Below are 72089 nucleotides of genomic sequence, written 5' to 3' on the forward strand. Positions count from 1 at the left end.
ACAAGATTGATTCGGTTTAAAATGCCATAGGTTTTTATGTGTGTGTTTTATGTATGAACTTAGGTTCCATGAAAAATCAATGATGTTGGGCTGCTTTAAATGTTATTGTAATAGAGCTTTGTTACTAAATGGAGGCAAACACAAAAATGAAATATCTTTGCTGATTGTGTTTACCACCAAATGATTTAACCTTGCTGTTGCTACCGTCACTGTGATGATGTGCTAACTTTTGCTCTTGTTTTAAATCTGCATTTTGCTACCGGGCTCTCACTCTCTCACTGGAAATTTGGGGACGTGTTTACCTTTGACCTACAGGTCCTCCAGGTCAGATTCAGTGGTTTGATGCCCACCATACTGGTTCTGTGTACTTCATTCATTCAATCATTCATTCACTTTTGATATTTAATCATGTTAGAGTTGTGGTTGTGATATAGATATGCACTTCCTGTGTTGATGCTTTTTTCTCTTTCTCAAGCATAAGGTTGATAAAGCACTCATTCACCGCAATCTGTCAATGGCCAGTAACTGACAAATAAATTGGCTCACATGGAAAAATATAGATACTCGCAAAAGAATGAGATGTTATTTGAAGCATTTTTATATGTTTTTTTTTTGCATGCTGTGTATTTAATCATACTGAATGCCATTTAATGGTGAACAGAATGGTAAAATCCTCTTTTTATGCATGTAAAGGTCCTCCTGGCCCAGAGGGTCCTCGTGGACTTCCGGGAGGTGGGGGTCAGAAGGGTGAGAAAGGCTTCCCAGGACTTCCTGGGACACCAGGCTTGCCTGGACAGAAAGGAGACATTGGGTTTACAGGCCAACCGGTGAGTTACAAGTATTGAAGTATATAAAATAAATGTTCAATGGGGTTTGACTGATGAGTCATAACTCACATTCTTAAAGGCTTGTTAGATGTCTTTTTAATGCTAGTGAACGCTGAGATGAAATAAATAACCAGAGTTAACCACTCTTCCTGGGCAGGGCCCTGTTGGTCAGCCTGGAGGTTCTGGAGCTAAAGGAGATATGGGTTTTCCAGGTGCTCCTGGATTCCCAGGTAAGATCTAAAGACCTAAATATGTCACTCAGTCTGCAGCTTGTATTTATTGAGCAGATAGTTAACTATATATTTATTTGTCATTGCAGGAGCTAAAGGTGCCTCTGGTCCCCCTGGACTTAATGGTATTCCTGGGGATCCTGGTGACCCTGGCCCTCCAGGTCAGTGCATCAAACTGTGTTCTATGTAAATTCAGCATCACTTCCTCTTATTCAAGCTCTTATATTTCTGTATTTCTTGCTTGCTAGGGCTGCCTGGTAACCCAGGCATAGCTCCACGACCTGTTGTGATGAAGGGTGTGCCGGGACCACCTGGTCCTCCTGGTCTCCAGGGTGGTCCAGGTCCACTGGGACCACCAGGGCCTCAGGGTCTGCCAGGTCAGTGTTACAAACAGCACACAACTAATATTGATAGTGTTAAGTGCAACATGATTGGTTTGTGACTGATTTCACAAGCTTTTCTTAGGTCAGCCAGGTCCCATCGGTGACCCAGGGCCCGAAGGAATCCCAGGATTCAATGGCCCACCGGGTAGGAAAGGAGATTCTGGACCACCTGGTCAGCCAGGTAGGGGATATATCTTACATAAAGTCATAATGTGCATATCGTCACTGTCCAAAGAAGAATATGCGTCTCCAAAATATTAACTTTATACAAGGAGAAAGAACCTTCTTCATTTTCAAAGGAAGACAATGTAAAACATTTTATTCCAAATAAATTTGGATTGTTTCTATTGGTCCATTCAGCAAAAGATTTCCACAAAGTTGAAGGACCACTGCTGTGCTCAAAAACAAAGTGAAAATAAAAAATGAGATATATGTTTTTCTTTGGAGAGCAACAATTTTATGGATGAGTTTAATGTCCCATGGGCACAGAAACTGGCTAATGATCAGTAAGGCCACTGCACGTATTGTATGGTACTGAATAACTGGGCGCTGTCTGTATCCTGAAAAATTAGTATTGCTCATACAGACAGGTCTAAGATTACAGATATAAAAAGTTAATGTTTTATATCATTGTTTATTAGAAACATATTAAATATATTGAAAATAATGAGGTAATTAAATAGATTTTAAGACCTATATGCACAAAAGAGTTAACCCCCATTCATCTACACTGTTGATTACCTAAAGGTGAATGTAAAGGTGTAAATGTGCTCAGTGAAGTAACACTTCTGTTGATTTTCTAAATGAATTTATTTTCTAAATAAGTGACACAACTTATGCAAATTTAAAAAAAATACATTTTTTCATGAATTTGCACATTTTTATTTTAGCTACTCATTTTAACATAAACATAAATGATTGTATGTGCTATACATTTTTACAGTCATTATATATTCAACAGTAAATTGGGTTGAAACGTGTAACGTGACACGCAATATTGTCAAATACGACAGCTCACTTTCCTCTTTCATTTCTGTTATAACTGTTATTTTAAAACACATTATGTTAAACGTGCTTATTATCTATTAATAACTCTCAAACTATTTGTAAATCGTGCACAAGGGCAGTGTATTGGTATAGTGGCACCAGAAATGTGTTTCCACATATCATTCTCTTATCATTTCTTGATGTATATGTCCACAGGAGATAGAGGTTACCCAGGTCCTCCTGGTGCAGATGGCCCTCAGGGTTCTCCAGGTCCTCCAGGTCTAGTGTCAGCTGCACATGGCTTTTTGATCACAAGGCACAGTCAGGCTACAGAGGTGCCCAGATGCCCACCAGGTACCTCACCCATCTACGATGGCTACTCTCTGCTGTATGTGCAGGGCAACGAGAGAGCCCATGGACAGGATCTGGGTGAGACGATTGCGTATAATACCCTTTGCTACGATCTTGTAAGACTCATAACTCAAATTAATGCAGACATACGGTTTTCATAGGATGTTCACAGTAAATTTAATTTTTTGAAGAAAAATATCCTGTAAAATTTACAGTAGCTCACTGCTAACTCAGCTACCTGTAAAGTACTGTTAATACTGTATTATACTATACAGCATTTTACTGAGATTTTACTGTAACCCTAAAATCAGTGTCAGTAGTGTCACTTCTGTCACTCCCACCTCATGGTAGCTACTCTGTCCTACTCTGCTTTTTTGGTTTTACAGTCTGTGAGGATTAAGAGGATTTCTAACACTAATGTAATACTATCCTCTAGTTATATATTTCAGAGTCTTCCAGTGTCCCTGACGCCTTTCATCCTCTCTCAGGTACTGCTGGGAGCTGTTTAAAACGTTTCAGCACCATGCCTTTCATGTTCTGCAACATCAACAATGTGTGCAATTTTGCCTCACGAAATGATTACTCCTATTGGCTGTCCACTCCTCAGGCCATGCCCATGAACATGGCCCCCATCAAGGGAGAAAGCATTAAACCCTATATCAGCAGGTAATACACACATACAGAGGAACAAACGTGGAATTAACTCATTCATTCATTCAGCTATTTTTTGTTACAACATCATCCTGTTCAACCTCACAGTTACAAAATGAAAACAGACCCCATTAATTGCACAGTTGATATTTATAGCATAATGTGTCTACTTCCCAATTACAATCTGTTCTGGTCAGGGCATACACCAGAAAAAAAACATTTACATATGTTCTGGGAATGTGAGCCTATAGATTATAGATTTATGGAGATAATTATATCCTAAATATGCTCTTTGTTTTTTAAATTATTATAAATGCAGAATGTAAATCACGAAGTTAAGCTAGAAATGTCATAGTTCAGTTCTGACACGTTCCTTATTTTGACATCAATTTGGGATTTTTGACTGTAAATAGGATTCTGACCCCCAGACGTATAACTGCAAGGTTGAACAGTACAAGCTTAAGAATTTACTATTAAAAAAGATTTTGTATAAAATATTGTACTGATAGCACTAATGTGAACAATATTAATTAAAACCCTAATGTGTTTAGATGTACTGTATGTGAAGCCCCAGCCATGGTGATAGCAGTACACAGCCAGACCATTTCGGTGCCAGAGTGTCCAGGGAACTGGGACCCTCTATGGATTGGCTACTCCTTTATGATGGTACAAAAACACACACCCTTCACACTGCTCACATTTAAATCAGAGAAGCTGTAGAAATCTGTGAAAAAACTGGCATTTCCAAGAGAAGGATAAAATCTACTTCTGGACTCAACAGGGAACAGTCTTTATTGAAAGAAACACGTAATTCAAGACTAGGCCTATCCCTTTGTGTCAGAAACACACCCTTAATATTCCTGTTTACCACAGATTGTTATTAAAGTATCTGACTGATCCACAATATTTTCATGGAAATGTACCAGTTTTCTATTGTCAGTCTTGAAATATATTTTTATCGATCCCCTTTTTTACTGTCAAAATATCAAATAAACAAATAGAAATTAAAATGTCTCTCTGGACAACCCCTAAACTCGTGTGAATTACAGATTACACATCACAGATATAGAAGTTACAGGTGCTTCTCAGTAAATCAGAATATCATCAAAATGTTAATTGATTTCAGTAATTAAATTAAAAAAGTGAAACTCATATAGATTCATTACAAACAGAGTGATCTATTGTGAGTGTTTATTTATTTTAATGTGGATGATTGTGGTTTACAGCCAATGAAAACCCAAAAGTCATTACCTCAGAAAACTAGAATATTATATAAAACCAGTTAAAAATGATTTTTACTATAGAAATGTTGGCCTATGGAAAAGTACGTACAGTATATTCACTCAGTACTTGGTCTGGGCTCCTCTGCATGAATCAATGCATCGGTGCGGCGCGGTGTGGAGACAAGCAGCCTGTGGCACTGCTGTGGGTTTATGGAAGCCCGGGTCTGGTGTCTCTCATCTTCCTGTTGACAATACCCTGTAGATTCTCTATGGGGCTGAGGTCAGGTGAGTTTGCTGGCCAATCAAGCGCAGTGATACTGTGGTTATTAAATCAGGTATTGGTCATTCTGTCAGTGTGGACAGGTGCTAAGTCCTGCTAGAAAATGAAATCCACATCTCCATAAAGTATAGTCAGCAGAGGGAAGCATGGAGTGCTCTACATTTTCCTGGCAGACGGCCGCGCTGACTTTGGACGTGATGTAACAGAGTGGACCAGCACCAGCAGATGACACTGCTCCCCAAACCATCACTGACTGAGGAAACTTCACACTAGACTCCAGCAGCTTGGACTGTGTCTCTCCACTCTTCCTCCAGACTCTGGAACCTTGATTTACAAATGAAATGATTTACTTTCATCTGAAAACAGGACTTTGGACACTGAGCAACAGTCCAGTCCTTTTCCTCCTGGGCCCAGGTGAGACGGTTCTGGTGTTGTCTCTGGGTCATGGGCGGATTGAACCACACTAAGGGACCATTTTAAAGTCTTAGGAAAACTTTGCAGGTGTTTTGTGTTGATTAATTTAATTTTCTGAGATAATGACCTTTGGGTTTTCATTGGCTGTAAGCCATAATCATCCACATAAAATAACATTAAATAAACACTCAGAATAGTTCACTCTGTTTGTAAAGCATCTATATAATGTGAGTTTCACTTTATGAATTGATTTACTGAAATAAATGATCTTTTTGATGTTATTCTAATTTATTAAGATGCACCTCTTTGTACAATGAACAATGATATTTAATAAAAGCTTATATTGGAAAACGTTTAATGAGAAATTGGACACAGAATTAATAAAAATATCTCCAGGAAGATGAGAAAAGTGTGTTTTAAGTTTTGTTTTCTTACTGCTCTCCTTCTTGTCCAGCACACTAGTGCAGGCGCTGAGGGCTCTGGTCAGGCACTGGCCTCTCCAGGCTCCTGTTTGGAAGACTTCCGCTCAGCTCCCTTCATCGAGTGCCATGGTCATGGAACCTGCAATTACTATGGAAACTCCTACAGCTTCTGGCTGGCCACGATTGAAATGGCTGAAATGTTCAGGTAAACAACAGGATGTAAAGTAAATTCACTGCTACTCTACAACTGTGTGTTTCTTTTGCGACACATTGCAGATACTGGTTTTGTGAGTAAATGTGGGAGAACACGCTCTAAAATGACCATAGACTAATATGTTCTGAATGTTTTATGTAAAAAGCAGTGGTGGTAAAAGCGGAATCACTGGGTAAAAGGCAGGATCACTTTGATAGGGCTTGTCTTTGAGGAGCGAGATTGGCTGTTGTTGTGAGTGTGCGAGTGACTTTGAGTGTGTGGAGTGATGCCCTGTCCACAGTGTGTTCCTGCCTTGCGCCCAGTGACTTTGGGTGGGTCCCAACCCCCCGTGACCCTGAGAAAGAGGAACGGTTACAGAAAATGGATGAAGATGAACTCTGAAAGACTATGTGTACATCTCAGTAAACATTGTCAAGTTTGGTCTCAGTGTGTGACTGTTGTACGTCTGCTGTTTTCAGAAAGCCACAGTCTGAGACGCTGAAAGTAGGAAACCTGCAGACACGCGTGAGCCGCTGCGTTGTGTGTATGAAGCAGACGACGTAACAGAGTGATGTTAATGCTAAAACTAACGTGGCCCTTTGCCAGGGTTCAGCATCAACAGGATGACTGCAGCAGTTACGTCAAGAACAGTTGGAATTCAAATGGTGCTTTATCTTCAGCTACAACGGAAGCAAAAACTGAAAAATAATCTTTTTTTTTTTTTTTTTTTTTTTTTTTTTTTTTAAATGTACCTCACAAAGGAAAAAAATCCAGAAAGGTGCTATGACAGATAAGTGCTAAAAAGTGCATATTTTGTTCACAAGAGATTTTTTTTCTTTAAAAATATTTTGGTTGCATATAATAATTTTTGGAAAGAAGTGCTTTTTTTCTTTTTCTTTCAGGAGTGGATTTGTTTCCCTTTTTACCAAATCGGCACTTTGAACATCAAAGAGAAAAATGCACTGAACATTTACATTAGCGAGACTGTGTTTTTCCTTTTTCGTTCTTCTCCGTCACTCTGTTCTTTCTCCTTCTTCTTGGTGGTACTAACACTGAATATCCAAGAATTTTTAACTATAGGCCTCTTATCGCTTTTGTAAGTAATACAATGTGTATATTGTGTAAAACATGTTTTTAGTGTAAAACATTAAGTGGTACTTTATTATGCATTTCTGGGTTTCATTCACCATCATTCACTCATTCACATCACATGCTAGCTCACCCATTCATTTACCCTGATATTTGTACAATCCTGCTTGAAATGAAACAGTATTTTACACACACACAGACACACACAGACTTAATTAACCCATAATTGTGTAACTAAGCTTGGATTGGCTGTGCATATTCCTTTAACATTCATCCTCATGATCAGGTACATTTACACACTACTACTGATTTTGAATGAGCAACATTTTTGTAGGAAATCTCTCCCCAGTTCAGAATTCCACTGAAATATCCGAATAACCCTAATTTACTACTTTACTTTGATCAAAATTCCTGTGGAAGTCAGTAGAATATTTGTGCTATGTTTAGTTTCTACTGCGACAAAAGTCACGGTGCACCACAATGTGCTTTATATTGTACATATGGCAAACAAGAGAGTTTGAGAGCCAATGATTCCTTTGACTGTTTTCAAACCTTTTTTTGAATTTAAGTCATAATGTGCAAGAATGTGTATTTCAAAAAATTCTGTTTTTTTATGTTTATTATGCAGAAGTTGTTATAAACTTTTAAGAGACTGAAATAAACCTAACTCCACATATGTTTGTGTCGATATAAACATTTCCGCAGTATTCATTTTTGTCTTGTTTCTAAACTCTGCAGTATCTGCACACAGCTTGGTCAATAAAGATATTTCTTTGTTGTAATTGTACCTTGGCACTGTTGCATTTTGACTAAATGTTTCAGTAACACTTCTGTTTATGAGACCAACATAATGCCCTTATATTAGGCTCATTGAGTCTTTAAAAGGTAAATAGCTGTTTATATTTCTATTCATTCATTCATGTTTTGTAACAGATTCATCCTGATCACGGCGGCTGTAACTCGACTGATCTGTTTTTCAGAGCACTTTTAATGCTCTGATAAGTCTTTGTCATTATTAGAAACGACAGATAATTTGCTTCTAAAAGTGTACGGTTGAAATAAGAGTTGATATGTTATTATTTTTTATTTCTCTATTATAATGTGTATTTTGTAAAATGCACCAAAAAGAAAATTATAATAATCTTTTCTGCTCCAGTGTGTGAGATGAAAATAGCACTTGTGTAAGTTGTTCTGGATAAAAGTGTTTCCTTAATAATGTAAATGTATTTTAAGAACTGCTCTGGAAATGATCATTCGACTCTAGTTAGTGTTTTATAAAGTAGTTTTAACAGTTAATTAGCATTCATTGGCTTAATAAATTATAAGAAGCTAGATAAAGCTTAATAAGCTCATAGCAACTGACACCAATACTGAATAAAAGTTTGTGATGCAAAACATACTGAGCGTGCTCTGAAACGGTTTAAATAATTACCTTTAATGTTTAATAATGCAGTAAGGAGCAGAAAGTTAATTATCCTCTTCTTCTGGCTTTTATTTTTAGCTTAAAAGGCTTAATAAATGTGTTAAAGTGTCCTCCTCTGCTTTTTTATATACCTTTATTTGAAACTTTTTTTTTACTTTGATACTGGACTAAAATGCACCTGAATTTAAAAGCCACTAGAGGGGGTAGTGTTAACTTTTTAATGGCAGGCACATAAAACTTTGACCACAGGAACCTAAGCCTTTAACCTTTAACCTTGACTCTGACATTAGGAGTGTTCCTTCCAGCAAGGATTTTAGTGAAACACAATACGGCCTTGATCTTGTTCCTGGACGTTTAGCTACACGACAACGGCAGGAAAATACTGCAAACCAAGACACGTATTTACATCTTCTCTGCTCCAGAATTTTACACAGAAGTGGACGTTTCAAATGCCACATTCTACATATCTTTTAATCAAGATCTGTACAAAGAGCCTGGTCAGACTTTGACAGATGTTCTTTCACAACCCCAGAGCTTAGTGGAGGTTAGCAGCCTCTTAATAATCTACAAAAGGTCCAAGTGATTCAGTGTTGCTCGTGATGTTTTGCTGCTTATCCATCTGTAGGATCATGGAGCAGCGAGCAGTGATCTCTTCACCTCCGGCTTTCATTGACATCACATATGGAACTCCTTTATCGAAGGCTCATTTCTGCTGAGGATCCAATCAAAGATTTCCTCTGAAATTAAGAGTTTATCCCCCCTTTGCATTAACAGTTTTTCTCCATCTGTGAAGGCTATGTGTTATATGTTAAACATTTCTGTGAGGGTTTGGAAGCATTCAGCCATGTGAACATCAGAGGTGAAACTAAAGGATTAGTTTTTTTATCCACAGCAATCCGTTTCAAATATGGAATGGTGCTCCCTCGTATCACAGCCCAGTGCTCGACAGTTTGAACCCCTCTAGGCATCAGGGATTGAGGGCCCTATGAAAAGTTACCACATTGGTACTACCCCAAAGTTCTAATACGTTTTTGCTCTAACATCCCCCTCTATGGAGAACTCTTGCAAATAACACTGTAACCCTGTAGAAAGCAATGGTGTCCAGATAAATAGGAACAAATATCATAGAAACAGAAGCTTTGCTGAAAATCAAACTCAGAACACAAAAGCTGGCAGCGGAAACCGGATGCTCTGACTTTAATTTGAGGTTTGCACTGGGGCTGAGAGCTGGGGGCTTGTTGGCTGGTCTTTTGGCTGAACAGGCCCTGCGTGAAGCTGTGGGTCAGAAGTAACAGTAGTTGCTGTGCTGGACTATTCACAGCAAGGATCGCATCTCTTCCTCTTGAGTGACACGGACAGTTGTAGTGGACCCTGTAATTGAGCAAGAGGTGCAGCAGGTACAAGGAGCAGCACGCAGATTACAACTGATCAGAAAAGGTTTGGGCAGCATTGGTTTAATTATCAGGAAAAATAAGCACACATCCTCTACAAAGAAGCACAGTCCTGCACAGGGGAGGACACTTCTACTGTTAAATAACAGCATTTTACAAACAGGAAAACATTAATGCAGAAACTAAGCTTTTTTTATTTGTTTTGTTTTTGTTGTTTGCTTCAGTGTCTTGATAAAAGGCAGATAATAAACAGTAAAGATGCCATGTCTGTGTTCTCTTTAAAGAAGCTGTAATCATTTCCAGTCTGAAAACTGAATTAAAAACTTATGCAGGTAAAATTTAAAAATGAATGTAATTGTTTAAAAAAATCAGAAGCTGAGCAGGAAATACTTCAAAATCTAAAGTGTCCTCATTTAATTTTAATACGTGGCCTGCTCTGAGCACTCAGTTCAGATTCTGTCAAATGTTAGTTTAATTAAAACCACACGTTATTATGTCCTGTATTTAACATGAAATATTCAAAAGAATACAAAATAATAATAATAATAATAATAATTTAAAAAAATAATTGGGTTAAGTGTTTAACTCTAGGAACCAGGTGACCTTTCCCATGCCACTAATACACACTATCAGTTAGTCACAGTTCATATCTGGTGCCTTTTAACCCAGATATGATGCACATGGAAGTCAGGAAACTCCAGAAGCATCTACTTCTGGACATACAGTTGGTCACCTGCTGCGTCAGAGAACTGGGCCCTCATCGGAGCCACTGCTGACTGAAGGGCTTATGATTAAACCAGAGCTCAGTCCGGTTTGTTTGGAGATCAGACCTAATGAGGGTGGAACTGGAAGGGGCACTGTGATTTTTTTTTTTTCTTTGGCCGTAGTTCATAGTGTTTCCAGGGATTGGGGCATTGGAGCATAGGCTAGGAACTTCATTCATTCATAACCTTTCCCTTAACGAGTTGTTCAGAGAAAGTACCCTGCGGATGAATGCCCATTCACACTGTTTTGAAACTCAAGTCCACTACGACAAATACTACATCCCTAGAGAGTAGCACAGCTAATTACTCCAGTGCCATGTTAGAAAGCAAAGACAGGCATCACATGCTGATGGCCCAAAAAACTGTCCCAAAGGACTTGACATTCTTTTTGCCCTGTCCTAAAATGGACAGACAGCTGGAGATATGCAGGCCTCTTAATGACGCAGGAATACCTCTCTGTAGTGGCTCACCCCCATGTGTTTTCTACCGGCAAAGATTGGAGATGCTTCTCAAGTCAATTAACAAGTGGACATTGCCGTTTTTGCAGTTTTCAGAGTGTGGATATCAGTGTCGTATCGTGCTAATGGTTTGAAGCTTACACTGGTCTATAATTTCATACTTATTTAGACTAATTCACACTATGAAATTCTAGTGTGAGTACTAATACTCTTTAGCTCTTATTTTGAATTAAACCAGGCTTGCATTATACAATTTACAGAAAACGAGGGGGCCTTTAAAATAATCTCATCTACAAATGAGGGCAGTGCTGAAAGTTTGGGGACCATTGGACTAACCAATAATATGCTACCAATCAGAGACTAACAAATTATAAGATGCCAATCACAAGAACCACTAATCATAGGCCACGTCATTTTGAGTTAGGTTTTTCATTACTGTCTAAAATAATTAATCAAGAAATGTTTTAAATAGTTTTTTAAAAGATTTGAAAACTAAATACACAAAAATCCTAATATTTATCAATTCATAATTCCTGGAGGACCTGGAGGCTGTGAGTTCGAGTCCCGCTCCGGGTGTCTGTCTGTGAGGAGTGTGGTGTGTTCTCCCTGTGTCTGTGTGGGTTTCCTCCGGGTGACTGTCTGTGAGGAGTGTGGTGTGTTCTCCCTGTGTCTGCGTGGGTTTCCTCCGGGTGACTGTCTGTAAGGAGTGTGGTGTGTTCTCCCTGTGTCTGCGTGGGTTTCCTCCGGGTGACTGTCTGTGAGGAGTGTGGTGTGTTTTCCCTGTGTCTGTGTGGGTTTCCTCCGGGTGCTCTGGTTTCCTCCCACGCTCCATAAACACGTGTTGGTAAGTGGATTGGAGACTTAAAAGTGTCCGTAGGTGTGAGTGTGTGAGTGAATGTGTGAGTGTTTGTCGCCCTGTGAAGGAATGGTGACACATGGTGAAGGACAATCTGCTTTCTTTTCTTTCCACCATTTTGCCATAGTAAAAATTCCAACAGGTGTTTCACAGCGGATACATCACCAAACAGGACTCAAGAGCAACAGGTTTAAACATGATAGAACTTCTGCTAGGAGAACTTCTTGTGCTTTTGTCCATAAATATCCACAAAGCCTAATGGTTAGAGGACCGGACTTGGTATGGGAAGGTTGTCGGTTTAATCCATAGGACCGACAGGAACATCCATGGCTGAACTGCCTTGAGCAAGGTACTGAACCGCCAAATGCTGGGGATGGCTCTAGGTGTGTGTTCACAGACCCTAGTGCACTAGTGTGTGTTTACAGACCCTAGTGCACTAGTGTGTGTTTGAGGTCTTTGCCACAATTGGGTTAAATGCAGAAGACACATTTCATTGTACTTTGTACAATGACAAATAATTGCATATTACATTACATTAGGTATTTTCCTGGATGGACAATGGTCATCTTACTTCCCTGAAAAGTGGTCAGCTTGTTAATTATCTAGCTAACAGATTTCTCCAGCAGTTGGATCCCTTTATAGAGATAATGGTTGCCCTGCTGAGGTGCCTCAGTTAATACACACAGGAGGTGAATAAGCTCAGCGCTTCTGGGAAAAGATCCGACCTCCATTCAGAAGTACACTCCTAGAAGCCAGTCATCCGCTTTGCACAAGCTGCTTACTCACTGCTGGCACTAGCTTTATATGTGTTTGTGTTTCAAATGGTACATAATGTGGTGTGGGAATGTCTCTTATATCCTTATGTAGACAACAGGAAAAAGGTCATAGATCTTTTTTATATTTGATAATAAATCTGTTTGATAAAGAGCTGGGGCTGTGAAACCCAAACAGATCCGGAGGTAAATGTTGCTAAAGGTCAACAACAACGGCACTGGTCAAAGTACAGCAAAGACCTCAGAACGTAGACCTTCCAGAAAGGTTTTTTGTTTGAAGTGGGAGGCAGTTCAGCAGTGGCACTGTTTTAAAACCCTCAACATGTCTCGTTAGGCTCAATCATTTTACAGTCAGTGGTGTTGCGGTTATCATGTTTATGGTCAGTGGTGTTGTGGTCTGTGGTGTTGTGGTCTGTGTTGCTGGGGTCTGTGCTGTTGGGGTCTGTGGTCTGTGGTGCTGGGGTCTGTGGTGTTGGGGTCTTTGGTGCTGGGGTCTATGGTGCTGGGGTCTGTGGTGTTGGGGTCTGTGGTGTTGGGGTCTGTGGTGTTGGGGTCTGTGGTGCTGGGGTCTGTGGTGTTGTGGTCTGTGGTGTCGTGGTCTGTGGTGCTGGGGTCTGTGGTGCTGGGGTCTGTGCTGTTGGGGTCTGTGGTCTGTGGTGCTGGGGTCTGTGGTGCTGGGGTCTGTGGTGCTGGGGTCCGTGGTGTTGTGGTCTGTGGTGTTAGGTCTGTGGTGCTGGGGTCTGTGGTGTTAGGTCTGTGGTGTTGGGGTCTGTGGTGTTGGGGTCTGTGGTGTTGGGGTCAGTACTACATTTTAATCTTGAATTAAAAGCAGTTTTACACTGCAGTGGTGAAAACCTGATGCCACAGAGAGAACTTTCTTGGAAAAAAGAAAACCTTTGTTAAAATTTTGAGATTAAAATCATCGTGAAATGATATTGCACCAATTCTCGCATTCAATTTAAAATAATGAAATTAAACCTGGAAAAATTGGGATATAATGTTTTGAAATGACAGCTTCAGTGCCTCTCTCCTTCTGCTCCTTAGACAGAGTCCAGAGCGGTGATGTTAGCGAACAACCTGAAAAGTCTGTGAGCGGAAGATGAAAGAGATGTAAAAGCAGTTGACTGGCCGCTCTGCTGATGGACTTCACTCTGCTGAGGAGCTTGTTTAATCATGAACCTGAACACTGGCGATTTGACTCGCTCTGACAAATCCCCAGCAGGTGGCGCCAAACTTACTTTCAGCTGTGATAACGCACCCCTCAGGCAGTTGTGGATTTCTCTCGCACTCTTCACATTATTGATACCTGGGATGCCACAGTCCTCCAACACTCATATAAATCTCAAAATACGTCCTAACTAAAGGCAGAGCTGTTTAAGGCCTGTTAAAGCAGTTAAAGCCCCCTAGCCACAAGGGCCCCTTTGTAAATATGTAGCATGTTTATTGTTGCAGTGTGTTTAACTTAGTACTTACGCTTTTTCTTGATCAGTTTGGATAGTTGTACAATAAACAAACTTAGAGGTGATAAGGAAGCTAAAAAGGCCCTGGTTTGAAGTCAAATTAACACATGAATCTTTAACTGCAGCATGTACTATCCATCCATCCATTATCCACCGCTTATCCGAAGCATGTACTATTGTGGGGAAATGCAGTTCTCTCATGTTTACACTCTGAAGCTCTGTAACTTTTAAGGTGGAATGGAATTTTTGAGGGAGGAAAATGACTGTTGTACATGGCACTGTTTGAATTACCACAGAAACTCATTTGTTGATCAAGTTTAATTTTGTAGCACTTTCGGTCGGTGTTTACTTTCATGCAGTTCGCAAACTTTTAACAACTTTAAGAGCTACAGTAATGAGGTTTGATATAAAATAATTGTGCTGAAAGTGTTGACTGGATTTCTAAGGTTATCTATTAAGAGAAATGAATACAGGAAAAATCTGTAATTGGACTGAGAATCGAAAAGTGTCCAATGTCTTCTCGCCATCTCGATGTGTTCTTGTGAAGCATTGTGCTACAAAATTCACATTTACTTATCATCAAATGTAAGTTACATCTACAGCACAATGTCAGTATTCCTCACCTATGCAGCAGGAATAGAGCAATATCCTCATATCTGTCTCTGCTTTTCAACTTCCGAAGGTCTTTAAAACCTCCAGTTGTTGTTTACGTGGTGTGAACAGAGAGAGAGTGTTAAGCAAAGGACAGAGACTCTGATTTATTTATTTTTTTCCCATTTACTGGGGCTTCTTAAACACATTAAACTGGTTTAGCACACGGACTGGAGAGCTAGCAAACGGTGAGGAAATATCCTCCGAATTTAATAAAAAGTGTTTTTGGAAAATCATGAAGCTCACACAATTAAAGCTCATTAATTAATATAATAATTATGAATATAATAGCGTGCCCATGAAGTATAGCATAAATGTTCTTACTGCCACCTAAAATACACAACATAGGTCACATTCCACGGATGATAATAAGGTCAAACAAATAAGCAAATGGAAAAACAAGAGTGGGTTCAGCACACGTCTGACGGAGCTGTTTGACATGAGGTGGAAACAGACCGCAGTTGTTCTCATTGATGTGCTACTACTGTTCTAAATGTGGTTTACAAAACAAACATCAAAGTCCAGGGTAAATGGAGGCCAGTATTCTTTCAGATGTTTTACCTCTCTCACACACACACACACACACACACACACTTTCTCAGATGGAGCCAAAGGCCACAAATAACTCTACAAAGGAGCCATAGCTACATTACCACATTTTATTGCAATAGCTCTATTGAAAGCAAAAAAAAAAAAAAAAACCCTGATAAATATAAACACTATGCGACTCTCTCAGCTATCAGTCTCCTTTTCCCCCCAGAGGAAAAAGAGGAGAAAAAAAATCAACATGGAAGAAAAAGCAACAGTATGTCCAACGGACGCAGCCATGAACAGATAAAACATTTTGTCTTCTTTTGTTTTCCCTTTCAGAAGCTACAACAGCGTAATGGAGGAGGATCAGATCCACCATAAAACAGCTCAACTCTGCCAACAACAGCATTCAAAGGATCCAAACACGTGTACCATGTCGTAATTATTCATATCATCGTCATCAAGATTGCCACTGTCAGTTTTTTTTATTAATGCTTTTGAACACAGCAGCGAATACAATGCAACTGTAAAAGAAAAAAAGAAAACCCTACATTTTTACAAAAAATGCAAAATGCCTAACCACTCTGGGGAATGACCCGACTTCCCCCAACTCTTCCTCAAACTCACAAATGAATATGATTCAGAAAAGGATCCAACAATTATTAAAAGAAAAAAAAAAAAAGAAAAGAAATTAAACAATTAAACAACATAATAACAACGATAATAAACTTTCATATTAATGCCATATCAGTGTGGATCTGTATGTAGTTCACATTCTGTTGAAATATGGACTGTCATTACTCTAAAATGTAGTAAATCAACAGAAACCGTGACACAGCACAAGGCAAAGAAATATTCACTCGAACAAATAGCTGAATTTTATTCATGTTCTTTCTGGACCGTTCCGCCAAAGCTGAGCCATGATAGGGATCTCTCTCTGTCACACATCACTGCGCCCGTGACCAGAAACATTTAAAACTGTGTTCAGGGAACAACTTCTTTTATTCATACATTACTTTCTAGTTTAAAAAATGGGAGAGTGTTGAACCCAGTGTTAAATAAGGCCCATTAGTGTGTGTTTTCTCCTCTAAATTAGAGTCGGATGATGCTCTGATCTGTGCTCTTTAAGACATCGGTCTGATACAAAACGAGGGGCACAAAGGAAGAGCGCCCTTAACCAGAAGGGACTGAAACATTTAAGGACTTGAGTTTTTTCCCCCCTTCACATATTTAACATCCCGCACCAACAATTGTACAACATTCCATGAAAATATCTCTTTTGTTATAATAATAATAAAATAATAATTATATATTTGGTTCAGTTCTATCAGACGTAGTGAATTAAAAATGGGCTTGGATTGAACATACCCAGCAGAGCTGACGACAATGTACCGCTTTCTCCATCTCCCTCCTTTCTCACTCCTTCAGTACTCTTTTAAAAAATAATAATAAACAGATTTACGTAGGACAGTAAATCTCAAACAGTAAGGCAACATTCAGCTTTAATCCTGTCCCACAGCTTCCTACTGGAAGTACTCACTCAATTATGGCACACCATGTGCACAACACTGAAAGCGTAACCTGTGGCAGGTCAAACCTGCGGGTTTTGGGAGAGTTTTCGCTGGTTACTCCACATTTCTACACAATACAACTGTTAACATGTAAACAATTCAGGGGCTTATCCATTTTAGAGAAAGTTTACAGAGGAAAGATGATGATACACACGAGTAATTTCACTAGAAACTAAAGGGCTCCATCTCCATCTGAACACATTTTGACCACTAATCCCCATCACAACCACTTTAAAGAAATGTGTCTGCACTTCGACTACAGCGCACCATTTCAAACTCAATCCTCATAAAGGAGGTGTTTTTTTTTTTTCATTCATTCACTTTGCCTTTGAGACGTCAGGGCTACACCATAATAATTAAAAAAAACTCCACACATCTCATTTACTGAGTGCGTTCATTAAGGAACCATTCACTGAAAGCTTCTGTAACCAACCAAAGGTGCTTCTACTGTGGCACTGCTCTGAAAAACCTCTTTGGGGGAGCTTTGTTTGTGAGTGTGTAACTGAACCCTAAACAACTGAAAACATTTGACCTTTCCTTAGCAATTTACAAAAGTAGTTAATGCTTAGGCCTTAAAACCTCTCTCTACACTTTCTCAATGAGGGAAGCTTTCCGTGGGCTGTTTTCATCGGTGTCAGTTATGGCAAAGCTATCCATGACCCTACTCTGGCCCGGTTAGTGTTCAGAGACCGCAGCAGGCCTCATCTGGCATTTTGCTTAGTCCCAGAATAGATGCTTCCTCTTTTCTTCCACTCTAACACCCCCCCGATGCCTGTCCATCAGCATATTTCATATTTGGCAGAGAGGAAAAGAGGCAGGGTGTTCCCTACCAAGGAACAGAGGAGGAGTGGAGGAGAGGTAGGTGACATTTGGACTGTGTTGCAAACGAAGAATATGCAGCAGATCACACGTGGGGCTCAACGTAGGTCTGACGCAACACCACCACATCACAGCCTTGTGATCCCCAAATGCATTATGGGATAGCGTTGATAGTGGAATTTCAAGGACTTCGTAGCTGGCATAGCACACAAGCCATGAGGGTAAAACTTAAAAGTTTTCATTCCCAAGGGGAAGCCAAACGTTTCACAGGCAAACCCCTGAAAAATCTATACTCGTATCGTGCAACGTATCAGCAAAGAAAAAAAAAGATAATTAATTAGAACTTCACCTGAAATCTAAGCTGCAAAGAAAAAGGCATTTATTCAAGATTAATGCTAGTAAATGGCGTACCAGCCCAGACTGTAGATCACTGGGCTCCCTGCATTCAGCTAAAAAACATCCCTTTAAAGGCTGAAACAAAAAATAAATTCAAAACCAAAACTATCTAAAACAAGCAAAATAATCGAACTCAAACAACACAGATCCAAAAGATAACGCTGTCTGACAGAATATTTTCAAAGGGACGACATGAAATCAAAGTGGAGGTCCCCTGGTGTTGTTTCTGCAGTGTGTGTGTGACGGGCCGATGACGGCGAGTTGGGTCTCCAATTCATTGAAATGCAGCCAAGCAGATCATCTTCATTCTAGTTTAAAAAAAAGAGAGAGAGGAAAGACATGATTAGACCAGATACACCATATAAACTCTACAGTTCTCCTTAATAAAGAATGATGTCAGTTGAAGTGTAGGAGACATGGCTGTTGTCACAGTTCAGCACATCATTTGATCTAATTCTGTACAGAACATGTTATACTTTACCATAGTACAGTGCAGTATAGAAAGGGGAAGTGAAAAAAATGTTAAAATTCACCTCATTAACTCAAATATACCCTTCCTTTCTCAAAGCCGTTCTACCTGTGTCTGTCCCATCATCACCTCATCCGCCCTGGCATCCCTAACCCTTCGCGTTCCCCGATGCTTCTGGTAGGCAGTGGGGTCATGCGCTAGCCTGGGTTGACCCTAGTGTGGACAAGCAATGCTTTTGATACAAGGCTTTGTCTGACCAAACAATGATGGTGGGGGCACAATGCTGGTGCTTTTAGAGTGCTCGAGCCTGCAGCCGTCTGGAGCGTGAGGAATGCAGCTGGCTTTGTGTAAGCAACAGTGAGCTCTGCCGAGGCACCACAGGTCCCCAAGTTCCTCCATCACAACTCACAAAAACACCCAACACATGCCCACAGCATGTAAACAACAACAACAACAGCAGCAGCAGCATTTGCAACAGTCGTGCCAAGTGTGGCACAGCAGGGTGGTGTCACAGTAACACAGCTTCAGGGACCTGGAGGTTGTGGGTTGCAGTCCCGCTCTGGGTGACTGTGTGGGTTTCCTCCCAAGGTCCAAAAAACCCCACATGTCGGTTGGTGGATTGGCAACTCAGAGTGTCCATAGGTATGAGTGAATGTGTGAGTGTGTAATGCCCTGTGAAGGACTGGCGCCCCATCCAGGTTGTATTCCCGCCTTGCGCCCAATGATTGCGGGTAGGCTCCGGACTCACAGCGACCCTGAACTTGATAAGGGTTACAGATAATGAATGAATGAATGGAAAGGGTGGACTCATGGTCCCAGAGATACAGGTAACTGTCCACACCTGGACCTGCATGGATAGCTACAAATAGTGGTTTGATTATTAGGTTTGTCTACAGTTATATTCCTAAAGAATGAAGAGCCATTGATATGTTTTCATGTAAAAGTTAGTGAACAGTTCCTCTGTAGGGAGCAAACTTAAATGTCAGATTTCAGACGGCCGTTTTTAATTAATTACTCTTTCAACATACGAGGGGGGTGGGTGGGCGCAAAAATTAAATATAAAAAAACAAAAATGAAATGTGCAGTCGTCTGCACGAGCCACACTTTGTTTATCAATGTGTTTTTATGCGTGAAAATGTGAAGTGTGTTAACTGTAGAGCAGCGTATCTAAAATAATTGAGTGTGTCCTTGCTTTAACGCCATCTCAGTAGGGGGCTGCTGCTTTGTTGAATCAGGAGCGTAAGGAGCAGAGTGAAAACACTGAGATGGAGGTGCATTTCTTTCAGAAAATCCGTAAACTGTGTAAAACTCATTGTCCGTTATAACTGGGTGTATTTATTCTACAGCAGGGCTTTCCAACCGTGTGTGCTTTTTTATTTCTGCTAAAAGTTTTCATTCCATAAAATCAGGAGTTTAAAATATATATGCTTCTGCTTGTTTGACAGGAAACCTGCGGCCACTGTCCAGTAGAACTCTGACTGGATGATTAAGGACTAATGCAGTAAAATTAATAAAATGCAGTCGTCTTCAGTTTCTCCCCAACGCTGAGTGTGCAACTGTCAATTAATGTTACTTATGACTATTACTATGCTGTGATCCTTGCTCTGGAAATGAGGTCCAATTATCTTTAATCTGTCTGAAAAACAGTGGTTCCAAATGTCTTCACTCTTACATCACCTCCCACATGCAGACACGCTTCCATTGCATCACTGTAGAACCCCCCCTTATACACGACAAGTACATCATGGAGCAATGCCACAGCAGCGTGGCACTAAAACAGGAACAATGACCACACTCCTGCCTCGCTGTCTTCACTTCACAAACTATTTTAAGGCCTGTGTTTCCACCCGGAGGTGCTGGGATTGCCCCTGACCATATTGGCAGTGCTCACTTTCTCTGGTACCTTTCAGAACACTCTGTTACAATGGACAGCTGAACCCTTGTGTACCAGACGGTGTTCAGTTCTTTCCATTGTCACATTACCTTCTCTTGGCACCACGTCCTAGGGAGGAGAATTCAAGAACCATAGGAAAACACAAAGACCCATAAAAGGCAAAGGAAGCCTCACACATTACAGGAATATTGTGTGGTGTGTTCAGTGATCCATTAATAAAGTCACGGTGAACAGTTCTTGTGATTATCAGTTACACTCAAATACAATTTGACATATTCAGAATGGGTAAATATCAAATGACTGTTTCATTTTGTTAATTCTACTGTTTACCTATTGGGAAAAAGTACTACGTCTGCCATTTCAAGGCCACAATTTGTGAAATTCTTGCTGCAATGTGTTAAATTCGACAAATGATATGCAATGGTGAATTGAAATGTGGTATGAATGGTATTAGAGAATGCACTTTGGGTGTTTTTGTAATTTAAGAAATCAACAGTCCTTTGATGAGCTACACACAGTCGTTGTAGTATAATCATTAGTTGTGGTGGTTTCCATGAATGACATACCACAGGCCCACACAGTAGTTCTAATGCAAATCAGAGCCCTTTGAGTGGTGACTTATGAGTTAAGTAAGAAAAGGCTCTGTGAAATCTGTCAAATTAGTAGTACTTCTTAATAATTTGTATCAGCCGTGTTGTCGTTCTTACTGAACCACAATCAGTGCATCCTTAACACTCATAACCAGTGTCCACAAACCTGGGGAGAATTTTCTGACTTCACATCTAAATTGCTGTCAGCGCATTTCAACGGAGCACCTCAGGAAACATGCACCGTGCCTTCCTTGAAAAATGACCCCTTCTTCCTGTCCAGCGTGTTCCCTCTAATCCTTTAGCTGGGATCAAGGGAGAAGCCCCCACAAACCTTGAGTGACTAAGAGCAACACCTGCTGCTGGGCAGCTCACCGCTTTAGTTTTAGCCTGACACATCAAGCTCTATTTACAGCTGTCCAAGCTGCTAGCTTCATACTCCTCATCTGTCATTTCCTCTTGAGTTCTTACCATTTTTTTGTCCCCTTAAATCATTTCTGATGCTTAACAGTGGGACACACAAAGCAATTCGCTGATTAGACCACTCACATGGAGTCCGAACAGCTTGTGGCAGAGCTTATATGATAAGCCACATATTAGAATAAGTGTTCCCATCAGGTCCATGTGCCATTTAAGCCTACTTTCAGATTTAAAGTCAAACTAAATAAGAGAGGTCTTTCGCACTACTCATTACGTTTAACCCATCCAACCATTCGTTAATTCCATGAAAAGTTTTTATTAAACACCAATCACATTTGCCAACGTTAAATTAGCCCCAATTATGTGCCGGCAACGTCAAGGAATCTCTTTCAAAAGAAACTTTTAGGAGCTCTCGGATAAAGTCATATTTATGCAATTTCCCGCCAAGTTTATGGTAATTTCCCTTACGTAAAACGAGAGATAAATGTTTAGATTTATTGTATTATGAAGTGATAATTGTGCCGTTTTCCATCACGTGGAGAGAAGAGTGTTATGAAGTGGCACAAAAAACTAATCTGAAGGTTAACACATTAGCCTCATTCAGAGGTGGAAGATAATTAAACTGGTCAATTACACACTGAAGTGTTTTTGATTCATTTTATATTAGTTTTCAAATTAATACACTATAATTGTTCTGAACAGTAAATGTGTTTTTTTAAATCTGCTTTAAAGTTGTTTATGGTACAGTTACCAACAACATCCATCCCACCTTTGAATGAAAATATTTCTATACATCCTTCTGTCCACGTGCATCTATAATCCTCCAGAACATATATTTTATTAATGAAGGAACACGTCTTTTTTTCACCATTAGTCAGTATCTGACCATTTAAGAGCAGTGCACTAAATGTAACTCTACCTCTGTGATTCCAGGAGGAGTTCCTCTCATTGTTTACTGGGTTCATAATTTCACTGCTCTCCTCTGTGAATAATTCTTCATACTATTTTACCTCATTGACCACATTTACAGCTACAATTACATACACACGTTATGAACTACGATTGTTCGTAGAACTATTATATTAACATCTGCATTGTTTGTGTTCAATGAGAAAAAACAACAACAAAAAGAAAATACCATTAAATCAGTTAACTACATGACATTAAACTATAATTAATCTATTGTTCATAATTTCTGATGATTTTATTCATTGGTTCAGCTTCCAGACGTGTGATAATAAAAGGGAGAGGGTCTTTTTTTTAATTTATTTTAATTTTCAAATATTTAATATGTTATATTATATTTTATAAAAATTTAAAAAATACCTTCTCCTTTTTATTAATGCTTGTAATTAATAATGACAGGAAAATCCCTGTCTGAAATGCCCTTGAGCAAGACTCCTAATTCCCAAACTGCTCCCTCGGTGCCAAAATTATTGTAATTAAAAAAAGAAAAAGAAAGTAAAAAAGCCGTTTGGACATTAGGAGTCTTGCTCAAGGACATTTCAGACAGGGATTTTCCCACCAGTCATTGGGATTGAATCGGCAACCTTCCAGTACCAAGCCCGGTCCTCTAACTGTTAGCCAATGGCTAATCTGTATTTTCCCCAATGGATATCCACTAGAAATCAGATCTGTATGAAACATACTTGAAACCAGATTTCGATGGGTTTAATGGGTACACTTACCCTAACTATAAAAATGTTACAAAACTATGGCTGAAAGGCTAAAGAACTGTGATGAGTGCATTAAAAACGCAAGCAAGTTTTATGTCTTTACTTTTTATGTTTACACTAATTACGGCTGAAGCATTGACAACTTCACGCTGCTGAGTGTAAGAGCTACAGTTTTATTACAGGTGACTGTATCAATAATGCTTTAATTTAACCTAATAACATGCAGCTTGTGATCTGCATGTAGACGAACTGAACAGTCAGCACTAACTAAGCAGCCACGTGTTGTGACATCACAACCCTAGTCCTAGGCTTTGTCAGAGTGACAGTACGAAGTGAAGACATCATAATGGTTTCACATCAAACAGTGAATGTGGTGTTATTTTCCCCTATACACAATGCTGAGATGGCGTGACAGGAGCAGTACACAGTCATAGCATTGGCTGCATGTGTTCTGAGCCAGGCTTCAGAGTGGGCTTTAGAGAGACAGAGCAGGCCAAGCTGCTAGGATTTAAAACACTTACTCTGAAGAATAATACATTCCTAGAGCTCCTGAGACGACCTCACTTACAACTTATTTCAAAACACATGCTCCTCAGAACACACACATGCCAAACACACAACACTACATCACACTCCGGTAAGCAATTTCTCTGTGTCCCAAAGGGAACCCCAACAGATTAAGAAGTAGGAACTTAAGATCACAGACCACACACACACACACACACACACACACACACAAACAATGTTATAAATAGGACAAATTTCCGTTGACTCTAACATTTTAGGAACCGGTTTTAAAGTACAATCCAAGCTTTTTACTGAAAGGAAGCACAAAATCTAAGCCCATCTTTGAAGGACAGACAATCTGCTGAATGCTATGCTTTGGTTTGGTTAGCAATCTGGGATAACAGATCAGATCATGCAAGTCAGCTGGAAACATCAGATACCACTGAAGGTCAACGCTGCAAAAAAACTATTTAGTTAAATATCCCACTTTAGGAACATACAGGTGCATCTCAGTAAATCAGAATATCATAAAAATGTTAATTGATTTCAGTAATTAAATTAAAAAAGTGAAACTCATATAGATTCATTACAAACAGAGTGATCTATTGTGAGTGTTTATTTATTTTAATGTGGATGATTGTGGTTTACAGCCAATGAAAACCCAAAAGTCATTACCTCAGAAAACTAGAATATTATATAAAACCAGTTAAAAATGATTTTTACTATAGAAATGTTGGCCCATGGAAAAGTACGTACAGTATATTCACTCAGTACTTGGTCTGGGCTCCTCTGCATGAATCACTGCATCGGTGCGGCGCGGTGTGGAGACAAGCAGCCTGTGGCACTGCTGAGGTGATATGGAAGACCGGGTTGCTTTGATAGAGGCCTTCATCTCGTCTGCACTGTTAGGTCTGGTGTCTCTCATCTTCCTTTTAACAATACTTTAGGGCAGGTGAGTTTGCTGGCCAATCAAGCGCAGTGATACTGTGGTTATTAAACCAGGTATTGGTCATTCTGTCAGTGTGGACAGGTGCAAGGTCCTGCTGGAAAATGAAACACACATCTCCATAAAGTATAGTCAGCAGAGGGAAGCATGGAGTGCTCTACATTTTCCTGGTAGACGGCCGCGCTGACTTTGGACGTGATGTAACAGAGTGGACCAGCACCAGCAGATGACACTGCTCCCCAAACCATCACTGACTGAGGAAACTTCACACTAGACTCCAGCAGCTTGGACTGTGTCTCTCCACTCTTCCTCCAGACTCTGGAACCTTGATTTACAAATGAAATGATTTACTTTCATCTGAAACAGGACTTTGGACACTGAGCAACAGTCCAGTCCTTTTCCTCCTGGGCCCAGGGGAGACGGTTCTGGTGTTGTCTCTGGGTCATGGGCGGATTGACACAAGGACTGCGACAGTTGTGGCCCGTGTGTGTGGTGGTGGCTCTTGAAGCACTGTCTCCAGCAGCAGTCCTTCCCCCGTGGAGCCTCCTGAACCACACTAAGGGACCATTTTAAAGTCTCAGGTGTTGTGTGTTGATTAATCTAAATTAAGATAATGACCTTTGGGTTTTTGTTGGCTGTAAGCCATAATCATCCACATTAAAACAAATAAAATAAAAAAAATAAATTACAAAAATAAATTTGTGTCATTTGAGAAATCAGATCTTTTTTAAAAATCATGGCTTGCCACTTGTTACAACTTTATACTAAGTGTTGATGATTTTAAAAGGCCAATTTATAAATCTGATTTTGATGGAAGTGTTGAAATTTTATGAAATATTAAGATATATACTTTCCCTAACACTCCCTCTGAACACAGCTGTCACACGTAACGTCAAATTAGATTTACAGTGTAGGTTTCTAGCATAATTATCCATGACTCGTTTAGCTAAACAGTTAATCTAAACATCTAAACAACGTTTAGCTAAACATCTTAATCTCCAAGTAAAACATTGTTATTAAATAAACTCGTTTCATTAAATCCGTTTTACTCAGTCATGGGCAATTATTTAATTTATGAGGTGTATCTAGAAAGTAATGTGCAGTTTAAAAAGAAATTGTACAAATCAAACACCCACTTAATTCAGCTGCAAACAAATAGCAACCTGACATTAAAACCCATCCATAATTTGCTTCGTACAGATTGGGTTACCTTCACCAGAAAAGGCTCTTTTATATGTTTACTAGAAAATACAATATGATGCCTACAGGAAAACAACTTTAAAAGGCGTATGTCAATGTATCGTCTGCTCATCGTCATTTATAAATGCCTTTGGACAACAATGCCTTTTTAATACTCACTATAATAACAGTAAAAACTTACACCAAAGTGTCCCACACTAAAGAGCGTGACTTATGTGGTGCGTAGTGGTGTGAAGAAACTGTATTTGATGGAAAATAATTTCATTAATTGAACTTAAGTTAAATCCTGTGTGCGCTCCTGTGGTGGAGGACATGTAAAACACACATGCACAGTGTGTTCTGAACCTGTCATCCCTCAAACATAAATATAGGGCCACTGGTTTTTAAAAAGCTCACACAAAACATTTCCCCAGGACAGGGGCAGTGTCATTTAATACACCACACAACACCGTACACCTTAGTTCACCTTGCTGGCTTATTTTAGACTTTACTGCAGGGATCCTATATTTTGAATCTTTGTAACTCCAGCTTTGGCAGACGGAGCCAAGACCAGGCTGTGTAAAGCATGTTTGTGTGTTGTGTGTTATGAGCTGGAAACACAACACAACACACACACACTGTTACAGATCTACTAGACACTGTATAAACAAACATGGGGTCAAGGTCTCTTTTGGGAGGGGAAGTGTGTTTGTGTGAGCATGTAAGGGGCGGGGGTCAAAGTTCCACTGTGTTACAGTTCATATCAGTAACTGGACGCCAGTGAATATTTCCAGTTATGGTTTGTTTAATACTGACTTAAACAAGTCAAGGACAAATGACAAACAACAAACTTTATCTAAATTTACCCCTGAATGAGAGAATTCTTAAATGATTAATAAAATGGAAAACTAAGTTTCACCTTTTTGGAGTGTGTAGACATTTTTTCAAGTCAAAATTTAAAGGTCTATTCGGCCACATATCCTTTGCCTCGCGCATTAACAATGAAGACAGAAAAGTGTCAGACACAATAGCGTTTAACTAAGGCTGTGTTCACATCTGCTTAAATCAAACTCGTTTTCAACCTTGGTGCGGTTCGCTTGGGCACGTGTGAGAGAAGTAATTGCAGTAAATGCAGACCAAAAAAAACGCATGGTGTGGTTTGTTATTGTTGAGAACGTGATCTGAACTGACAATAAGGTGCATGCCGCAGGTCGCCGTTAAACTGTATTCGTAGCCAGGGTGTGCTCTGCATATTGGACACGGTACGCAGGTAAACAGAGAACTGGATCAGAAATGAACTAGTCCAGAACACGTGATCTTCTTCCTGTGTTTACGTTCTTACTCCCACCTCAGTCAGGTCCGACCAATCAGCAGTGAGAACATTCTCATGTTTGCTGTGACATGTTTTGGTGCGCTTGGGTTTTTCAGTGTGTAAAAACAAACCAAACCAAGGGAGAAACCCTCCAAGATTAGGAGCTTCTTAACTGATTCACTACAGGTGTGAAAACGCCCTGAGAGTGCACGATACTGACGTGAAGAATTGAACGATATGTTTAAAGAACAAGAGGTTTTAAGTTATAAATTTATCTGATAAATATTACACAGGGTACATTACCTTCGATGAGCAACGTGTTGTTTGACGTGAGACTTGTGTCATGATCAATGTCTGATTCATTAATTTGACTGTTTTTATTGCTCTGCGGAAATAAAGGTTACCCTTCTCTGTAAAGCCAATATGGAAACATCTAGCCTTAATTTATCATTTTCTTTATATACGGGCATCTGTAGGTGTTGGATAACTGCCTTGAGCCATAACTCAGCAAACAGCGAATCCACAGATCAGCTACAAAAACACAATACAGCCACGGCTTCTTTTCAAAACGTTTGGAAAATATGTACCTAAGGTTTATACAGCTGTGTTTTGTACAGAAACAATCACTCTGGACTTTTAAAAAATAAATAAAATAAAAGGATAATCAGTAAAATTCATATTTAAATCATTCTCTGAACATTTTGATTGTTTTTTTCTGTCTGAAGCTTTTTCTTGTTAAAAGAGCATTGTGTGTGCACACTCCAGACAGAAGTGTTTGTTTATCGTGTGTGTGTCATGCGCATTATGCAGCCAAAGGAGCTCACTGAGTAAATGAGTGTCCAAACATGACTGAGTGTGTTTTATGAGTGTTTTTAACACAGGGAAGGGGATGCGCATACCTGCTGTAGTCACTTCCTGCTTTAAGACCAGAAATGACTAGCAAGTGTACTACAGAGGTAGATAATAGCGGTCCGTAAATATAACGTATGGCATGTACAGAGAATGCTTGCTTGTGTACAGACATTCAGTACCGTTTCATCTACTGCAAGGAACAGTGTGGCTCTAGATACTTATTTCTGTAATGTACCAATCAGGAACTGCCAAAACGGCCCCTCGGCCTGTTGTGCCACGCTAAGCCTCTGTTGTTGTCATGGACCCAACTATTTCTCTGCCAGTTCCAGGGATTCCTGACTGTGGCTTTATCCACAAGCTTTGCTTTCTGTCAGTGTGATCTAGATTAAATCAGAGCAATGCATGAGTCAAACCACATAAATTCATTAAACACTGCTTATCCAATGCACAGCCCCACTGGGAATTAACAATGTCGCACAAATTTCATCTAGCATAAATAAATACCTCAATTACAGTAATCTCTCGCTTACTGCTCGTCCAGGCCTCTTGCCCTCTATCTGTCGCCTGCTTTGTTTGGGATCATACACATTCAAACTGGTCCACAACAAGCCACACATGCTACAGTCAAGTCTGAAAAAGCATAAGACCAGCCCAAGATAAATTAGTCTTGGGTGCAAGAGCAGTTCTAAAAATAACCTCTTTCTACCCTTTTTCACACTGGCAGAAGCCTGCACTTTAGTCTGAATAGTCTGTCCTGTTCTCCGCTACCGTCTGTTTACCTCAGGCCGCTTGAAAGCCGGGGAGCGAGCGGTGAAAAGCACTGTGTGGCATTGGAGGCGCATTCCTGTGTAGCTATGCGCTCGCTAATTTACATTCCAGCACCGCAAAGAGCACACATACCCCAAAACCAGACAGACTGTCACACTGCCATAGCCAAAACACTGCAGCAGCATCCAAACACAGTACAGCAACACTGCCCAGAGGATCAGAGTTCACAGCCTGCCTCCAGGGCACAGGGCTGCCAACCGGGCCAATAACGCCACAGGTTCAGTACGAGTAGTGAACTTTACACATCCTGCAACAAAGTGTACCATTACCACGTCAAAGCCTGTCCAGGTGAGAGCTCAGCAAGACAGGAAGCAAAACTGTTACATTTCTCAGCGCTGATGTGTTTCCTGTAACATGCAGCATGTGCCACAACACGCTGGGCCAATTAGCCCACATCAAAGAAAAGAAAGAGGACGAGTCAGCAAAGCATGCAGATGCCTGTTCTACTAAAACAAATAGACCCCACACCTGGCTGAGAGAGAGAGAGAGAGAGAGAGAGAGAGAGAGAGAGAGAGAGAGTAAAACAGAAAACTCTCACCAGGCTCAGACCTACTGTGTGTATTAAACTGAGCTTCATACGTTTTTTTTGTCTACTCCAACCTCAGCCACAGAAAACCTAAAAATCCTGACACATTACAGATCATCAAACAGTACCATGACTCACAATTCTGCCATAATCACCCATTTTTACTCACACACATTCATCACCGCTCTTACACACCTCAATCACACACAGGTGCTGCCTCCACTCCCCCACTCTCTCCCTTGGTCCCTCTCTCTCAACTCTATGATAAACAAATGAGTCAGCCAGGGCTTGCTGAGAACACTGACTCACTCTCCCCTGTTCTATTGCTCACTCTGCAGACACACACACACACACTTAAAAAGCACTAGACATGTGGGATACGAACAGTCAGGCAGAAGTTGTAGTCCAGTGAAAGATGTGTAATATCACAACGATGGAGCGTATTAATGCCAAGTCTTAAATTACAGAGGAAAAGCTAATATCCTGAGTTGATTATTAATGTCTAAACTGCCTGAAATATCAAGCATCAATGCTGTCGAGATGAGAGAACCGTCAGGTTGGCTACTGAAACAGGAGCGTGGAACAGACTGAAATTGCTGTGTCATTTCTACTGAGTCGGAATAATCAACAGAAAACAAACACCATCCCCCAGAAAACACACAACATCACACACTACGACAAAAAGGGTCTCTGACCCCTTTCTTCTCAAAATTTACCTTGATATTTTTGACAATTACATTACAGCTTCTTTACAACAAATACAACTTTGCTCTACTGCTAAATTAATTACTTTATCTCATTAAAGACCAAGGAAATAAACTTGCATTTGCACAAGAGGGTTGTGTTTGACTTAAATGACTGCAGCACTCACTGCAACTTAAACTGGAGGCATGCTCTTGAAAAAGATATTACAATAATATTACAATAACTGAATCACTATCTCTCACTGAAATATTGAAATATGCACTGAAGGGCTACATGAAAAAAAGACTTAAGACTGAATGGTTCATTGTGAAGTGTTGTATGCATAAGGCCACAACCCTGAACTGGATAAGTGGTTATAGAGAATGAATGAATGAATGAATGAATGAGGACAAAGAGAAGTGAAGAAGAGGAAGATGTAGACTAACCTTTAGAAACTGCAGTGATTCTTTCTGATTTAGAGAAGTCTATGCTGGCATAAGCCCCATTTTCCAGGAGGGGCACAGCAGAGGGCGATGAAGGAGGGGCATCTAGGGTGCTTCCAGCACAAGGATCTTCTCTCAGATCCAGGGCTATATAATTGAGGCCATTCTGGTGTTCCATAGATAGAGTCCTTCCAGTCCTCACAGAGGAGGAACCTGCTTCAGCTCTGTCCGAGCAGCCGGATGCTTCCAATACTTCACCCGCTGGTGCACTCTCCACACACATCCACGCACTGTCAAAGGATGGGGAGCTCTGCCATTTACTGCCACCAGTCTGAGGAGCACCACTAGGCACTGAGGCGCTACTGTTTTGACCAGTCCCACACGTTACCTCTGAAGATGTGACAAAGGTTTCAGAGCTGTGTCTCCGCCTGCCCTGGGGGTCCACGCGAATGACCTTCGGCTCAGGAGGGGGACTAGAGCTTGGGTAAATCTGCTCCCCAACACGCAGGTGCTGCAGCATAGTTGCGGGGCTCCTGGACTCCTCCTGTCGACCAAAGGTCATCTCGGTATAGTCATCTGGCCGACCCGCACTGACCCCAAAGCCATGGGAGGACGAGGAGGTCACGGGCCGGATGTATGTAGGTGGGTTCCAAGGAGCCACCAGAGAAGGTCGCGGAGACTGGCTTTTAGGTGGAAGGCCGTCCACCTCTACACTCATGTAGTCCTGGGGGAGTGGTGAACACCTGTGCTCCCGGCTTGTGCCATGGGCAGCAGGGATGTCCTCTGTAGTGAGTGGGCAGACAGAAAATGTAGCCTGATCCCCAAACTCAATATTTATGTATTCTCCGGGACTGGAGGGGCCTTCTGTGTCCTTGCTCACCCGGAATGAGCTGTGGAGAGTGCGTTGGCTAAGGGGCAGGAGGTTGGGGCGAGCAGCTCGTCGATCTGTTGCATGTGCATCGCTGCAGCCATTGTGCTGGGGTATATTACTAGAGGAACACCTACCACTCTGCTCAGGTGTGGCAGTGGGAGAGGCATAACTGGGTTTGGCTGGTGAGCTCATAGGAACATATTCATCATGCTCATTCCGATTTCTCATCGGGGTTTTGTACGAACGAGGGAGTGAGAAGTATGGGCTATAGGACTTGGGTGTCTCAGGAGTGGTAAGTGTGTAGTAACTGTCATTAACCAGTTTACGTCCGACTACTGCAGGCTTGCTCTGAGACATGTCCATATATTCGCCATTTTCACTGCGTTCGGCACCTCTTCGACTGAGACCCCTGTTGCTGATGTGAGGGCTGTCTGGGGCTGAAGATTCCGCACCCCCACTCCCACCTGGCAGCATCATCATGTAGCCTTGAGAATCCATGTGTTGGGAGGCGGCAATCTGGATCTGTGGGGAGGCAGAGAGAAGACCACTGGGTTGCATAGGCATGTATTCTGTGTCACGTAAAGAGGGCACAACGCCAGCCATCATCGGCATGTATCCATCATCTTTAAAGGAGCCCGCGCCCCGCAAAGCTGGGGGTCGTTCCTGGCTGTGTTCAGAGCTGGAGCTGTAGTCGGAGCGGAGAGAAGAGGAGGTGGAGGCAGGCTGGCCACTGCTGCCCAGAGAGCTTCCCTCAGCCCCAGCCTCGTCCAGCGAGAAGTTGGTCTGAGTTGTTTTCTGGTAAACAGCAACTCCACTTGTGCCACCACCTCCGACATGTCTGGTGAAGGAAGGAGTTCGTCTCCTGAGTGACCCCGTCTGTGAATCTTCATCAGCGCTCTCATCCCGAGAAGCCTCCCCAACGCTGCCACTGAACATGTCTCGGTTCCAGCCCATGGCCATGTAGTCACTGAGACAGTGCTCCTCTCGTATGGGCGGTGTGTTGCCGAGAGAGTCTGGCGTGTTGCTGCGTACTCTGAAGTAGCGGAAGTCTCCGGGGCTGGAGCCATATTCGTCAGAGGAGTTGAAGCCCCCATCACTGGGCGAGCCACAGATGGACGCACTAGAAGGGCGTGTGATGGTGTCAGTGACGGAGCCATGGCCGCTGCTGCTGGACACGCTGACTGGACTAGTGGTGGAGGGGAAATGAGAGACTGGTAGAGAGGCTGAGCGGGCATGGTAGGTGGCACCTGGTAATGCCCTTACGTACCGGTTACTGGCTCCGCCACCACTGCTGCTCTCCTGTCTGCTCAGATTGGCACGGGCTGTGTTGAGGTGCATCAGGCTGCCTGTTACAGAGCGGAAAGGCCGGTTCATGGTGCCCTCGCCCTCACTGGAGGTGCGAAAGCGGTATCCACTTGCACCACTGCTCTTACTGCTGGGTGGGGTGCCCACCACCGATTCGGTCCGTGACCGGCGCTGGAGCCCAGTTTGGCTGGGAGGGAGGTTGCCCAGGTGACGTCGAGTGGTGATAAAAGCCATGGGATTGGAACCCGAAGACTGACTTTTACTCCTTGGCCTGAACTCTGCAAAAGCTTTTAGTGCCTTCATGGTCTCTAAAATGGTTTCGTGCATGTTCTGCGCCACTACCGAATCATCCACTTGCATCCACAATTCCCCAGGGCCGATGGACGAGGAGCGGCCGACTTCGATAAAGAAGAAGCTCTCAGAGTGGCCGCAGCGCCTGATGTTCATCAGCTGGAGATTTACACACGGCGTTTCTGAGTTGAGTTTCACCAAGTGAATGGTCTTAGAAGAGAGGCACAGCCTGTACACACCAGTGAGGTTTTTAGTTTGGCCTAGGCCTTTGGGTTTCACGTTAACCTGCCACACCTCCTTAAAGACCGTACCCGGGGTTACAGTGCCATAGCCGTCATCGAGCTCATCCGCGTCCATGTGGCCTTTTTTGCCCTCGCTCATGAGCTCGCTCAGAGCCAAGTACCAATCTTCCTGATCTTGCTCATTATCAGCTACAATCGCAAAGTACTCATCTTTAGTGTAGAGAGCTATGAGGTGTTTGTTCTTTGAATCCGCCCTTTTGTTTACAGTGAAGCACTGGTAGAGATAGATGACCCTTTTGGGAGGAGACGCAGTGGCTGCTGCCCCTTCCGCAGGGTTGGCAGCAGCAGAGCGAAGGCTACTACGAAATTTCTTTTCACTGTCATAGTACTCCAGTCGGCTCGGCCCTAAATGACTTGACGACCGTAAGACAAAGAACCTCTTATGGCCGTGTTTCTGTTTCCTCAGGTACCCGCACTTTCTGATGTCATCCACTCCGTCTGTAGCAGCGGCACTGGCGTTCACAGCGGATGTAGCCTGTGTGTGGCTTGAAGCAGAAGCAGCGCCCTCATGTACCGGGTTAATAACACAAGACGAGGTTCTCTGTGACTCGTTATCCGAATGCGGCGGCTGCTGCTGCGCTCCCTTCGACTGTGCAGCCTGGGCTTGAGCGGGAGGCGGTAGGTGTTGGTGAAAACGAGCGCTACTATGCGGAGAAGGAGGGGTTTCCCCGAGCGCGGTGTCACCGTTTGCCGTCGGTTTACTCCCAATAGCCCTCTGCTGAGGCTCCAGCATCAGCATATCTCCCTTCTTTGCAAGATTTGCCATTAAAGAAGCTAAACGCAACGCCGACTTTTACCTCAGCTGTAGTGTTGTGGTTCGAGGAGACCCCATTCTTGTTTTTGTTTTTGGGAAGGGGAAAAAATCGGCGTCTCTAGCAGCAGCGGCGGAGAAGGGCGCAATTTATTCCTTCCAGTAATGTGCTCCCGTAGGCCGCTTCATGAAAACGGATATCCAGCCAACGCGAGCCCAATTCAAGCCACACAACTGCAACATGACCACATTACCCGTTTCTATTATCGGTAGATCCTCCTAGAGTGGCTGCCAATCTGCTCTCCTCTCTCTCACTCACTCACTCTGTACACATCTCTACGGACCATAGCACAAACAACACGTGACCTCTGCCTCACTCCTCTATGGGCGGAGCCATCTGACGACGCCCCGCACCATTGGGTCAGCGGTAAGATTAGAAGCGTCCGCCAAGATCCTCAGCCAATTACAGCGTCATTTGTGGATTCGTCATTAATATCCTCAACCAATGACTCCGCTCGGAGTTTCATTCAACTTACCCCACGCTGATGATTGACAACCCTCTGATCCAATAGAGTAACGCTGTGCGGTGGGCGGCCCTCAGTAAAAACAGTGTTCAGTGGCTGAAAAACCTGAGTGAAGTCGAAGGCGTCCAATCACATTTTCCCTCGACCCAACACTTCCTTTAAACCCTGGGCTTGGTACCAAGCGAATAAAGCTGCTCGATTCCAGAAATGGTGGGTTCGATTCCCGCTCCGGGTGACTGTCTGTGAGGAGTTGGTGTGTTCTCCCCGTGTCCGCGTGGGTTTCCTCCGGGTTCTCCGGTTTCCTCCCACAGTCCAAAAACACACGTTGCAGGTGGATTGGTGACTCGAAAGTGTCCGTAGGTGTGAGTGTGTGAGTGAATGTGTGTGTGTCAGTGTTGCCCTGTGAAGGACTGGCGTCCCCTCCAGGGTGTATTCCCGCCTTGCGCCCGATGATTCCAGGTAGGCTCTGGACCCCCCGCGACCCTAAAAAAATTGGATAAGCGGTTACAGATAATGGATGGATGGATTCCAGAAATGGTGGAGTCGACTCCGACGCTGATCTCAAATGACGGGAATCAAGTAGATTCTACGCAACAAGCTTGAGCCCAAAGCAAGAAATACTGTGGAAAACAATTATGAAAACATAGAACTTAGAAAATTAACTATTTATTTGAAGGGGGGAGGGGCTGCTCTTTAATTTTCCCATTATGTTTAAATTATTTGATATAACAACAACACATAACAACACATGCACATATTAGGATATAGATGACAAAATGTACAAATAGAAACTATAATAAACAAATAGAAATTAATTAATTCATTCACTATCTGTAACCCTTATCCAGTTCAGGGCGGCGGTGGGTCCAGAGTCTACCTGGAATCATTGGGCGTAAGGCAGGAACACACCCTGGAGGGGGCACCAGTCCTTCACAGGGCAACACACACACACACACACACACATTCCAAATAGAAATTGCAAAAACAAATGACATAAATAAATAGAAAATCGAAAAAAAAGCCTAACCTAATCTATTTGGGGGGGATTTAAATACATGTATTCATTCAATGATTGTCTGTAACCGCCATTCCACTTCAGGGTTTAGATGGGTCAGGAGCTTAGCTGGAACCACTGGGCGCAAGGCAGGAACACACACACACACATTATCAGCTATTTATATTTATTATAAACCCATGCAGACACAGGGAGAACACATCACACTCCTCACAGACAGTCACCCGGAGTAAACCAACACAGACACAGAGAGAACACACCACACTCCTCACAGACAGTCACCCGGAGAAAACCCATGCGGACAATGCCCTACATACGTACATACACATATAAATTAATTGGAAGGAGTGATATAGACTTCAGGCAAATCTTTCAGAATTAGGAAATATTTTTAACAAACTTTTAAAATTATTTTTTATTTAATTTTTTTTTGTTTGTTCTTAAAAAGTTTTAATAAATTATAGTAACAAAGTCTTAAAGACTGTACAACAAGGAGGGATATGTCTTTAAACTTACACACATGGATATATATATATATATATATATATATATAGTGTTAATTAATGTTGCTAAATATAGAAATGTCAAATGCAAGATTATCAACCTAACACTATGTTAATATATTGAAATTTGGGAATGTTCTAAATCTAAGGGGTAACCAAGGGTTAAACATCATTCCATAATTAATTTGTAAATTTACATTTAAAAAATATTAAATTTTCTAGAATTTCTACAGAACTGAAAGAACGGTCCGCTTCAAAACATCTTTTTCAAGTTGCCAGAAAACATATGGCGTAAAACCTCTGGAATTTATTTATTTATTTATTTATTGGTAAGGCATGGATCATGAACTCTAAATCCCCAATCGTCAGGACTCGGCGAATCAACTCTTTTCTTAAATCGACTCGAAGCTTCAAAAACTGGGAATTTAACTTCACAGACGAACAGAAACGAAAAAATAAAAAAAATAACGGAAATGTTCAAAACATGGACCATATGTGACACTGAGTGGAAATGTTACAACCAAGACCAGATTTAAACCCAGAAACTCTGGTTTGGGTTTGTTGAGTCTTTGCAGTAACACATTAATCGGTGGGTGGTGTGCAATAAGAGAGGTGTCTAGTAGCAAACTAGCTACCTTTCCCCGCCATTTATGTGCTGTGTTTATAAATTGTTTTGTGTGTAACGTTACTCTATACGTAACGTTAGCAGATAACATTCCAAAGAGCCCAAACCTAACACACACCAGAAGCGTAGTCTAAAGTCATTTGTCAAATTCAGACGGTGCTGGAGAGTGTTGTAGTATGCGAGTCCTGGGCGGGTGGGTTCGCAGTATGTTTTTAAACGGGTCTGTGGACCGTGGGAAAGAGGAGTCGGGTGTCTGTGAGAAACTGCTTCACACTTGGAAGTTGCCCTGCCGGTTGGTCAGCCTTATTTTAGCCAAAACGCACAACTGCCCCCCAAGAGAACAACTAGTGCGAGTGAAAGAGGGTCTGGGTTCCTTCCTTTAAGAGTGTTCCCAACTCCAAAATATGACTGCTTTATTATAGATATTCATATTTATAACATATAGCAGGTCACGGCTGCTTTCTTTCTTTTTTTTTTTACTACCCAATGAAAAACTTTTCATAATCATTAATAATGGAGAATCATGTTAAAGTGGTAAATAAATTATTGATGTACACTTTGAACATTTATAAAAATAATACATATTCATTAGTCAGCAACAATGATCCCTTGTGGAAAAATCCAGTTTGGAATATACAAGTATAAATATAAATCAGTATTTCAGCATATTCTCCAAAAACCATGTAGTCAATAAGATTGATAGCTGAGTTACTGCAGCTATTACTTTCTACACAAGGAAAGTAGAATCTGAAAATATATAGAAAAGCTTAGGTATTCACATAAGACTCAGGGTTCTATAATGGCACAGTTACACATTCTCTCATTTCATATCAGAGGTCACCAGAAAAACTGAGTTTGGAAACAGCTCATTTCTGATTCCCGACTCAAGCATTTGTCTATTTCTCAGAAGACTCCCCTGATTCATAATATTTCAGCTTAAATGCGATTGTATCTGTGCGTGAATTTGACTTTACAGTAAGCACTGACTAAGGCCAAGTCCATGACCTGTTTGTGTATAGTAACCTTTCAGTTAGTGGGTTCGTTTCCCGCTCCGGGTGACTGTCTGTGAGGGGTGTGGTGTGTTCACCCTGTGTCTGCGTGGGTTTCCTCCGGGTGACTGTCTGTGAGGAGTGTGGTGTGCTCCGGTTTCCTCCCACAGTCCAAAAACACATGTTGGTAGGTGGATTGGCGACTAAAAAGTGTCCGTAGGAGTGTGTGTGTGTGTGTTGCCCTGTGAAGGGCTGGTGCCCCCTCCAGGGTGCTTTGCGCCCAGTGATTCCAGGTAGGCTCTGGACCCGCCGCGACCCTGAATTGGATAAGGGCTACAGATAATGAATGAATGAATGAATGAATGAATGAACCTTTCAGTTAAGAGTAGGCTGATGCTGTGTTACATTTAGAAGATTATGCACCTCTTTTCCATTCCAAGACCAGTTGGAAATCAAGACCTGGACTACTTTCTTGTTAATTCAGTTTTGGAAAACGTTCTCAGGAAGCGTTACTGTAATTTGTAAATACTGATGTTCACAGTAGACACATATTCTTTGCTTAATGTTGCAGTTTGTGAAACCTGATCATCACATTTTCTAAATGACATCTTCCCAGACTTGGACCTGTTAAAGCCTGTGTTTTTATCTAAATAGGTCACTATTCCAGATTTCTAATAATTGGTATCAACTGCAACCGGACTTTAAACGTGGACGGACGGCTGATCGTACTGTACTCCCAGAGTCGTCTACTGGCCTGGGTTTTGTAAAAAGAACCTGTGCATAGACAGATGAGACACAGCTAACATACTGTATTCTGTGATGAACAAATATCGGTGCGTAATTGTGCCCTATAAAGAGGTCATTTCATTCACATGCCTACGTTAGTGGTTGTGTTTTAATGAGCAGACACATTCCTATGTCTTAATTAATTCAGTTCTCTTCACTGAAATCCATTTGTTTCTGCATAATGTCTTCAAACATTTAGAAGGACAGGATGTTACTCAGCGGTTATGTGCATTATACACAATTCCAGTGGATTGTACGATCAAACGTCCTTTGAAATAGAAAATAACCTTTAAAACTAGTAACTGTTATTTGAAGAACATCTTTGTTGCCTATAGTTTGAAGTGTAATGTGTACATTCCGACTCTATTCTCTGAAACCTCCCATTCTTCACACAGTGCAACAAATCTAAAGGACCACTGTCCACAAATTCATTCATTCATTCATTGTCTGTTACCACTTCTTCAGTCCGGGGTCATGTTCCGTGTAAAAATGTATCTTCGTAATGTCACATTTAGAAGAGAACACAGGTAAGTTTTTTTTTAAAAAAAGATAAATGCAGAAATTGAATTCCAATCAAACGTAGTACACTTCTCTTTGGTCTCTTCACCACAAAATATTCACACAATATTCAAATGATGTAGGAAAATAAAGTGAATAAATAAATGGAAAATGTCTTTTGGACATTGACTGAAGCAGCAAAGGTCAGACAAATGGTATCAAAGGAATGTTGTAAAGTATTTATGTACTTCTCTGCAGTCACAGCAATCAGATGTTCCCTGATTTAATCAGTTGTCTTCAATGAAAACCACTGGCACAGCTCCACATCTGTTTGGATTCAGTGGCTGCACTGTGTATTGTTTGTTATACATGCAATGAAATGACTGACACTTCTATTACGTGCAGGGCAAACACAAACTAAACTGTTTATATAGCGTTATAGTGAACAGTCATGTGGTCTCCACTATGTATATGATGTTATTACCCTACTGACTTTATCTGAATAACACAGGTATTCACAGATGTGCACTGTCTCAGTGAAGACACAATTATAAAACAATCAAAGTCTGATGTGATATTCTGTGCTTAAAATGTAGACCTGTGTGCACATTAACACTGTTGGTTATAAATGGAACACAGCTCTAAAGTAATAGTAGATCATGACTCAATTGCGCCTTCGAGTGGTGTATTAAAGAAATGACCTCAATTGTGTTTTCATTCGCAATTAATAAAACCAGCTTTGAATGAAGTGAAATGTATTCCTTATGAACTGTTATGATGGAGTCTGAGTCATTTTCCCTGTTGGGATCATCAGAATAAATCTATACTTCTGTTTTATTGAGTGGGCCCCAACTGGTTTCAATGTTGTCTTCATACACAACACACACAAATACAACCAAGTGTTCACTAAAGTATAACATACCATTAAGAGAATCTTACTCACGTTCCCGTCTCTAATGATTTTCCTGAGCTCAGTGCCAGGGAGGGTACAGCAAAGGGTCAGCCTTGATGTCCGAGTGGCTTTTTACTTTGTCGGGTAGAGACCCCCTACAGTACGTACTGTTGATTATTTGAGTGTCAAGTTTTGAACAGAACTCATTGTTTTAGAAACTCAAATAACGGCCGTATGTGATTTATTGCCCCCCTTTCTTCATACTTTGTCCAAGCAACCAATCAGGCATCGCAAGACCTAATGGCAGCTAGGATCATTAAGAATAAGTGTATGTCATTACAGCACAGCAATTTATAGACATTTAAAGTTTAAACACTACATTGTTTTCATGTGTTTTTTACTACTGTGACCCAACATAAACAATAACGACAATCATTAGGATTCATGGAGGTGTCCACCAGCCCTGACCTCTACTAAGCAACAGTATTATTTTGGCTGTTGAGTCAGTCTGTATGGAGTACAAAAGGTTTGGGGCACTTCTAGCCCCAGAAAAAGAGCCAAAGTGAGGTAAAGTGTTTAGAAAGGCAGAGAGCTAGCTACCTTGCTAATTTTACCCTTTTACTTACTAGGCCTCATTCGACAAAACAGCAGCCCAAGTGTGCAGCCTAAACATTGTCTTCTTTCAAATGTTTCTTCAAAACACAGCATAATCAGAGAGGTACGTGCTAGTCCTAGAAGTGAGTATTTGGCTTTAGGGAATGCTCTGGTACTCCTGTAGAATGTGTAGGCAGATTAATGTGTGATGCAGTGATGATATATATATTATCGCTGTTGAGGAACACATTACTCATTTATTTTTTCCAAGAAAACGCATTAACCAAGCCTTTTTTATAGGCTTCATTACACACGGCTATATACAGAGATCTGCCCGAGCCTGCTATGCTATAATCCATGTGTAAAATGACAGACAGGCTTATGGGATGTGTAATCTCGTTAAGGGTGACCTCGTCAGTGTGACCTTCTTATAAAGAGCCAGACCTTTCTTTTCTAATCCATGCAGCATCTAGGTCACCATCTGCTGCGCTTTCAGCTGTGGCCACAAAAGGGCGTAGTTTGATTGTACGTCTGTGCAGTTCCGGAACCAAGGACTGCCCTGATACACACACCCCGAGAGAACACATCAGTTCAAACAAAACTTTTATTTTTGTCTTTACTTTTCATTAAATTGTATGTTTAGAGAATTGTCTGAGAGGGAAATTTGTTACATTCAAGGTGCAGTATGTTGATGTTTCAAGTATCACTTAGGAATGTGTGTATTCTAAAAACAGCCTAAAACATCACATCAAAGTTAAATACAGCATTTAAGTGCAAGCTAAAATCATTGAAATAAACAATTTACAGCTGAACGTCTCGCACAATTTACTAATTTCATCCAAATAAATTAAATGTAATCTGGAAATCTGATGTTTTTTGTTGTATCAATATTTTCGGGCACTCCTATAAATATGTAACCTATTTACTCATTAATAACATTTACATGATGTTATATCACAATACACATCAACAGATACTGCTGATGTTTAAACACTTTCAGAGATAGTTCAGTAAAATGAGAAAACAACAAAAACAAACGTGTGAAGTGACATCCATGGGAGTCCATGCTTCATAGACTCCATCAGACAGGTCTGTTTAAGCAGGAGTAGCTGATAGCAGCAACCAGTGTTCGATGCATTAGAACATCAGCCAGCACGTTATGTACTTTAACTCTACCTTAATCGTTTATTTTGAACACTTTTACATGGATGCATGTGTTACTTTAAGCCAGGAAAAATCTTTCACAGCTTCTTCCAACCTCTTCCACTCTGTGTCTCACTGCTCCAGTCCCTCTCAATGAGTAATGGATTCCCAGGGGATAACTTTAGTTCCTCATGTGACTTTGACTCATGTCACAAAGGTGCTTCATATTCAGAATAGGCCTGTAGCCCCTCCACACACAGAACACAGCTTATCTTTGCACTTCCTGAGACTGAGCCAAAGCTTTTGAGAAGTAGCTCTGATAGTTTCCATTCAAGGGCTTGAGTATATCAGTTGTTTCTTGCCACGTTATGCATCATGAGAAGGATTTCACTCAAATAAACTGCATGTAAGGTTTCAATTGATATTCACGAGCTCTCAGTAATTAGACCTATTCTTTATGTTATGGTCAAAGAATAGTTTTTACTTTGTTATCTAAAGCATTTTGGACCATGGGCGGCACGGTGGCGCAGCAGGTAGGTGTCGCAGTCACACAGCTCCAGGGACCTGGAGGTTGTGGGTTTGATTCCCGCTCCGGGTGACTGTCTGTGAGGAGTGTGGTGTGTTCTCCCTGTGTCTGCGTGGGTTTCCGTAGGTGTGAGTGTGTGAGTGTTGCCCTGTGAAGGAATTGGCGCCCCCTCCAGGGTGTATTCCCGCCTTGCGCCCAATGATTCCGGGTAGGCTCTGGACCCACCGTGACCGTGAACTGGATAAGGGTTACAGATAATGGATGGATGGATGGATGTTGGACCATAAAAGGAAAACCAACAAGGCTCATTTTTGTCTTCTTGGTTTGCCGCCAGTGCTTATGTGGAGGGGCATTCCATTTAATTTCCCCAGTGCAAGGGTCAAAAAGGCAGCAGTGAAGGGTTGTCAGTGATGGTGAATCATGACGTTGCCCTCGTCAGCCACGGTGAGTTGGGTCACCTGACGCACAGCTGAGAGCTTCCTCACAGCTTTTTGAAGCATCAACTTAAAATCCTTGGACTCATGCCTGTAAAACACCAACACAATAACAAAGCAGCACATCAGCCTGGTTCATCTACAGCAAGATGGATTTGTACCATTGGTAACCTACCGAATTAGTAGTATATTTCTTCACGTTTCTGAATGGGGAAGTCATTAAGTCTGTTCTACTGGAGATGCAGTTTAGCTTACAATTAAAGCACAGGTATGACTCCTCTGCTCTGAGGATCAATTCACATAATAGTAAACATTCATAGTTTGTTTAGACTTATTTTAAAATGTTTATTTATTGGAACACCACAAGGCCACAGGACACAGCGCATAACAGAATAGACACACACACACACGGATGTCAAACATAACCTGGCATCCGGTTTTCAAAAGCTGAACACATTCACAGCTATCCATATCAGAAGAGTGCCATGCCATGTCTGAAAGGAAAGAGCTACTGCTATCTTTGGCTCCACATGTTATGAATCTTCAGAGTCCACAAATATCTGTCCACAACCAGAACGGCTGCAGTTACCATGTATGACATCACATATGTATTTGCATTTTATTTCATTAGGGTTTATTGGTTACTTATTTAGCACTGATGCAAGAAAAGCATTTAGTTGTACATTTGTTATTAATCCTCAAACATGATTCGAAATTAAAGAACAGCTGGAGCAAACCATTCATAAATCACATAAAAATAAGAATTTTGAAAAGCCATCGTTACAAGCTGACCTGTAATAGAGAGTAGAGTATAGGGCCTCTGTTTTTGCTGCTCTAGCTTTGTGACTCAGTACTGCTGAAACTGCACTATGTAATTTTCGGAGGAGGATAGAAAACAACCTCCCCCAGCTCCCCCCTCCCAGCTAATTTCAGGATAAACTCTAACTATAGGGAATCGCATGAGCAAAAAAATCAAATCTTACTTAGTATTCCTTTAAAATCACAGAGCAAATAGTCCTGGAGATGACACTGAGTGTAAGAAATCAACCCTCAACTTCAAATCTACAATTAAAATAGAATACGGTAAAATCAAGTTCATTCATTCATCGTCTGTAACCCTTATCCGGTTCAGGGTCACGGCGGGTCTGGAGCCTACCCAGAATCACTGGGTGCAAGGCAGGAACACACCCTGGAGGGGGAGCCAGGCCTTCACGGGGCTACACACACACCCCAATGGACACTTGGTGCCAATCCACCTACCAACGTGTGTTTTTGGAGCGTGGGAGAAAAACGGAGCACTCGGAGGAAACCCACGCAGACACAGAGAGAACACACCACACTCCTCACAGACAGTCACCCGGAACGGGACTCGAACCCACAACCTCCAGGACCCTGGAGATGTGTTACTGAATGTGTGCCCTTGAGGGTACCAGCACAGTGACAATTTTTCCTGAGTGTACTTTTACTACATATACATAACTGTACTTCCTGAGTTTCTTCAAATCATAACGATCCAAAGAGAGAAGAATAGATTTATATAAATTTCAGTGATAAATGCTGGGATTTCTAAGACGTTATACTGCAATTCTATTCTATTGCCCTACCCTCCTCTGGTTCAGTCAAAAAGAACACATCAGAGCAGTGAATATCTTGCACAGAATTAAAAAAAAAAAAAGATCTGAATCATTTAGTGAATTTATTGCATTTGGAAGCAGGAAGGCTCTGGACACACCACGACCCTGAAGTGAATAAACAGCTACAGAAAATGATTGAAAGAATAAATATTTTGCTGGAAATGTGAATGTTTTGCTAACGCTAACCAGAGAACACTGCGGTTGTGTCGGCAGGTGTTAAAACGGAATGACACTGATACGTCATTATTAAAATTTGTTTTGCTTTGTTTTTAATGACATTTTTGTCATATATTTTTTTATTTTACAAAGCCACTACGTTGTGGGCTCAAGAGTAACAGGTATATTAAAGGAACACTTTAACCTTCTCTTTACTTTCCACACCTGCAGCGTATGACTGAATAACACAAATACTGAAAGAAATGTAGCATATAGTGACTCAAAACAGGTTTACATCTGATGACCTTTCCTTACGTTACCAGTGTGGGTGTGTTTGAGTGAGAGAGAGATCAGTACATGATCCACTGTTTAGACAGGAATATCAGTGGACACAGGACACTGCCCAAAGGATGCTGTTGGCCAGATATTTTTAGTTGGTGGATTATTCTCAGTCCGGCAGTGACACTGATGGGTTAAAAAACTCAAGCAGCCTCAGGACCTGTGGGGGACCTGACCACTGAAGAACAGGGTTGTAGGAAGTTAACAGTTTATGCAGAACTATAGGTGGACTACAGTCTGTAACTGTAGAGAATATACTGAGACAAGGTGTTCATAATCTTATGGTTGATCTGTGAATGCATGTGTGTGTATTAAAACGAGTGTTCCTTTAAAGCATGAGAAACAACTTGAAAGTAGAAGAACTGAGTTATTTCATTGTTGGACAAAATAATCCAAATATAAATTGCACAGAGGTTCTAATTGTGGCCCATTCCAAAACCTTTCCATTCCCTCCCACTCATCCCAGTTGCCACTTTCAGTAATGTTATACATTTTCCATGCATAACATTACCTCAGTTATTCTTCTTTGCAAGCTCTTTCTCCACTTTCTGCCTCTTGTATGCGGCAATTTCCTCCAGCTGCAAGCCATGTGCCATTTGCCTGCAAAATATATATTGGAGAGAATAAAGAAAAAAAAGACAAGAGGCGACACACATACAGTCAACCCACAGGCCACAGAGTGGCCAGGTCTTACCCTGGTTTGAGCTCAGGTGGGATGGGTAAAGGTTTGGTGAAGCCGTCCCGTCCAGTGAGCCAATAGGTCTCTTCTGTGACTTTACCCTATTTAGGTGAGAATACATAAATCGAAAACGGCAAAAATGAACTAATGAGACCAGAAACAGAAGGGAAACTCCTCATTTCCACATTGGAATATCTATTTCTAGAGCAAGTTGTGGATTTAAAGAGAGCTTACATCCCTATCAAGGTTTATTTGAAAAATATCAGATCTCAGTCTTTATTAATTAAATATACTTGACCAGGCAAAGCATGTCTGCTGTATTGTTATACATATAGCTGTATATATGCTGTGTACTGGAGCTAATGCAGCTAACCAGTCAGAAGTCTATAGCCTGTATCTAGGTGTCGTGTAAAGTAAACACAGTGTGATTAACCCTTTACAGGGCAGTTAATGATTTCCAAAACAGAAACAGCCACTAAAACTAAAGATGTTTTATTTTTTATATGGACCAAGTATCAAAACCATTACCTTCTTTTCAGTTCTTCCTCTCAACTGCACCTTATAGCCAGCTTTGAGTTGCAGAAGTATCTTGACTGTACTTGAGTGGACATGGATCCTGTAGGCTGTATGAATACGAGACATCAAATTTGTTGTATAAATAAAGTCTACTGACGACACTGAACCTCAAATTTTTGCCATGCCATGAATGGAAAGACTCACGCATCCCTGTGGACTCCATTCTAGAGGCAGTGTTGACTGTGTCACCAAAGAGGCAGTACCTTGGCATTGTCAAGCCCACAACTCCAGCTACACAGGGGCCTAGAGAGAACATATACACGGGTGTATATCCTTTAACTATAAACAGAATTTAAATATATGGTAAAATCAATTATTTCTGATCTTTGGAGCTTAACATTGTTATTTCAAATATCTATGAAGCAAATCTCAATAATGAAGTTATATATAGCAGCAATAAAAAATAATAACAATAAAACAACACATTTTCTGACCTGTATTAAGTCCTATTCTTATTCTAACAGGGACATCGGGCATGTGTGTCATCTTAAATGTCCCCACAGCACTGAGAATGTCCAGTGCCATGTTGGAAATCTCAGCTGCGTGCCTGTTCCCATTGGGGACAGGTAAACCTGATGCCACCATGTAGGCATCCCCTATGGTCTCCACCTGCGGAGTACCCAGAGTGAGACAAGTAGAAGAGTTTTTAATCAAAACTGGAGTGAGTTTAATAAAATATATAAAGACCATGTTCAGACTGAAGTATTCTTATAAAAATATAGACCTTTTTACAGTCAATAAACCAGTGTTAAGTTAGTGTATATAATATTAACCATTTAAAGCTAAGGGCTCACATTTGAACCCACAAATCAGTGACTGAATCTTCTGCTCAACACTGGTTTTGACCACAAAGTGAAGTTTTATTCATTTTTAAAGCTCACTGTATGTTCTAAGATCTGTGAAGAATTTACGCTTTGTAGAGCAGGATTTATCCTACAGAAACACGTTTCTGCTTCCTGTGGAAAACTGGGAGAATGATATTTGCCAAACCACTCATTTACCGTTAATTTTAATGCATTAAGTGGCAGTTTAAAGACGCATTGCCGTCCGACCACACAGACAGCAAAGTTATTTCAAGCACAACTCTAACACATTGGATGTAGTTAATGAAGGTCTTTAGGAGCATCTGATTATTAAAACCAGACGTGTTGGAAATAAACAGGACATGAGATCACCAGGACTGGGCTTGAGCAACTCTAGTGTAGTGTTCAGGGGTCTCACAGCTCAGGAAATTAGTGGAACACATTACCCAGGGCTTTTGGTTGAGGGGTTCTTCAAGGGTTTGGACTTTAATAAACTGACTTTATAAATTGGATTTAATTGTACTGAATGACTGATAAAAACTAAGTCAAAAACCATTATCGATCTTCTTTCACAAGGCCTAAACTTTGTGGAATGCACTTGGGTACACTGGTTGTTATCTCGCATTGTGTGATTATATGAGTCTCCAGTGTATACTGAAAAAGTGAACATAGAATCATAAAGTCCATGAAGGAGATTTCTGAACCAGATGCTGTTATTCTCTGTCCATGCAGCCACCACATATACCTTATACACATCGTGATTGCCAATGATTGCGTCAAATAGCGTGTAGAGGTCATTCAGGAGGTCAACTACTTCGATTGGCTCACTGTTTGCTGAAATGGTTGTGAAGCCAACAATGTCACTGAAGTAGATTGTGACACACTCAAAGTATTCAGGTTCCACGGTGGTACCCAACTTAAGAGCCTCAGCCACGGACCTGAAACAATAACAGATACCTCACACACTTTAAAATCATAGCTCATAAGATAATGTGGAAAAACATGTTGAAATGTGAGTGGGTGTTGTTCATTCAATGATTCATTCATTGTCTGTAACTCTTATCCAGTTCAGGTCGCAGTGGGTCTGGAGCCTACCCAGAATCACTGGGCGCAAGGCAGGAATACACCCTGGAGGGGGCGCCAGTCTATGGTGTCAAAATAGGTTCTAAAGTTCTGTGTAAGAGGTCTGCCTGGGGCGAAGCTGCCTGCTAAGCCACCCCCAGTCACTAGAGGGAGACAGAGGCACTCTTAATTTGGGGCAATTTGTTCCACCTGGGCTACTCCTACTTAAGGGAAGACAACACACACCTCTGTGCTCAGTCTTGGGTTTCTCTTTCCCTGACTTAAGCGTAGAAGATGGGGACCAGCTTCACCCCCACAGACAGGGTGAACAAAAACGTTACGCATAGTTGTGAACTCCTTTATGGAGGCACACACAGTAGGACAATTCTCCCATATGGGAGTGGCCCAAGCAAGAGCCCGGTCTGTTAGCAGTGAAGTGATAAATGCCACCTTAGACTTCTCTGTGGGGAAGTGAGAGGATTGCTGCTCAAAGGCAAGAGAACACTGAAGCAGAAAACCTCTGCAACGGCCTGGATCCCCATTATACCTTTCCGGTGGTGGCAGGGGGGGCTCACTCTGTGAAATGGGTGTTGGGTTTGGGACTGGAGGGGGGGCAGGTGCAGCCCTTGTGGCCACAGATGGTTCAGCCTGAAGGACTGCAATAAGACCCTGCAGCTGAGACAATTTGTTGAAGGGTCTGTTCATGTCTACCAATGGCAGCACCCTGACTCAAAGCAGTTTTGAGCTGCTCTATGTCGGGTGACTCTGCTGAGTCCATGGTAATGGACCAGCTCACCCAGGGGTGGATTGAAACAGGGCAAGCCACCAACAGAGCATTAGAGAAATAGGCCTCAAGGGCAGAGACACACAAACAACCCTAACTCTGGAAGTTAGGAACACAGAGACAAAATGAAACACGAGAGGAAAACTTAAGATGTCAGGGGAAAACTGATCACCTCAGAATTGAGCAAAAGAAAACAAAGACGAGGGACAATATGAGACAAAAATTAAAGATAGAACACAACTTCATCATCATCATTTTCTTCTCCGCTTCTCCATTTCAGGGTCGCGGTTAGAACACAACTTATTTCTAATTATTTATTTATACCAAAAAAAAAAAAAGTAAAGAAAAGAACATATTGAATCCCAAGAGAAAAACCAGAGGAAAAGCTCTGGTGGAGAAACAAGAGAAAGTGAGACCCAGGAGAAAACTCAAGAGCCTTTACCGAATTACCAGCCAGACTTACACAGCCCTCTGAAAAGAGAACCCCAAGACTGAGCACTGAGGTGTGTGTTGTCTTCCCTTAAGTAGGAGTAGCCCAGGTGGAACCAATTGCCCCAAATTAATAGTGTCTCTGTCTCCCTCTAGTGACTGGGGGTGGCTTAGCAGGCAGCTTCGCCCCAGCCCCAGGCAGACCTCTTACATTCTGAGAACCAAAAAACAGAATCCATAACCAATAAATGTCATTTTATAACTGAGAAAACATTATAAAAACGTTATAAAAACATGTTGTTTGTAAACAATATTTCCTTGAAAAATCCATTTTTCGCTTTCATTCCAAGTTTTCTCGGTTGTGCGCGCTCTCAGTCTCGCTTTCGCCTCCAGAACATTCTCTTTTGACGGGGGGCTTACCAGTGTTTGTCGGTCTGTCTTTTTCCAGTCAGGGAAGGTTTGCGTGCTCTCACCGACGTAGCGGTGAGTGCAGAATCAGCTGGGTGGGCGGGGCTTAACTTAAGCAGCCAATGACTGTCTAGATCCTGACCCCCATCAAAAGTAAAAAAGTGAGAAACTTCTGGAAGCGAAAGTGAGACTGAGAGAAGCGCAACTGAGAAAAGGTGGAATGAAAGTGAAAAACGGATTCTTCAAAAATATTAAACTCAAAATAGATGATTACACACCTGTTTTTATAACTCTGAATATTAATGACAGTTTTCTCAATTACAAAATGTCATTTATTGGTTATGGATTCAGTTTTTTGGTTCTCAGAACTTTAGAACCGATTCTGACGCCACACACCAGTCCTTCAGTATATATTGTTGTCATTTTAAAACTACACTTTTCTACATAGTTTGAACACCACAGCTGCACTTTTACCTGAACATTACATGATGAAATGGACTGGTGAAATATTGAAAAAATGACTTTAGAAAACATCTTGTTACTTTAACCGTAAATAGCGGAAAATTACAGTTTTTTTATGGACAGCAAGAGTTTAGATTGTGTGTATGAATTAATCACATGGGGGGATAGATGTATGATCATTTCCAGGTGCCTGCAAGCGTTCTACTCACGGTGGAAGCATCTGTGTGAGTAGTTTTTCTGTCTTCTGTTTCTCAACCTCCAGCTCCTCTGTCCTCTCTCTGATCAGCTCCTCCAGGTTAGAGGAGTACTGCTCCAACATCCGGAGCATAGAGTCTATGATGTTGGTTTTTTTCCCTTTATTTATGTTCTTAAACTAGGAAAAGGAAGAAGTAACTCAGAGAAAAAAGAGAAACACAGAGGAGACGAGCAACAAAATTATTGCTTTGCATAGGAAAAGCTTTCAAGGCAAATAAAGAATGTAAATTGTAAAATGTATGTTGTCGCTGTAATTATAGTAAAAGTCCTCATCAGAATTTTAATATGTAAAATCAAAATGAATAAATATTAATGATGTTTATTGAGAAAATACATTAGTATTAGAACACGTAGCATGCTTAACTCTTTCAATCAAAAACCCTTTTAAATTGTGGAAAAGTCAATGTAACATCATTAGGAACATTAAAATTGTTTTCTGTTCATGCAGGAAGACCACCTTATTCTAAACATCAGCATAGAGTGGAGAAAGAGAAGGCTCACCTGATCAAATACCTGCTCAAAGGTAGGTCTTCCCTCTGGCTGCTCATTCCAGCACTGTTTCATCAGCTGGATGCACTCCACTGGAGCGTGGTCTGGAGACACAATGGGTCGGCATAAAGGTGGAGGGTTCATGACCTTCTGGACGATTTCTATAGTGTTAACAGAGGATTACACACAAAAAATCAATGATTGTATGATTTATTACACAGATAAATAGAATTGAATAGCTTGTTATATCTTCAAGTTCAGCTTGTGTCCTACCCGCAGCAGACTGCTCCAACATGCAAAAAGGAGGCCCTCGAACCACCACTTCCTGCATGACGATAGAGAAGCTGTAGACGTCCCCTGGGAGAGTTCCAATCAGCCCTGGGAAGGGGCCTCTGAGGATCTCAGGAGCAGTCCATACCAGTTCTGTGGAGCAGTCAGACATGAATAAACACATGCACAATACATGTAAATGGCACTTTTTATAGAGAAGCAAGAGACATTAATATGGTCAGTATTTATAAGTTTGTTCAGACACAGCGCTATAATCTGACACTGATTTTCAGTATATTTGATTTGCACAAGGAGAGCAGCCATTTTGAATTCCTGCCCTCAGTGTACTTATGCCTGCATCATTACTACCAATGTGGCTATGTAAATACAGTCTAACCACAAATCAGATTTGGTCCCTTGTTACTTGATATGTGAATTCTTGCCCCAAATTTATAAACAAGTCCTATATTTACCCTGCAGTGTCAACAAAGCCATAGAGTCAAACAAAACAAAAGACAAACCACCAATAATCAAATAATTCAAATCTGTGGGAAATCAATGCATGTCAAAGAGAGAGCATTGGACCTACTGCTCAGTTTAAATGCACTCACCCTCTGCTGGCGGCTGTACATAAGGGAACTTCTGAGCATCCAGCACTTTATTGTAACCATAGTCAGTCACTTTGAGTACAAAGCGGCCATCAACAATGCAGTTCCTAGACTTAAGCCTTCCATGACATACGTTCCTGTGGTGTAGGTACTTCATTCCCTGCGTGCCAGAAACATTATGAACATTACATTCAATTTAATATACATTTGAAAAAAAAAAGTAATTAAAGCTTTCTGATGTTCATTAAGTCTCAGTCCTCCCACTGTAAGCGGTACATGAAACTTTTCACTCCCACTAAACGTACTCAGTCATTAAAGACCTGTTTGGTATTAGCGTGAAGCTGGGACCTGCTTCTGCTCTGGTCCTTCCATGAAGAATAATACCTTAATGAGGTCTAGCAGCAGTGAAGACTTAAACATCCAGTCCAGTTTGACATCATCATTAAGCAGAAGGTCTTCCAGGCTTCCTCTGGAACAAAACTCCGTCACTATGGCAAAGACACCACAATCGAGGAAGAAGCCCAAGAACGGATTCACATTCTCATGTCTCATATCCTTCATCTGCAGATGGATAAAGAGCTTACTTTATTACCACTGAAACTGAATGTTTTAAAAGTGCCTCTGAACATTTAATTAAATATTTATAAATAGCACTGGGCATATATAGTGAAATCTAGCATAAATTATTATTTAGGAGTTTAACCTTCTGAACCCTACAGGACACTATAGCACAAATCAAAATTAGAGAAGAACTTACATTTTCCTAAATTTAAAAGTCATTTTTCACCCCAGTATTTGGATAAATTTATCCGAACATGAATTGAAGAGACGCAGATGAAGTATATTAGTATTTCCTCTTTCTAAATAATCAATAAAACTTATTTATATATATTTTTTATGTGAAATCTGAAGATCTGTGATCAAATTTAGAAAGGAATTATAATTGTAGCAAGACTAATTCCCACTGAAGATTTAATATTGTAACATTGAATCAACTATGAAACATGTGTCACCTACGTCCCTTTTACTGATATTTTATTGATAACTTTAATTCATTTCACTGCTGCTGCTCATCCCAAATTAAAGTGAAAGCTGTCCTCTAATTCTGATCTTGAGTCAGTTCTCTTAGCTTTAGTGTTCACGATTCTCTAACGGGAAAACTATAGAAGGGACAAACCAGTTCAAATGCATCACTGGTGCTAGGGGTGATGCTCTGAAAATTTCCATCAGGAAACCTTTTCAGCCACGCCCAGTCTCCCTGCAGAATAAAAAAAGCAGAATGATCAACAAAACCCTGTTTATTGGGGCCAACTTGAAAAAGAGTTCTGAATTGCTTTCATAGCACAGGGCTCTCACTCCTCCATTCTCACCAGTTACTACTTAGTGGACTCTCAACACATGCTTACAACATATGGTCACAACAGAAATATATGAAGAACATTTTGTTGAGTCAATTTCCATTAGTGAGACCATAGAAAAAGCTTATGTTATGTTTCAACCTTCTGTGTGAAATGTGCAATGTGTTTTTTACCTCATAGAGAGCGACGTTCGTGTTCTCGTGAGTTACTGGTGACTGACTCGAGAACGGAGACTTGCTGCGCTCTGAGAAGCTTTTCCGGCTGTCGCTGGTCCTACTCTCATCAAAACTCAACTTCTGTTTGTAGTAAACACTGTGTTAGCAGCGTGAATCATTAAAGCTTGATCTGTCAGCTTTGTGCTTTAATACCTGAGAAAATTACCTTGTTACTTAATGATGGGATGATAAAGATGACATCTTCCAAGGTTAGTAAGATTTTGTCTGGGCCACGAACTAATCGGATCTGACTGATTCGTCGCCTAGAAGCCAAGAGAATTGTATTTGAAATTAATCTCTATACCTTCTTAATAATAAATGTATTTACATAATATTTGTTTTGATGGAAGAACAAGAACATTTCCATTATTTGGATTTATTAATTATAATATTTTTTTTAAATTTTGAAGTACAAATTAAGTGACTGCATGCTGTGGTAATTGTCAGCATCCACATCTGATGCAGACTTGTGTATTGAAATCTCATAAAACAAAATATATTTATTATATTTATCAGTACATAATACTTAAATATGCATTAATGGCAAAACCGATTGTACCTTATAAAGTACGCTGTTGCGATGCAAGAGAAGACCAGAAGAATCCCGCTGAGAGAGACAACTATCAACTGGACCAAATCCATACCTTGTAAAAAAAGAGAGGTTTATGACTGAGTTTACACTAAAATACACTGAGCATGTACATATTTAATACGTTAATGTTCTGTAGGGTGCAGTTTATCTAGAGGTAACAGTGCTGTAGATTATTTTCTAGCAGTAAATTCCTAGTCTCTCTCTGCCACCACTCCAACACATGGCTGACAATCAAGGGTAGTCTATTTCTGAACTTAGAAATCAGATGGTTTCACCAGTAACTATTTATAGAGATTACTTCTATACTGAGATCTTCAGACAAATGCATTTATAGATTAAATTGTACGTACAGTACTGCGCAAAAGGTTTAGGCAAATACTTTTATACAAGCACAACATTTATTTTGAAGATTTACTTTGCACAGTACTGCGTATAATTAAATAAAAAGGAGAACGACTGGGAATGATCAAAGACCACGGTAAACGAGGGACTGCAATGTTGGCCGAGGAGTGTCAGAACACATGGAAAACACAGACAAGGACCAAAACATAAAGGCAAATATGTGACAAGAATCATGAATCTACAGGGAAAAGCAGAGTGTCATGGTGAGCCCAGATACAGGTAAAAGGAGGCTATTTCCTGTAAGAAAAGCACATCAAAAGGAATCAAAACAAGAACAAAATTGACACTCGGCCTAACAAAGAAACAATTACCAACGGGGCTAGTACTGCAACTACATGCTTAAGAAGAAAAGATGAAGACAAACACCTGGAAGCAACTGACAGAGGAGTGGCAATGGGAACATGAGGATGATGAAACTAACATATGCCTTAGAAAAAAAACACAAATCACTTTAGGAAACCAAAACACTGAAGAAAGGAATCGACAGAAACAGGAACAAGAACATTTCAACTGGAATTAAAAAAAAAATACTACTGAATATATACGAATAAACTTTCTGATTAAATATGGTCTAAAGACAAAGTTTACTTAGTTATTTTACACTTTACAAGATAAACAAACTCTGAATGTCCATTTTTGCCATTTCTTGTTTATTTCCTCCAACACCCTGTACGAACTGTGGGTAACTGAGGGCCAGGAAGGATACATCTGTTGCATCCTTCCAATCACTTGGAACGTAGGCTGCATTTCTCGACTGTCTACGAAGGGTCCTTCGCGTTGGAACAGCCTTCTATGACGTAGCGGCCGAGAAACGCAACCGAACTTGGCAACAGCCTAGGCTTTGGAATGCAGCTTAAATGTGACACGAAGACATGGCGCAGTGAAATCTCAAAGATTTTGTCTGTGTTATGATACAAATGAAGCAGTTGGATATTAGACTGACACAAAGTTTGGTGTTTGTTTGCGTATGTCTTTCTCACCTCCACTACAGATAATCCCATCTGTGAACCAGCAGCTGGAATCAGCCTTGGGTGGGCCCCATGCAGGAAAGTCAATGGAGTGACCCAGGAAGCGCACCGTGTCTGTCTCCATCTCTATGCTGTAGGAAGGCCTCAGCTCCCATGTAAAACCATCTGTGTCCAACACCACATAATCTAGCAGCCCTGAATTGGCCTGTGTAGTGTGGATGGGGTGACTGAAACCTTTGAAAGTCAGATTTCGAGTATGCTGGGCCAAGTTCTGCCCAGACACCCACTCCCCTGAGTCCTGCACTGCCCTCATGGCATGGGCCATGAAAAGAATGGAGGAATAGATGGTGCCAAACAAAGGAGAGACCTGAGAAAAAGAAATCCATCTGTTGCTATGGAAATGTCCCAGTTAAAATACTTATCTATAGATTTCACTTTCTTCACCCCTCTGCTCAGACCGTACCTGGTGTGGGTGGAGATTGCTGGGCAGTTCTCCACTCGCCTGGGCTTCAGTGAAGGCATGATAAAAGGATCGATATTCAGGTGACTGCACAGTGATGGTGATCACCGAGTTGTAGGCCTGCAGCAGTTTGCTGTTGTTGTGGAGGGCCGACTGGGGCAGCTGGTGATAAGGCAGACTGTATAGTAATGTATCATAGGGAACAAACACCAGAGAGCCATCTGTCATCTGCAGGTCATGAGCCATTTCCAGGAGCTGCTTCTGAGACTTTCCCCCCACCAAGACTGAGTGCATGCAGAGGATGACCACTAGACGGAGCAACAGGGGGGGACCAGGAGGGAGAAAAAAAAAAGTCACTTCATGGGTGAAGAGGTATTGATTGTTCTTTGTCAGTTCAAAAACAACGGCAAAAATATCATTTGAATCTTTTAAATCATTTGAAAATAGCCCATTCAGGACATGATTATTCAGAGAGCAATTTCTATAAATGAAATGTTGGTGAGGAGAGCCTATTAAGCATACATTGTAAGCTCTATGTAAAAACTTAACACTGATGATATTTAACAACAATGGAACCCTTTTAAGTGCAGTTTGCGAAGTGAGGACCACGCCTGATGTAAGCAGGGCAAGGAAGGGGAACTCAGAAGGACTTGGGCTGGAGTTTTTCCACCAGCTTCTGCTGGTGGAGAGTCAAGCCAGACCCCAAAAGCTCCGGTTCAGAGAGAAGAAAGTAGCTTCTAGCAATGTGCAGGAGGACTTTCGTCACGAGAAGGTGAGGAGAGAGGAGTGGTCTTTAAAGGGTGCGTAATGAAGAGGAGGAGTCTGGACGTGGTCCTTTTTCCATAACTCCATTAATGAACCATTTTAAAAGGTTCCTTAAATAGCTCTTTTTCCCATTTATGTTTTCACATGGATCTTTGAGGGTTCATTCTATTTATAAACACTGCCTAGAACTGTTTAGAACCAATTATTTTAAGATGTGAAAAACTGCACAAGCACACATTTGGCCTAATGTTCACAAGGTGGTGCCGATCATTTATGTTCAGGAACTTCTTTAGTGCTAACAAGTGCTGATCACATTCAAAGATAGTTTGTGTCTGTTCTTAAAGAGAATACACATTCAGGGACATGTTGATGTACCGCACTAAAATCACAGCTAGTAATAAAATTTATCTGTGAGAGCTAGATTTGTCGTGATAATCATGAAACCATTAAAATATTGTGTGTTTGAGCAAGCACCGTGCGACTAGGACATAGAGCTGCTTTATGTATTTTACAAAAACAGCTCTAGACATGTCCATATAGGCAGCAGAGCTTTGAAAATTCACTGCAGGCACTACATTTACCATAAGACCTAAGCGTCTTTTCAAAACTTGAGCAGTTGAAGGAAACATCTAAGATTTTGGGGAGCTCTTAAGCTTTGTGTCTTTTACACCCTCGTAAATATTATAGAAACGTAATTTTAGAAAAAGAAAAAATATTCCCCGTCACATTTCATTTACAAGTTTGTTAAATGTTTTTTCAGTGGTTCTTTAGTAAAGACCATGGTAATACACAGTAGAGAACGTTAAAAGGTGGCTCAAGTTACAACTATGCAAAGGCATGGTCATTTGAGCATGCAACGCCTTTGACGTTTAGGGTTAAGGTAAGGGTTGTACGTTGTAGGTTCACTTCATACACTTTCCCAGAGGACACCTGCATATTTCAAGTTTTCAAATAAATGTAAGCAGAAAAATAAAAAGCCTGCAGTCAAGATGGAGTTAATGCAACTTAAAACTTTTTGTGATGGTTCTACAGTTGCCTTACTCTATTGAACCTTTATGTTTATGGTGTATTTAAAGTCTGTTTATGGGATGAAATATGGCCTCACTTCAAAGAACAGTTTATTTTGAAGATGTATGGTTTAAAGAGTTAACTTACGCCGCAGGTGCTGTGCTTTTTTGACCTTGACCAAGGCCCTGTGCATGCTGACTGAGTCACTTCCAGTGGACACCACTATGCCCACAGGCATCCCATGGCTTCGCAAAGCATTGGCCAGCATGTTGGCAGTTTCAATCCAGATGTCATGACCAGAGGAAATGATGCCCACATGAGCCCAGCGGAAGTGTCTCATGAAACGCAGCAGTACCAGCGTAGGCAGAGGCATGGTGCGGGTAAAGGTGGGGTGGCTGCGGGGGTTGTCCAGCTCATAGCTAAAACATGACCAGCTAAACACGGCTTTATTCCAACTCTTCCCCAGCAGGGATGCTGCATCACAGTATCCTGGGTTGACTGGCCCAATAAAACTGGATGCCCGTGTGTAGTAACTGAGGAAACGGGAAAGAGCCGTGGATGTCTGGCAGCCTTCCTCTAGGATAACATAATCAAAAGTGATGCCGGGCCACAATGTGGGGTCCCGGTTGATACGGCTTACGGCTAATTGTGCTGCTGTGCTGGGATAGGCCTTGGCAAAAAGGGGGTCACAGGACCATGGGCCCACTATACCAACTCGGAAAGTAGCAGTAGTGGAACCAGGGAAGAGGGAGAAAGACAGCAGGACTATGTAGGCCCACAAGGGCCAGGTGGGGCAGAAGGAGACATGACTGTAATTATGTGGACAAGACAGATGTTGATTATGTTTCTGGAGTCCACTGTCGGCCCATTCTGGAGGTAAGATGTGGAAAGCAAAGAGCGGCTGTTGCATCTCAAGGCTACGGCTCAGCTGCACGAGTGTGTTGGCACAGTCTGCAGGCCACTCGCAGTCATATCATGGGTGTCTTCATTTCAGTCCTCACATCGCTCTGCAGCAAGAAGAAAGTTAACAGCTGAAATTATTATTTTGTGTAAGTAAAATGTGGGCACACAGAGTCAGTGATGCAATGCACAGCACTATAACAGAATTATAAAAAGCCTTTTGACTGTCATCAGTGCCCTGTTGTGAGTCATTTTTCACTTGCGAAACATAAGTGAGGTTGTGACTTATGGAGTTGAACACGAAAACATGAAAACTGATGTAGATTCTTATAATTTGTGCTAGTTTTTCACATCTGTAAAAGGCTCTCCAAACTATAAACAACATACATTTTGTCCTAAAAATAGCTCTTTAGAAAATCAAAAATAGTTCATATGTTGTTGTTAAAAATAAACAAAAACATTACAAAAATTTTTGTGAAGGTCTCTAGGTTTAGGATTTCAAATTATTATTCTATAATATTCTATAATTTACACTCAAAAATGTGCATTAGTTCACTAGTGACCAAGGATTAAGGATTAAGTTTACAAAGAGGATTAAGACAATCCCTATAAGTGCAGTGTATGTTGCATAATCACGTAGGTATACAAGACTCAATACATAATCGCGTTCAGGGTCACGTGGGTCCAGAGCCTACCTGGAATCATTGGGCATATACCCTGGAGGAGGCGCCAGTCCTTCACAGGGCAACACACACATTCACTCACACACTCACACCTACGGACACTTTTTTGAATCGCTAATCCACCTACCAATGTGTGTTTTTGGGGTGTGGGAGGAAACTGGAGCACCCGGAGGAAACCCACGCAGACACAGAGAGAACACACCACACTCCTCACAGACAGTCACCCAGAGGAAACCCATGCAGACACAGGGAGAACACACCACACTCCTCACAGACAGTCACTCGGAGGAAACCCACGCAGACAAAGGGAGAACACACCACACTCCTCACAGACAGTCACCCGGAGGAAACCCACACAGACACAGAGAGAACACACCACACTCCTCACAGGCAGTCACCCGGAGGAAACCCACGCAGACACAGAGAGAACACACCACACTCCTCACAGACAGTCACCCGGAGGAAACCCACACAGACACAGAGAGAACACACCACACTCCTCACAGACAGTCACCCAGAGGAAACCCACGCAGACACAGGGAGAACACACCACACTCATCACAGACAGTCACCCGGAGGAAACCCACACAGACACAGAGAGAACACACCACACTCCTCACAGACAGTCACCTGGAGGAAACCCACGCAGACACAGGGAGAACACACCACACTCCTCACAGACAGTCACCCGGAGGAAACCCACGCAGACAAAGAGAGAACACACCACACTCCTCACAGACAGTCACCCGGAGGAAACCCACGCAGACATAGAGAGAACACACCACACTCCTCACAGACAGTCACCCGGAGCGGGACTCGAACCCACAACCTCCAGGAGCTGCGTGACTGTGACACCTGCCTGCTGCTCCACTGTGCCGCCTCTCACTCAATACTTAAAAACAGTATATTGTAGAATGACTAAGTTGCTGACGTCCCCTGATGGGTTGAATAGTTTATATTATTTTAAACAGGACATTCTGAGTTTATTGAGTGATTAATAGACACCTACGGTAGTGTTTATTGAAATGTTTGCAGTATTCCAGTATGGACCTGTAGTTGTAAGAAATATTTAGAGGTACATTTCTTCACAATGCTTTATTTGTTCCTGCCATAATCTGTAGATTTGTGGAAGTGGAGGTGGAACAAACTGCCCCAGTTTTTATTGTTGTTTAATTGCATCAGGTGAATGTATTAATTAGTTCACAGCATCTGCAAAGCCACATAGAGATATATCTCTCTACACGGCTCTGGTGATCTCACTAACTATAACACAGAGTGCATGTGCATCCCTGACATGGCAGAATAATACATATGTACTCTCTAAGAACGCGAAGGCAGTTAGAACCACTAGAATTATGAGTTACAAAAAGTTGCTACTGGGAACATTTGTTACTGAACGGAATCCGACGTGTGTGATCTGTGATATAACTGTGCTTTATTTGAACAAATTCAAAACCAACAAAATAACAAATAAAATGTATGAGGTTCCTAAATTGCCCTTTAGATCAGTGAATGCCCTTGAGGTACCTATGTGTCTGGTCTTACATTAGTCACATCCTCCACGTTGTAGTGTAGTCCTATCTCTAATAGACACTTCAGCTCAGGAAGCACTGGTTTCAGTGATTTACAAAATCTATTTATCACTCCACTAAAGAATTAAAGCACTGCAGAAATGTATGAGGATTTCTTAAGATTTCCAGTGGAATTGACACTCATTCTTTTTTGGCAAATTGCTTTAAAATAACCACTAGACGAAATCAAATCTGCGTATTCTAAGGTCACTAAACACTAAACAGCAAAATAATCACAATATTCACAGGTCATTCGTCGTGAAATAAAAGTTCACTTACAGATTTTAGTAGAACACGTTTATGTGGTTGTTCCCGTAGCTTGTATTCCTCGTCCATGTAAATGAAGCCCGTAAGCAATCATCCATTAATTTTCTCACATGAAGGAATCTCAGTCCAAGAGAAACAGACTGTTCAGTGCATACTTAAATGACAGGGTTTCATAGTTTATCATGAAATTAATCCAAAAAATTACTATAAAAACAGAGCGGACTCCAGATAAGAGCCATTTATTCTGCTGTTCTGCCAAGGGCCCGAACGGGGGCTCAGGTCAGCATTGGGTTACATTTCTAATCCTCTCCAAGTCCCTTCTGCTTTGCATGACAGCACAGGCGTCCTGAAGATTATACCAATCCCATTTCAATATTTCAATTCAGACGTGCACAGCAACACGTTCAGTAGATTACGCAGTACACGCTTCAGTTGAATTGTAACGCAGTTGGTTCGGTTACTGTTCAAATGACAGGTTTGTTCCAAAATAGTTGTTCAAATGTATATAATTATATAATAGTTTATAATTTATAGAGTTATATAATGGATAAATCTGGATTTAGGAAGTAGTTCTGAACCAGTTTTGTAGGGAATTGATACTGGACAGACATACTCAAGTTCGGCAGTTATTATTCACCCAGTCATTATCTGTAACCGCTTTCCATTTCAGGTTCATGTTGGGCCCAGAGTCTAGTTGGAACATCTGGGCGCAAGGCAGGAACACACTCTTACACATTCACACCTACGGACACTTTCCAGTAGCCAGTCCACCAACCACAACCGGAGCACCCAGAGTAAACCCACATGTACAAAGAGAGAACACACCAAACCTCACAGACAGTCACTCGGAGAGGGGCTCAAACCCACAGCGCCGGGGCTCTATAGGACTCTGTGTGACACCATGCCTCACGGTGTTAATATTTACTTGAGTGTGTTTTCAGTTACTGGAGTCCTAAAGTGCTACAAACTAATGCTGCTGGTTAATACCCTCTTGTAGGTGTATGATAAATGAAGTGTATTCATAACTGCTAATATGTGCAATGAGGAAGCTTTTAAAGGTATTTAACTCCAGGCGTTTATTCCCCATCACTATCACCATCAATTCTAACTTGATAAGTGTCTTTAGAACAAAACATTTCACAGAAAACCACTGTGAATGACTTTAAATATTAAACAAACACTATTCTATTATTGTTAGCATACACCATGTCGGGAGACGCAATGAGGAGGGCGTGAATTCAGGAGGTTTTGGGCTGGAGTTCTGGGTGTCTTGGATGTGTGTGTGTGTGTAATGCTGTGCCCCCCACCACCCAGGGCTTGAGTGGTGAAAGGGTGGGTGCAGTGTTGTTCAACATGGCGATGAAGTGAGAGTGAAGGGGTTTAATGAAAGTGGTGGAGAGGTGATTGGGGCACATTGTGACTTCACTTAAACTCGTTGTAGAAAAATGATCATTTGTCAGTTATGGTGTTATCAGGGAGAGGAACAGGAATGTGGTCCCATGTGCAGACCTCAAATGACACTGACCAGGCCGTTTAAAAGGCTTTGAAGTACTGAAGACAAAGCATGATAAGAGAATAGAGCAGTGAATGTGCTTTGATGGCTCGTTGTGCGCAATGAATACAATAAAAAATAAGCGCAATGGCACAGTGAATAAATCCTGTCCTGGGAATAGCAATATTATGGAATGATCCTGGAGTGTAGTTCTCCAACCAGATGATCACATTAGTTTATCTACGGCTGGGGTTGTTTTGGAGACACAAGTGTATTCCTCGAAGGGCAAGCAAAATTACCAACGTAAGAAAGAACCAGATGGCCTGCTAACACAAGTGCTTGCAACTCCAATGTCCTTATAAAGCTAAACCAGGCAGACACAGCAGACAGATCTATTAGGTGTTGAATATAGACACGACTGGTGCCTCAGACAGGGCTTGGTGGATCACGGGGGCCGTTCAGCAGTAATCTGTAACAGACTGCTCCAACAGAACAGTAGCTTCAGGATCAAATCTGCTGTGACCTCTCACACAGGAAAAGAAAATCTCACACATAAACAAACATATTTTAGTTTAGAATATCTGTGTTTTATCCACTTTAATATCGTCCACAGCTGATGGACAGATAATATATTGGACGTTACAAGGCAGACGTTATATAAGAGAAAACAGGAAACCAAAAGCACAAAGCCAAAGAGACACAGACTCTCGAAAGCCTGCGTTTACATGGCCCAAAATTACTGGGGAAAATACTTTTCACAGTTAAAAAAAAGGATTTAGCTCTCACTTGTAAAAAAAAAACACATTTTGAAGATTGAGGTTTATCCCAAATAAACAGAACATCCATCCATCCATTATCTGTAACCGCTTATCCAATTTAGGGTCGCGGGGGGTCCAGAGCCTACCTGGAATCATCGGGCGCAAGGCGGGAATACACCCCGGAGGGGACGCCAGTCCTTCACAGGGCATAAACAGAACATTGGACATTCATCGTTTAGAATTCTACATTTGACTTTTCAGCCAATCAGTTACATGAGCACAGATCTGTCCAGGGCTATGATTTACCTTTCACTTTCAGCCTGAACACACCGTCCTGGAATTCGAGTTTGATAAAGAATTACGTCATTAATGATGTATTTCATAGAACTCCAAGAGAAATATGCATTAGTGATTGTCACATACAGACAGAAGGATTTCAGAAATACAGCACATTATTATTTATCTATTTATTTATTTATTTATTGTCTCCTGGCCGGTGATTAGCTTGCAGTTACAGTTTAAACAGGGTGGGGGCAGTAGAACACTGAAGACTTCCGAGCACATGGTATTTTGGGAATTAAAACAGGGTTTAGTTTAGATGTGGCCTACTGTGATATAAACCACATATTGACAAATAGGTTTAGGATTTTACCGCATAGGGTTTCACTCACAGAGAAGCACGGCATTCTGTCATTATTTGTGAGTTTTGTCAGCATTTTTAGCAACTGATTTTTCTTCTCCACCCGAACACTATGATCTCATTCATTCTCTCTCTCTCTCTCTGTCTCTCTCTCTGTTCTCTCTCTCTGTCTGTCTCTCTGTGTCTGTCTGTCTCTCTGTGTCTGTTCTCTCTCTCTCTCTCTCTGTCTGTCTGTCTCTCTCTCTGTTCCCTCTCTGTTCTCACTCTTTCTGTTCTCTCTCTCTGTCTGTCTCTCTGTGTCTGTTCTCTCTCTCTCTCTCTCTGTCTGTCTCTCTCTGTTCCCTCTCTGTTCTCACTCTTTCTGTTCTCTCTCTCTGTCTGTCTCTCTGTGTCTGTTCTCTCTCTCTGTCTGTCTGTCTGTCTCTGTCTCTCTCTCTCTCTCTGTCTGTCTGTCTGTCTCTCTGTGTCTCTCTGTTCTCACTCTCTGTCTGTCTGTCTCTCTCTCTCTGTTCCCTCGCTCTGTGTCTGTCTGTCTCTCTCTCTGTTCTCACTCTCTCTGTCTGTTTGTCTGGCTCTCTCTGTTCTCTCTCTCTCTCTCTCTCTCTCTCTCTCTCTCACACACACACACACACACACACACACACACACACACACACACACACACACACACACAATCCTAAACATCAAATGCTCTCCCTTACCAAATAATGAGTTTCTTATGATGTTGGTGACCGATGAGAATTCTTGAGTCATACTCCAGTGTTTTGGCAAAAACAATGAGCCTGTGTCGGACTGCTCTCTGTGAGAAGAGAAAAAAATGAAACTAAAGATAATGTATTCAAAGCTTTGAGAAAAAGATACTTCTCATGACAGTTTTATCCAATAATTTCACCTCAGGTGCTGGACGTGTTTCTGATGTGGCCTTGTTCCAACACCGCGAGGACAACAGAAAACACCATGCACTTTTAATGATAATAAAATCAGTCAGACACCAGTTCTTTAATCTCATTTTTATAATTTAATATGTGCCTTTGTAGCTTGCGTCCTTTTCAGGGAAATTATATCATTTTTATTCAATTTAATTTAAAGTTTTCCATTTTGTCTTTCGTCTTGAAGTGATGCCAGTTTAAAGGTGTATTATTTCTGAGAGAGTGGCAGTACAACATCAAATGGAATGGAAATGTGTACGATGATTAGATGGAAATGTATTTTCAACAATAAAGTTAAAGGTAAAATCTGACTGAAATTTTAACACATTTTTTAAAATAATCTTTCATATTTTTCCACACGAACATCTTCAGATGTTGAGGCACTTCATTTGAGAACTTTGGCCCTTGCCCCAGTGCTAAAGCCCCACCGAACTCTCCAAACTATCATTGCCAACTTAACACATGGAGGTAGGTTCATCCTATTAAAGATTCATCAGGGAACTCTGGACCAAAGGTGCTTTTCAGTTATATGTGTTGTATTCAACAATGCTCTGAAAAACTGCTTTAACATGAAGCTCAGTTTCCTTATTACTTATAAACAGAAGTGAGCTGCCTCTCATTTAGTCATTTAGTCTAAGCCTAGTGTTTTTAAGTGAACATACGACACAGGAAAAGATGAGAGCAAATGTGAGAAGCATTTAAAACATAGCACCGAGTTTAACCACAATGACGTGTAACTGGACCACACTTCAGTTCCTCACACTTGTAACGTCTTAGCTTTGTCGTTGGTAGGTGGATTGGTGACTCAGAAGTGTCCGCAGGTGTGAGTGTGTCGCCCTGTGAAGGACTGGCGCCCCCTCCAGGGTGTACTCCTGCCTTGTGTCCAATGATTCCAGGTACACTCCGGACCCTGAACTGGAAAAGTGGTTACAGATAATGAATGAATGAATGACTCTGTGGTGTCACAAAGACTATTGTATTTACATATGTCTTCTTTTAGCCCACAGTTGCTTAGCTCCACTCATTCACATTGATGTGACAAAAATTATTTCAGCCCAGGTAGCAATTTAGAACAAGGTGCAACACAGATCAGCCAATCAGAACTTATATTTTACAAATATGAATCTAAAACCCACAGTACATAATCTTAGGGATAATGAGGATTTGGAAATTATAGGAAGTAAGACTGGTTTTGATACATGAAATTACACATATAATAAGACATTTTTGGGAGAGTACAAATTTAAATATGGTGCAGGCGAACTCTTAGTACTGCGTTGTAAAATTAATACATTCTCAGATTCACCCAGAGCTAGTGTTTACTGCGTGGTCTCTCTTTATTAGTCTATAATCACTGTATTGAGAGCAGATGGTAAGTCTGTTAGCAACTACTTTGGGACAATGTGAATGAAGAACAAACTGTCCAGCTCTCCTCATATGCATGTTGGTATTTAACAGCTGTTAACAGTGTGATTGCTCTGGAAGCTGTAAAATGGATACACTTTTATGGTGTGAAAGTGGCACATTGTTTATTGCAGATCTACTGCTGACTGCACTGCAGACCGGTTTCAAAATGCTGCAGTTATGACCTGAGTGTTTGGATACTGTGGAGTCTACAGAGGATTCAGAAATGTTAATGAGGTATGCTGGAGTTATGATGTTATTGACAGTAGGGAGAGAGAGGAGAGCGAAAGGAGAGAGAGAGAGAAAGAAAGGAGAGAGAGTGAGAAAGAGGAGAGAGAGAAAGGAGAAAGAAAGAGAAAGAGAGGAGAGAGAAAGAAAGAGAGCAGAGAAAGGAGAAAGAGAGAGAGAAAGGATAAAGAGAGGAGAGAAAAAAGAGAGAGAAAGAGCAGAGAGAGAAAGGAGAAAGAGAGAGAGAGAGAGAGAGAGGAGAAAGAGGGAGAGAAAGGAGAAAGAGAAAGAGGAGAGGGAGAGAAAGAGACCAGAGAAAGGAGAAAGAGAGAGAAAGAGAGAGGAGAGAGAAAGGAAAGAGAGAGAAAGAGCAGACAGAGAAAGAGCAGAGAGAGAAAGGAGAAAGGAGAGAGAGAGAGAAAAATTCATAGACAGTGCATAGGCAGATATAATAGAAAGAACTGTGGTACACAGTGGTCAAACATCACATTGTGTGGTTCAGTACGACTGAATCTGGTGTTGTGTTTACACTAAGAGGATCCATCAAATATGAGCGAAAAGATCATGGAATTTTTTGATTTTGAAGGTGAAAATAACCGTGTTATTGCAGTGAGGGCAGAAGTTCTACCATGGGTTTTGTGGTTTTACGTTTTCCAGATAAAGAGAGGCAGAGAGAAAAGAACAGGACAGGGCTGTCTTTCCATTTGTATTTAGCTGTGTGCACATGTACAGACATGCACTATTCTAGTCTTTTGCCTGGTTGTGTCCACTGTGTTACAAACAAGTTCAGGGTGGCTTTCAGAACCAATGCAACGACCTGGAACATGTGTTGAAACAAAGAACATAGACACTTTAAACAGAACAGTGTGTGACAGACTGATGAAACGAAAGAAACTCAGTATCTAATGTTTTTCTAGCAATCAGCAGAGCGCCATCACAGCTGTCAGTCAGTCGCTGCCTGGGCCGGGGGCTTCTACACACATTTATAAATTCAGTTCAAATATGTCCACATTCCACAGGCCAGCTCCTAAAACACTCAGAGGCCAGGGCAAGCAGAACGTGAATGATTTCTCAGTAAACAATCAGATACTGCCAGAGAAAGACCTTCATTAGCCACAAAGGACTGTCAGCGCCATCTGTGGACATCAAGGACACGTTTTTATTATTTAGTAAAATCATGGTCAGTGGTAAGTTTAAAAAATATATATATATAATGTCAATAAGACTGTGGATTCAGTTTTTATTTTTCCCAAGAGCCCTAAGACCTTGCCTGACATTCCCTCCCAAGTCATGTAATCCTCTTCTCTCTCTCTCTCTCTCTTCTCTCTTCTCTCTCTCTCTCTCTCCCTCTCTCTCTCTCTCAGCCTTGTGTCTACAGGGAGTTGTGTTTCTAGTTGGGTTTCCTGTGTCTGTGATAACACAGTGAGGAGGAGAGGGTATGTCTTGTAACAGTTTCACCTCACAGCTGTTTCTGAACGGACTGCTCTGAGTATTAAACTCTCCCTGGTGAGATTTTGGATGTAAAACATGTTTTAACAAAGAAAAACAAACACAATCCCTCAACAGCAGATGACAACTCCAGCTTCGAGTGTTAGCCTTGATATGTGTGTCTTAGTAGCTATAAATAGCTGACCATTAAAGAGTTCAGGAAGACATTCATTACTGAAGTGCCAACAAGCGTTATTCATTATGTGCTAAACGGGAGGAAGCTGAAGCGTTTCAAAACTCACGGCCTGAGGCCAGATGAAGAATTCACGGTATTCGCCAAACTTTACGTTTAGAAATAAATTGTCTTTCTGTTTGGTGTCTGAAATTTGCTTTGTTTTTCACTCCAAGGCTAACGGCACTCAACCTACACACAACAGCTAAGAAATAATGACAAACGCATGTGAGCACTGCTGTAACTGCCTTAAAAGACTGTTAGGATTTGTACCAAAATTTCAAATAGATTTTAATGGCACATTTAATGCACTGTGAAACATTATAATGACTGTAAATATGTCGAGCTGCTTCTCTTCTAAATGTCTGTTTTCACTTCATTTTTATCTGTAAACATTTTCTATCCAATGATGAATGAGTGGTGATACACTCGAGTACGTATTCAGTACACATTCAGTTAGGGAACGTATCTCTACATTACTATGACTCTGTAGATTTTAAATTTGTGTTGATTTCACACACTCCATTTATCTCCAGGGATCATTTTACAGAGATCCTTTTTCCAGAAGGAGAAGTGAATGTTTGTAATAATGTACCTCTCTCTCTCTCAATATAAATTAAAATGTCATAGTGTCAAAAGCACATTCGCAGGTTTGTTTGCCAATGTTTACCCACAAATTACACACGGAGCTATGATGACTCAGGTATGCAATTAGCACTATGGTAATTGGATGCTATAAAGTCCATTAGATACATTCAGCTCGATGCTACAGTGTAAACCTTGCTCAAATAAAACCTGGAAGCAAACATTCAGCAGCAGACTTGACTTCACTGAGTTCAGACAATAAACAGTGGAGTGTGCATCTACTTCTGGACAAAGAAAGGTGTGCTTAGGCTGTTCATCAAGGGTCACGTGTGCTGAACAAAACAGTAGAACAATGGGACACTACACTTTGCCTGTTTTTTGTTAAGGTTCCTGTTCCTGTGATTTACAGCAGTGGTTTGGAAAGAAGCAGCGTTGAATGTTGGGGGAGGGACTTTTTCAATTCGATTTTTTTAAAACTTACTGGTATTTACAAAAAAAACATTCTACTCAAGTCACTTAACACATTAACAACACACTGCAGCTCACTACAGCACACAGTTCTCAGGCACTGGAACACTGTCTGTGACAGCACTCAACCCACAAACTCAACAACTTCAGTCATTTAATGACACCAATACAACATGTATCTGAATGTGAACAAAACTAAAGTAGGCAAAGAAACAATTCACACTACAAAAGATTTCAATCAGTTATTAATGCCCTGAGTGAATAAGTCCACTCCCCAACACCACATACAGTATTCAAACATAAACAGGTAAAGAGAAATGTCCCTGAAAGATTCTTGTATCAAAATGATTGCTTTTTATTTCGCCTGGGAGTTTTACAGTGAGACAGTGAGAGGATGGTGAGACTGTGAGCAAGTGAGAGAAGACAGTGAGAGTGAGAGGACGGTGAGATAGTGAGAGTGTAAGAGAGGATGGTGAGACTGTGAGAGAGGACAGTGAGAGAGGACAGAGAGAGTGAGAGGACGGTGAGATAGTGAGAGAGGACGGTGAGACAGTGAGAGAGGACGGTGAGAGAGGACGGTGAGACAGTGAGAGAGGACGGTGAGACAGTGAGAGAGGACAGTGAGAGAGGAGTGAGAGAGGACGGTGAGAGTGAGAGAGGACAGTGAGACAGTGAGAGAGGACAGTGAGACTGTGAGCGAGTGAGAGGACGGTGAGAGAGTGAAGCGCTGGCTATCATTTGGTTGCATATGGAAAAATATTACAACACATTTGATGCTACAGCATGCACTTGCTTATTTCTGTATTCAGATGAACAGAGGTGATTTTCATATTTCAGTGCTGTGTGTCTCTCAGAGACCAGTAAAAACACAGTTGGCACAGGAAAAAGGTCTTTAAGTGGGTGGAGAAGAATGTCTGTTTGTGGGGGGTGGGGGTTTGTGTGTGTGTGTGTGTGTGTGTGTGTGTGTGGTGTGTTACTAAGTATTCTTTAAATGCTCAGGGAAATATAAAAAAAATGAAAATAAAAATATGAAAATGTGCATGTTTCGCTGAAGATAAATCCTGTTTTGTTGAAATAAAATGTGAACATAAATAAGACATTGTGGTCTAACTCGCCTTTCATCAGGTCAGGGATGAGTAGAGCCAAAGGTCAAAGTTCAAAAGAGATAGATTAGAACCTGGTGGTCATTTGCACTGAGTGACAGAGGAGCAGTTCAGGTTTCGCTTCAGAGGAATGCAGCTTTATCTGCCACAGTCTGGGGAGGCGTAGTATGAGAAGAAACAAATAAACACTAATTCAGGCATCTGCTGCCTCTTTCCATTCCCTGATACAACATAAGTAGGTCAAAGGTCATGAGAACCACCAGCCATTGGCCTCTCTCTCCCAGAAGATTATAATTAAATACATATTTAAAAAAAATATATCTGGGCAACTTTTATTGCAAATGGAGAGTCTGAGGAATGTTCTGGAACGACATTTGCATCTTCTCAACCATGAGGTCTATAATTACCACAAGTGTTCACCAAAATATTAATTAAGTATTCACATAAAAACCGAGCCCAGGACCTCATCATAAAAAAGAATAGCAATTCAAGAAAAAAACCGACATCAAATTCATATTTAAATATCAACGATTCTCTGCAAATGAACCTTTCACCAAACATTACTCCCATAATACACTCACACTTCTGAACAAATCTGACTCGACATAACATTAGATATTGCTATATTTCTCTTAGAAATAAATAGATTTTGCTTAAGTCATCATTAAAATCTATAAATGTTGGTGATAATTAAATCACAAAATGTGGGCTGTGAGAATTCCATCCATCCATTATCTGTAACCGCTTATCCAATTTAGGGTCGCGGGTGGTCCAGAGCCTACCTGGAATCATCGGGCGCAAGGCGGGAATACACTCCATCCATTCCAACACAGTTTGTGTGCACCACAGTTGGAATCCTTTATTATAAATATTTATTCATAGTTTTTGATCCAGTTCAGTGTTGTGGTGGGTCCAGAACCCACCTGATATCACCGGGACAAGGCCGACACACCATGGTCCATCACAGGGCATCACACACGTGTGTTTGTAAACTGGTAGAGGAAACGTTAGCACTCAGAGGAAACCTATGCAGACGCTAGGGGAGACACATCCAACTCCTGAAGTGGAACCTACTTGTGGTGCAACTGTGCTGCCTTTTGTCATTTTGTTTCTGTTTTTTATTTTGGACAAATCTGTGAAAGGTTAGATGCTGTTAACCTTGACATTTTAGGAAAATGGACACAATGGTCCGAAACGGCTTGGAATTAAGTATTTTTATTTATTTTTATTTAGAAAACCTGTCTCCACTAAAGCTACTGCTATGAATATACATGTTATTTTCCAGGTAATGTCTTAATCGTTTGTAACACTTTCCAACTTTGACCTGTTGACTCCTCATCTACATACTGCACTGATTACGGCTCCCTGACGCAGTCTTTGGCTTTTAAACATCATCATTAATCTTCATTATTGTTTCACTGTCTTTATCTTCATCAGAGTGCAGTGGCTGACTTCACCTTGGAAGACAACACTTGCCGAAATCTTCTCTTCAGCTCCTGCATATTAGGGCTCTTGGGTCGAGCGAGGTGAAGTCCTCCTCTCCTCTTCTCTCCGTTTCCTCCTCCAAGAGCTCGGCTCACCTCCTGGCACAGGTGCAGAAAAGCAGTACTGACGCCCTCGTGGTTTTCCCGGGCTGAAGCTTCAAAGTACGGCCCCCCCAGCTCAGCGGCCAGTGCCTCGCCCTCGTTGGCTGGCACTTGCCTCGCCCGCAGCAGGTCACTCTTATTCCCCACCAGGATGACGGGGATGTTGCCGCTGGGGTGGATGCGGCGGACGTGCTGATATAGTGGCTGGATTGTCCTATAGCTGTGCAGGTCAGTGATGGAGAACACCAGGACGTAGCCATCTGCCCAGTAGATGGAGCGGTTTATCTGCTCCTGGCAGTACAAACCCTCTGCATCGTCCTGAGAAATTCAGAATATTAATTCAACCAGAATATCATTTTATTTGGTACAAAAATCCACAAAACATACAGCAAACAAAACTATTATTTACTGAATGCAGCTCTTCGTCTGGTTTTAAATCATCATTTAATTAAACTGCTTTTTGAATTCTTGAACAAAGCTTTAAATTTTCCACAATGTCGTGTCAGACGTGAACTTATTAAAGCTCTAAACGTGATCCTTAGTCCGTTTTTAATATAAATATAATATTTTGTTTCCTC

The 72089-nt window shown here is 41.3% G+C and overlaps 4 protein-coding genes across 4 annotated transcripts in view; 1 reads left to right on the plus strand and 3 right to left on the minus strand.

Annotated features, from left to right (window-relative positions):
* col4a5 (collagen, type IV, alpha 5 (Alport syndrome)) overlaps positions 1–7837 on the plus strand; it is a 53136-nt gene extending 45299 nt beyond the window's left edge. The window contains exons 41-50 of the mRNA XM_066680407.1: positions 694–827; positions 985–1057; positions 1147–1218; positions 1306–1434; positions 1523–1621; positions 2644–2856; positions 3267–3444; positions 3981–4095; positions 5801–5973; positions 6441–7837. Coding sequence (XP_066536504.1) covers positions 694–827; positions 985–1057; positions 1147–1218; positions 1306–1434; positions 1523–1621; positions 2644–2856; positions 3267–3444; positions 3981–4095; positions 5801–5973; positions 6441–6525 — 1271 coding nt within the window. The 3' untranslated portion in view covers positions 6526–7837. The remainder of the gene's footprint in view (positions 1–693; positions 828–984; positions 1058–1146; positions 1219–1305; positions 1435–1522; positions 1622–2643; positions 2857–3266; positions 3445–3980; positions 4096–5800; positions 5974–6440) is intronic.
* A 7647-nt stretch (positions 7838–15484) lies between these two features.
* LOC136707061 (insulin receptor substrate 2-B) lies at positions 15485–34301 on the minus strand. Its single transcript, XM_066680933.1, has 2 exons — positions 30470–34301; positions 15485–18451 (listed from the first exon to the last, which is right to left on the minus strand). Exons 1-2 carry the CDS (start codon positions 33999–34001, stop codon positions 18447–18449), a joined length of 3537 nt encoding a protein of 1178 aa, XP_066537030.1. The 5' UTR covers positions 34002–34301; the 3' UTR covers positions 15485–18446.
* Positions 34302–41069: 6768 nt separating this feature from the next.
* gc2 (guanylyl cyclase 2) lies at positions 41070–58147 on the minus strand. Its single transcript, XM_066681056.1, has 18 exons — positions 57385–58147; positions 55468–55772; positions 55017–55371; positions 53602–53686; positions 53209–53305; positions 53001–53123; positions 52647–52727; positions 51854–52030; positions 51473–51629; positions 50865–51014; positions 50604–50752; positions 50057–50220; positions 47448–47640; positions 46334–46508; positions 46044–46142; positions 45852–45946; positions 45339–45424; positions 41070–42606 (listed from the first exon to the last, which is right to left on the minus strand). The coding sequence occupies exons 1-18, from the start codon at positions 58145–58147 to the stop codon at positions 42486–42488; spliced, it is 3375 nt and encodes a 1124-aa protein (XP_066537153.1). The 3' UTR covers positions 41070–42485.
* An 11279-nt stretch (positions 58148–69426) lies between these two features.
* rasl11a (RAS-like, family 11, member A) overlaps positions 69427–72089 on the minus strand; it is a 6945-nt gene continuing 4282 nt past the window's right edge. Inside the window, exon 4 of the mRNA XM_066681369.1 lies at positions 69427–71829. Within this exon, the coding sequence (XP_066537466.1) occupies positions 71359–71829 (471 nt within the window). The 3' untranslated portion in view covers positions 69427–71358. The remainder of the gene's footprint in view (positions 71830–72089) is intronic.

The sequence above is a fragment of the Hoplias malabaricus genome, chromosome 9 (genome assembly GCF_029633855.1).
Source record: "Hoplias malabaricus isolate fHopMal1 chromosome 9, fHopMal1.hap1, whole genome shotgun sequence".
Lineage (NCBI taxonomy): Eukaryota > Metazoa > Chordata > Actinopteri > Characiformes > Erythrinidae > Hoplias > Hoplias malabaricus.

Bases quoted from the DNA above. Each gene is read 5' to 3' on its own strand.
- LOC136707061 (XM_066680933.1), bottom strand. From the start codon at position 34,001: ATGGCAAATCTTGCAAAGAAGGGAGATATGCTGATGCTGGAGCCTCAG.
- gc2 (XM_066681056.1), bottom strand. From the start codon at position 58,147: ATGCAACAGCCGCTCTTTGCTTTCCACATCTTACCTCCAGAATGGGCC. The intron at 45,425-45,851 runs GTAATGGTTTTG...TCACCTAAATAG, and splicing joins GAGGAAGAACTGAAAAGAAG to GGTAAAGTCACAGAAGAGAC. The intron at 42,607-45,338 runs GTAAGACCTGGC...GGTGTTTTACAG, and splicing joins CCACCTGAGCTCAAACCAGG to GCATGAGTCCAAGGATTTTA.